The 72,089-nt window shown below is 32.8% G+C and overlaps 5 protein-coding genes across 5 annotated transcripts; 3 read left to right on the forward strand and 2 right to left on the reverse strand.

Annotated features, from left to right (window-relative positions):
* Positions 1-12,391: 12,391 nt before the first annotated feature.
* LOC139864164 (F-box protein At5g07610-like) lies at positions 12,392-13,227 on the forward strand. Its single transcript, XM_071852750.1, has 2 exons — positions 12,392-12,683; positions 12,791-13,227. The coding sequence occupies exons 1-2, from the start codon at positions 12,392-12,394 to the stop codon at positions 13,225-13,227; spliced, it is 729 nt and encodes a 242-aa protein (XP_071708851.1).
* Positions 13,228-13,576: 349 nt separating this feature from the next.
* On the reverse strand, positions 13,577-17,487 carry LOC139864165 (uncharacterized). Its single transcript, XM_071852751.1, has 8 exons — positions 17,452-17,487; positions 16,349-16,490; positions 15,667-15,989; positions 15,385-15,537; positions 15,179-15,271; positions 15,015-15,073; positions 14,735-14,828; positions 13,577-13,863 (listed from the first exon to the last, which is right to left on the reverse strand). Exons 1-8 carry the CDS (start codon positions 17,485-17,487, stop codon positions 13,645-13,647), a joined length of 1,119 nt encoding a protein of 372 aa, XP_071708852.1. The 3' UTR covers positions 13,577-13,644.
* Positions 17,488-17,592: 105 nt separating this feature from the next.
* On the forward strand, positions 17,593-18,523 carry LOC139864166 (F-box protein At5g07610-like). Its single transcript, XM_071852752.1, has 2 exons — positions 17,593-17,634; positions 17,930-18,523. The coding sequence occupies exons 1-2, from the start codon at positions 17,593-17,595 to the stop codon at positions 18,521-18,523; spliced, it is 636 nt and encodes a 211-aa protein (XP_071708853.1).
* A 951-nt stretch (positions 18,524-19,474) lies between these two features.
* On the reverse strand, positions 19,475-22,016 carry LOC139864167 (uncharacterized). The gene is made up of 7 exons (XM_071852754.1): positions 21,674-22,016; positions 20,992-21,314; positions 20,719-20,871; positions 20,512-20,604; positions 20,322-20,380; positions 20,053-20,146; positions 19,475-19,693 (listed from the first exon to the last, which is right to left on the reverse strand). The coding sequence occupies exons 1-7, from the start codon at positions 21,978-21,980 to the stop codon at positions 19,475-19,477; spliced, it is 1,248 nt and encodes a 415-aa protein (XP_071708855.1). The 5' UTR covers positions 21,981-22,016.
* Positions 22,017-23,898: 1,882 nt separating this feature from the next.
* LOC139864168 (F-box protein At5g07610-like) lies at positions 23,899-24,522 on the forward strand. The gene has a single exon (XM_071852755.1). It carries the CDS (start codon positions 23,899-23,901, stop codon positions 24,520-24,522), a length of 624 nt encoding a protein of 207 aa, XP_071708856.1.
* The last annotated feature ends 47,567 nt before the right edge of the window (positions 24,523-72,089 follow it).

The following is a 72,089-nucleotide window of genomic DNA, read 5'->3' on the forward strand; positions in this document are numbered from 1 at the left end:
CCAGAAGAGTTATACCAAACTTAGAGGAGAACCTCACAAATCCAGTGTGTAACCGCGTAATATTGAGAACCCGCACCTTGGAAGGGTGTAATCCGTTTCGGGAATCAGGGAAAGTTAAACCCGCGACATGTTAACCCTTTTGAAACATTGGGGCGTATTGGAACCGCTCCCTACCGTTTAGAACTTCCGACTCAATTAAGTTTCCGTTTACCCTACATTTCGTGTAACAAACTTAGAAACGTGTCCTGCGGAACAGGAACGTGCAATCCTGCTGGATACATCAACTATCGATGACAAACTTCTCTTCATAGGAAGACCAGTTGAAACTGGGGATCGTAAAAACCGAACCTTAATGCAACGTAAAACCCTGACTATCCAAATTCATGAGAACCCTCAAGAACGTACTTTCACTTATTCATAGCATTGACAACGTAAAGTCCCGAGTAAGAGATATCGACTACTACTTCCAACTAAATTTCGGGACGAAATTTCTTTTGAGTTGTGGATAATGTAACATCCCGCGTTTTTCCGTTAAATTTATTTTTAACACCGTCTTTTTCTTTTAAATAATACCTTTCGTTATTTAAATTCGTAGTTTCCGTTGACTAACGTTCATAATAATTCCGTCATTTAATTATAACATCTCTCGTTAACTTGCGTTTTAAAAAATATTCGTTTGGTTAAATCCCGCACCCGCTTTGAAACTCGAGGGACCGGAGTTGCCAAATGGGCAAACTAGTTGACTAGGTCAACTAGTCAACCCATTTCATCCATTCCATCATCTCCCTCATCCCTTTTCTCTCCATCTCAAGAACACACACACAAACCCATTCCATTCATTCATCATCTAAATTCAATCTTGGAAGCTCACAACAAATCCGATTACATATTTGGAATCCTCTCTTCATCCTCTACAATTTGATACTAACTTCATCTCGTTTGGGTAACATTTCTAAAACTCTAGATTTCTCTAAATTCGTGTTTTTGACTTGAAATGGTGTTAGTTAGTGTCTATGGCTCATTGTGATGTCGTGTATATAATTTGTATGCTCGATCTCGTTGTTTTAGTGTAACTAGCATGAACTTGAATTTTGGTGTGTTGTTCTTGAATTTTGGATGATCATATGTTGTTAGATGTTAAAAGTTCATGTTCTAATTGTGTTCCTAGTATCATTAGCTTCATTTTGATGTATAGATTGATTTAAGAAACTTCATAAACGCGATTATTGATTTTGTGAACTTTTGGTTAGGGTTGACAACTCTTAAAACGAACTTTTGATGCGTTGAATGCTTGTTAATGTTATTGATAAGTGTTTAGTTGTGTTACATGTTTCATTACCTTCAAAACGGCATATCATATGTATAAATTGGATTCCCGAAACTTGAATTGCAATTGATGAACTTGAAACCTTGTTTTGGAACGTTTAACGAACTTTCGACGAGATTTTTGTTGTCTAAAATGATAAATTTGATTTAGGAAATGTATCTAGTTGTGTTCCTTGTCGAAAGAGCTTTCCAGTGATATAAAATACATGTCTTGATTGTTTGCGGATCATAAACTAGGATTGATTGAAGTTTGGCTCGTGCCTTGTGTTTTCTGCAAACAGGGTCTGTAAGTCTTTTGGGACGCCGTCCCAACCTCCTAGATGCCGTCCCACCCTTTATATCAGGACGCCGTCCTGGCAATTGGGACGCCGTCCCACTCTTCATATCAGGACGCCGTCCTGGAAATTGGGACGCCGTCTTGATACACTAAAACTGGCTGTTACTTTGGTCATTTGACATAAAAATGTTTGATATGCTACGGACCTCCGATTAACATGAAACTTGGCCAACATGCTCATATATGATTATATAACTTAGAAAAATTGTCGGATACCCAACCCGACCCCGTTGACTTTTCTGTTGACTTTGACCCGACCAAGTTGACTTTTAATCAAACTTAACCAAATACTTATACAACCTTTCTAACATGCCTTTATACTTGATTCTCGCATGAAACTTGGCAACGTGATTCACATGCTATATTTAATCGAGTCGTAACGAGCCATAGGACTAATTGAACACATTTCACCCGACCTTGTGTCGTAACCGGTTAATTGATATAACTTACTTGTTTAGGTCAAGGCTAAGCAACTTTCATGCACACGTTTACTTTGTGAAGTACATTTATACTCGTGCACTCGAGGTGAGATCATAGTCCCACCTTTTCAACAATTTTTATTCTTTTAAATCGTGGGCTGAGAAACATATACATTACATATTTATATACATTTCACATGTATATATACTTTTCATACTTTTATACTTTGAACACAAATACGAATACAAAGATACAGACGAGTTAGAACAAAAGTCCTCAATCCAATTATCATTAGTTCCACTTGCAGGGTGTAAGTGTAAGCGAGTGATTATGTTGTGTGGCCATACGGGTTTAACGAACCCTCATTCAGACGGTTCGCTACCGTTAGTGGATGAAATATAATTTCAACGTGCATAGTGTATGTTCTAACACTATATTCAAAAATTCAGAGGGAAGATTCAGTTAAGTTTTGGTAATTGGGTGCTCGTGATACAGACAACATCCTTTGGGATGTATACGCTTGATATTCACTTTATACTAAATCTTGTGGTTTACAAACACATCTTTAGAGATGTATACGCCTTGATACTAAACCTTGTGATTCAAAATATACTTTTACAAATACATTTATGATCTCACCAACGTTTTCGTTGACAGATTTCTATGTTTTTCTCAGGTCTTGCACGATATGTGATACATGCTTCCGCTCATTATTTGATACTTGCATTGGATGTCGAGTATACATGTTTTTCGTGGAACGTCTTTTGACTTTACTTTAAACTGTGTCGCCTGGATTTCAATCGTACTTATAACGTTGTAACTTAACTTTTGGTTGAACAATTCTTGTAAACTTTGAAACAATCTTTATTTTGAAATGAAGGCGACATATTTTGGTCAAACGTTATCTTAAAGACTTATAATCAGGTAATGGGACCCACGTAGCCGACGCCGTCACTTGACGATTTGTCGGGGTCGCTACATATTATTAGTGTATCCCTGACTAGTGCTCGAGTAGATAGGATTATGCATGCCTGTATGATTAATTTTGTCGTTAAATAGGTTATGTTAAATCCTGAATTAGATACATATGCTACTAAGATAAGGTACATGATATGCATGTCGTTGGAAAGGTAGCGAAAAAATAAGAACTTTTCATTTAGAACTCGTGTGATTTCAATGAACGGATTAGAAGTTATAGTCAACTGAATCTTAGTATTATTGTTAAAATGATTATTATTGCTATCGTCGTTATTATCTAGTAATTATTATTATTATTATTATTATTATTATTATTATTATTATTATATTATTATTATTATTATTATTATTATTATTATTATTATTATTATTATTATTATTATTATTATTATTATTATTATTATTATTATTATTAATATAAGTATTATTATTAAAAATTATTATTGTCATTACTATTATTATTGTTATTAATATTAGAAATTATTATTAATATTATCATTTTTTTTATAAATCATTAATATTATTATAATACTTATTAATATCATCATCATTAAAACTAATATTAGTATCATCTAATTATTTTGATTGTTATTATTATCATTATTATGAATGCGACATAAAAGAGTACTAAAAGCTATTAAACAAATCGATTAGGAAATAATGAGTATAAGTATCATGATGAAATAAAAATATTGTAAGTTATTGATTTAAATAAAAAATATCATTTTCATTATTTTATCACTATTATTATTATTGAAAAGTATTATTAATATTAAAACTATCATTTTTACTAAAATTATTATATCATTGTTATTATAAAATATCATTATCATTTTAATATTATTATTAATAAAAATTATCATTTTATCATAAATAATATCATTTTTAGTAAATATAAATATTGTTATTTTTATTAGTAGAATAATAATAATTATTATTACAAAATAATACAACTTTTAATTATTATTGTTATTATCAATGTTATTTAATAAATATGTGATACAAAGATATTTTACTACATGTAAAATAATTACATTAATAATACCTATCTTTATATTTTTATGATAATAAATGAACATTATAAATTTTATTATTTAAGATATATAAAAGTCTATATTTTTATCATATATATATTTTAGTATAAATTTTTATTAATAAATGACTTTTATTATTTACTCTAATAAAATCTACTAAAAATATTTAAATATATAAAACGACTATATTAAATTATATAATAATCATGTATAGATTTTGGAAATTATTTTGGTCAAAATGACTTTTGTTGACTTTTGCATATTAGTCTCGAGCATTAGGATTGCGATACACTACGACCTGACCTAAGTTGTTAGACAGTTATTGACCAACATATAAATATATATAATTAATATATGTTCGTGAATCCGAGGCCAACCTTGCATTTATTCAATGCCATCATATGCTTATTTACTATGAAACACAATATTGTGAGTTTCATTACTCCCTATTTAAATGCTTTTGCAATATATATTTTTGGGACTGAGAATACATGCGCTGCTTTATAAATGTTTTACGAAATAGACACAAGTAATCGAAACTACATTCTATGATTGGATTATTAAACCGAATATCACACCTTTTAGCTTGGTAACCTAAGAATTAGGCAGACGAGAGGTTCTGTTCCTAATTGACGCAAATCCTAAAGATAGATCTATTGGGCCTAACAACCCCCATTCAGGTTATGGATTGCTTTAGTACTTCGAGGTTTATATTATACAGACGAGAGGTTCTGTTTGGGGATATTCTATGCATTAAAGTTAATGTCGGTTACCAGGTGTTCAATTCATATGAATGATTTTATCTTTATACAGACAAGAGGTTCTGTTTATAATTATGAAAATCTTGTGGTCTATTAAAATTATGTAAATGATCTATTATGATAAACTAATGAACTCACCAACCTTTTGGGTTGACACTTTAAAGCGTGTTTATTCTCAGGATTGAAAGAAATCTTCTGCTGTGCATTTGCTCAATTTAAAGATATTACTTGGAGTCATTCAAGGCATATTTTAAAAGACGTTGCATTCGATTCGTTGAGTTCAGTAAAGATTATGATTAAGTAAATGACAGATTAGATCATTTATAGTTGGATATTAGGAAATGGTATGCATACCTGTCAATTTTCGATGTAATGAAAGTTTGTCTTTTAAAACGAATGCAATGTTTGTAAAATGTATCATATAGAGGTCAAATACCTCGCAATGTAATCATATGTTATTGTATTCGTTCTTATGGATTAGGACGAGTCTTTACAATATTGCCGTAATCAACAATCACAACAATCATACATAGGTCGGGGCATTATGGGCTATGTGTGCAATCACAATTTTAATAACTACACTATTAAAAACTAAGTATGGTTGTCCATGGTTACAATGCATGTGTATAACCATGGAATAAAATAAACAACAATTATTCAAGTCATAGTAAATAAATTCGGAATTTAAAACTAGTGATGTTTCTTAGATCTTATTTGTGCGTCGTGAGGTTAAAATCTAAATCAACTAAGTTGACTTTAAAAACTGTAAAGGTTTCAATTTTGCCAATTCACCACAAAGCTAGATTTAAGAAAATCACATGACAATTAAAATGGTGTAAAAGCGGCTCGGATACCACTGTTGGAAATCGTGTGATTAAAATGGTGTAAAATCACATGCATATGATTAACGATCCCAAAGATCCAGTTACACCACTAATAATTGTCAAAATATGTAATTCACAAAGTGAGTAAACGATATACCTTTTTTGAAGAAACTGATTGAAGGAGAGAAACCTACAATCAAAAATATGACCGTCTCTTAGGATAGTCCACACTACACTTCAAACGACCGTCAATGGATGCTAATCCAAACCCAAGTAACAAATTAATCGACCCTTGATTAATTGTGTGAAACAATTAAAAAATAATACTCCTCATACGATTTCACTTTGCATTTTCTTTTACTTTTTGTTATGCTCTCAAAGCTAGTTTTGAGATGGATATAAGATGTACGTTCTTATGAAACTCTCTCCAACTCTTTGTTGTATGTGTGTGTGTTTTTATCATTGTGATCATTAAATCAATATATAGAAAAAGGTTTGTAATAATAGAGTTGAGTTGTAGTGGTTGAGTTTCACATGTCACGGGAGTTCAAAATAAAATAGCTTTTCATTAGTCAATAAAATCATATTTCGTTTGATTTGGTTTTAAAAAGTCGTATTTCTCAAATACTTTAGGGGTATGTTATGTAACTTATAATTAATAATTTCTATCATGTCGTTTTCATGTGAATAGTAAATTAATTAATTTCGTTTCATTTCCTATTCATATGAATAATAAATGAATTAATATCGATTTACTATTTTGTTACTTGAGTAATATATATATACATCATATATATATTTTATTTGACGTCTCGGTGTATATGTGTGTGACCCCGAAGGCTCAAATGAAGTTGGCCATATAGTTATATGTTGTACCTTGCACATTAATCCTACAAAAACAACCAGCATGACCCAAACACATGTTTGGGTTTGTTGGGTGGGGGGGGGGGGGCATGTAAAACTGGCAGTTTTTAATAGGGGTGTTCATCGGTTTGGTTTTCGGTTTGTTCGGTGTATTCGGTTTTGAAATTTTTTTGGGCAAAACCGAAAACCAAACCAAAAACCGAAATCAAAATGAAAACCGAACCGAAACCGAAAACTAAATTCGAATTCGGATTCGGTTCGGTTTCGGTTAAAACCAAAATCGTGAAAAAATTCAAAACCATGGTAGTTAAATTGTGGCATTACTGATGTCTTAGTTATTTACAACCTAAAACAATGACATATTATTAAATTATCAAGAATTTGATGATTTATTAATATTTTGTAATGTTTACTGTTTCCGTTATTAGGAAGATGAACATAATAATTTGAGTAACATAAATATAATATATGTCATCTAATCGTCATATTAGTAAGAACCTACTTAAATGATTGGATCCCAAAATATAATGACATTAAAACATAAATATACAAATTATATATATTAAAATTTTTTAATTCGGTTTTGAATTCGGTTTTCGGTTTAACCGAATTCAGAATTTTCAAAACCGAAAACCGAAATCAAATTCGGTTTCTGTTTTACTCGATCCGAAAACCGTTTTTTATATTCGGTTTCGGTTTTTTTCGGTTTGATTCCGGTTTGGTTTTCGGGTTAAACGGTTTCAAACCAAATACTGACCACCCCTAGTTTTTAATTATTTTTATGATTACATTGTGTAAGTGCATTACATAACTTTTCTAATAAAATTTATCTTAATCGTTTAAGAGGGAGATCAAAAGCTTCCATACTTGTACGTTTCAAATAAACAACGTGGGTCAAAATTGACACATTCAATCATACTTTGAAGCAAGCACGCTTTATGAAAAAATGGATTTTCCTTGACATATGGAAGATCACCTAAATCCCTATATCTCCAATTATAAACCTTGGCTAAGCTCGGTCTTGCTCGACCCTGAGCATTTAGCTCGATATACGGGATTCCTAATCTCACAAATCGAGTAAATAAACTTTGATCCATGTGACTATACTTTTGAAAAGCCATATTCTTGACGACAGGTAGCCAGCTGATGATGATCACCAATCAGAATACATCGTTTGAGTCTAGCGTACCCATCTTGTTGTCTCTCGAGCAACATTGGGATGAAAGTCTCGATTTCTAATATTTGTGCTCTTTCTTCCATTAACAGGTTATCATACTTGAATCCTTACTGTAAAATATCCTTCCTTTTTAAAGCCGACTAAAACACCCTTTAGCAGCGCGCATGTCTTCTTCAAAAAATTTACCAACGAAAACTGGTTGTGGGGTATTAGAAAAAAACTCGGTGAAGGGAAAACGATCTTTGACAAATGATGGTTTATCTTAATTTTTATCACAATTAGCTAGAAACTGTTCCCAACGTGAGGACACATGAAGCAACCAAAAGTAGCCAGCAGTTTCACAAGTATAGCCTACATCCTCGGGCAATTGTAAAGATCTTGCAAAGTTGCAAGCCTTTCTACTTCGCTAAGCAATTATAACGTCTCACAAGCATTGCGTTAACCCGGCCTTGGCGACTGAAGTCCAGATCAGTTGCTAATTCTTGTTCACCTTGACCAAGCCGGAGAAGATAACGAGCTGGCACCTCTCTCTGTCACAATTAGAAATTTTAGAGTTGACTTGATGTCTCTGATTTGGAGCAAGCTTGACTGGATCACCAAACAAGGTAAAACGAAATGTTCAAGAGTTGACTTGATGTCTCTGATTTGAAACAAGCTTTTGAGGAATATAATTAGTTTGTCTAAATAAATGCTACTCGTCTTATTATGACCATGCTCTTGCTACTAAGATACGCTTTTGTTCATAATATAAGATTCCTAAAATCCCTTGTGCAGTATCTTTTTATAACAACATATGGTACCTACTTAGTTTATCCAATAAATATCAACTTCATCAAATAGAAGGAACTTGAAGCTTTTTCTTTTTTAATTCTTTTGATGCAATCATACAAATACAATTGTTGTTAGACCATTTTTAACCCTGCCTGTGACGTCACAGGCAGGTTGTACACTTTTTGGCCAAAAAGTGCAATCTGCCTCTGACGTGGCAGTGTCACCATCTGACACCAAAATAACCCTGACGCCCCTCCAGTGTCAAACAGGTCCCACCAATTTATTTTTTCTTTTTCTTTTTTATTTTATTAACCATACAAATTATATTACATATAATTAAAAACATATAAAATTAAATCATTACATAAAATTTAACCATTACATAAAATTAAAAACACATAAAATTAAACCATTACATAAAATTTAACCATTACATAAAATTAAAAACACATAAAATTAAACCATTACATAAATTTAACCATTCATGGTGTCACTAAAATAATCCTTCCATAAGTTTTGTGCAGCTTCTTCACGATTTCTTGGAATATAAATTCGTGATCTTGGAACACGATTGGATTCGACTTCGTCATCATCATCTTCTAAATGTTGAATTAGTGCAATAATACGCTCGTCTTCCGAATCGGAATCGAAACTAAGTAAATATGATGCCATGAACGAAAAATACTTGATGATGAGAGAAATTTATATGATTTAAGGGATATAATTTAAAGAAAAATAAAGAGAATGAGTGTGTTAAAGGTGTAGAATGGATGGGTTTATATAGATAATAATATATAGAGTTTTAAAAAAAAAAAAAAGTAAAAAAAAAAAAATAGCCGTTGTGTAACGGCATAAAATATGAGCCAATCAGAGAAAGCCACGTCGCCCTGACGCCACCCAACTGTCGCGTGAAAACGGTGACTGACGCCCCACCTTCGTCAGCGGTAACGCCCCACTAGGGGCGTCAGAGGGCGTCACCGGACGCCAGCGCGTCTGACGGGACCCCTCTGACGCCTGGTTAAAAATGGTCTTACTTATTCCACATTCTTCACGGCTAGATATAGTTTGATATCAGAAAGAAATGGCAATTGAGTGACAGATATACTCAAAAGTATGTTATATAATCGATGCACACTAGTTTCAAAGTTCAATAAGTTCTAAGACCATTTTTAACCCTGCCTGTGACGTCACAGGCAGGTTGTACACTTTTTGGCCAAAAAGTGCAATCTGCCTCTGACGTGGCAGTGTCACCATCTGACACCAAAATAACCCTGACGCCCCTCCAGTGTCAAACAGGTCCCACCAATTTATTTTTTCTTTTTCTTTTTTATTTTATTAACCATACAAATTATATTACATATAATTAAAAACATATAAAATTAAATCATTACATAAAATTTAACCATTACATAAAATTAAAAACACATAAAATTAAACCATTACATAAAATTTAACCATTACATAAAATTAAAAACACATAAAATTAAACCATTACATAAATTTAACCATTCATGGTGTCACTAAAATAATCCTTCCATAAGTTTTGTGCAGCTTCTTCACGATTTCTTGGAATATAAATTCGTGATCTTGGAACACGATTGGATTCGACTTCGTCATCATCATCTTCTAAATGTTGAATTAGTGCAATAATACGCTCGTCTTCCGAATCGGAATCGAAACTAAGTAAATATGATGCCATGAACGAAAAATACTTGATGATGAGAGAAATTTATATGATTTAAGGGATATAATTTAAAGAAAAATAAAGAGAATGAGTGTGTTAAAGGTGTAGAATGGATGGGTTTATATAGATAATAATATATAGAGTTTTAAAAAAAAAAAAAAGTAAAAAAAAAAAAATAGCCATTGTGTAACGGCATAAAATATGAGCCAATCAGAGAAAGCCACGTCGCCCTGACGCCACCCAACTGTCGCGTGAAAACGGTGACTGACGCCCCACCTTCGTCAGCGGTAACGCCCCACTAGGGGCGTCAGAGGGCGTCACCGGACGCCAGCGCGTCTGACGGGACCCCTCTGACGCCTGGTTAAAAATGGTCTAAGCTCAAAACAAGATATCAGATATAAAGAGGAACCCGCTTCTTCGAGCTCATTTTCATCAATGTAGTCTTCTTTTAATTCTACAATACCCTCCTGTTTAAATCATTACATAATTATGTTGTGTATCTCGACATTTATAACAAACATATGATAAAGAATTATACTATTATGTCCCATATAAATCAACAGATTTATAAAAAAAAATACAATATGACATTGCAGCAGTCGCACGGATTCAAGTATACACTTGCAAGGTCTACTACACTACGACATAAAATTGTTATTGTAAAAGTTATATGTCATTATACACCAACTCAGACAAAAAAGCAACATTTTGAGCTGAGCTCGAACTAGACTCAAACACAGCCCTAATTCTACTTCTCAGAAATAAAAGGAGAAACAATAATGGATTATAGCAGAAGAAGACTTGCCATTATATCATGGTGTAATTGATCAGGAAGCTTATGAACTAGATTGATTAGGTTGTTGTTGTCATTAAGGAACGATTGCAACTATTAAATTTGTTTGTGACGTTCGAGTTTTGTTTCCTGAGCACGTACGGATGCTTTTTGGGCGTCTTCTAAAGCGTATACTGACGATCATGACGTCACCGTTCCTTTTACGTGTTTTTCCATTCACTCGATTTTCAATTTACGCAGTGATTTTGAATAGTCGACGAAGATGAAATGAGGTTGGGGTTTTTTCAGGGTTTACGTTTCTCAAACTTTTTCGCGCTCGAAGTTTAAAAGAAGTACTAACTATAAACATTTCAATAAATAAAGGACTGAAATTGCAATACTTTAAAAAATGATCTTGTAAAAAACCATTTTACTCACCAATTAATCTCCGATTACCCATCTTCAAAAGCAGTCCGTTCCGTTTTTACAAAATCAATTTAATTAATTGGTCAACGCCGATTGATGAGCAAAAATCGAATTTGATAATCAAAGCCGATTAAACTCACAATTGGTAACATTTTAACATAAATTTAAACTATAACTTTAGAGTTTTTGAATAAAATGAACAATTTTAGATAATTATGTTAAAGTTTTTTTATGTTTATGATTTTCTTCTATATTTACACATATAATTTTTAAAATTTAATATTTAAATGTATAAAGTATCTGATTAATTCTCGAATTACTGATTAATTATTTTAAAGGAGTAATATTCATTTGAATCCATAAATTAACTTGAGATCCAAGGGACTAATGAGAGCGCGACATGTGGCGTGAAAATCACATGTGATTGAAAAAAATGCAAATTTTTTTTTTTCGAAAAAATTTTTTTTAAAATTTTTTTTTTTCGAAACAAAAATTTTTTTCGAAATTTTTTTTTGTACAATCACATGTGATTTACCTGCAGAATCACATGTGATTGAATTGTACAATCACATATGATTGGATTTTACATACATAATCACATGTGATTGAGTTTACAATCACATATTCACATGTGATTGACATGCAGAATCACATGTTATTGTAAAAAAAATCGAAAAAAAAATTTTGAAAAAAAAAATTTCGAAAAAAAATTTTGAAAAAAAAATTTCGAATTTTTTTTTTTTGAATTTTTTTTAATCACATGTGATTTTGCGACACATGTCGCGCTCTCATTGGTCCCTTGAATTTCAAGCAAATTAATGGATGCAAGGGATTACAACTCTATTTTAAAGTCCCGAACGATTAATGCCCGAATAACCAATTTTGCAACCTTTGATCAGGTATAGTTTGCATGTAAATATTTACATTTTGAACCAAAACTTTTATACGAATACATATTACACCCTCAATCTCTATTTAAATGACGATACATACATTTTGGGATTGGATCCTTTGAATATGGAGCAATCAGTAGGCGGTACATCCAAACAGCAGGTCAACGGTAACGGAGACCAAAAATTTCCTTCATCTTCAACTCAAATCGAGCTCAACGACGACGTTTTGATCGAGATCTTACTCCGGTTACCGGTAACTTCACTTGTTTTGTTCAAATCCGTATCCAAACGATGGTTAGCGCTCATCACTGATCCTAACTTCACTTTGCTCCGAGCCCAAAAACCAAACGTCGATCACCCGTCCGGTTTCTTTCTCCTGCGATACACAGCTGTGTTTGCTTACGTGTCATATTTAGGTTTGATCAAAATTCAGTCAATGAAATTGTAGTCTTGCAATCTTGTATTGGTTTAGTTTTGTGTTGTAGTAGACCTGATAAATATTATGTTTATAATCCAACTTCAGATGTATTTAAGCTGCTTCCTTTACCTCATGTTTGGGAGCCAATTCAAATGGTTCGTAATATGGCTATTGTTATTGTATCGCCTTACTACAAGGTTCTTTATCCGCACAATGAATATACGAGTCCGAATACGCCAACCCATATCCAGATTTACTCATCGAAAACAGGCAGTTGGAGTATCCGTGTGGAGAGGTTTCTTTTCGAATCGTTTGAGTGGTTTCATGATATTGTCTATTGGAACGATGCAGTTCATTGGATTGATTACTCGGACGAGGTTTTTCATTTCAGTTTGGATTTGGAGAAACCTCGTTTTATAGAAGTCGAAACTCCTAAAATGTTGAACGGGAAAGGGTATCTTGATCATATCAGAAATGAATTTGGTGGAAGGATAATTACAAACTTACCTAAACGCTGCTTCTCATGGTGCGGGCTATTGTAATGGGAGACGAAGAAGATGATCCTCATTTCGTTTTAGACCGCGTTTGATTACCTCTTAATTAAAACCCCGTTTCTTTTAATATTCTCGTTAATTAATTATATCAAGAACACACATGAAACAATTATATATTTTTATTTGTTCATTTAAAAGGTTAAGTACATTAACTTTACATTATTCATAAAGGTCATTCAAAATGATTATCAAACATGTTATTGTTGTTTAGAATTTAAGTTAACTACGAACTTTTGAATCATTTAACTATTTATCGTTTATTCATTATGATTTATAATACGCACCCTTAATGACAGCTTGAACATAATAACTTTACCATTTAGATGTAGTAGAATGATTAATGGAAGTTTGTAGTATCTTTTTAAAGGAGGGTATTTGTGGTATTGATTACAAATGTTCAGTGAATCATGCTAGCCTTTTTTGTACAGCAATTACCAGTATCATTATGATAGGGGAAACAAGAAAAATCACATATGGTAGAGCTTGAACAGTTGCATCTTCTTCGACTTCATTTTCATCTAAAGACAAGTTGTTCTTGTTTTCGACAAATGAATCAAAGAAGTTTTGGTACCCTGTTTTACGTTTAGAAACACTTGAACTTGTAACCTTCAGCATCTCCATTGCCTGCAATTTAACAAGTAGTTTTGGTTTAAATAACAGGAAATCTGAATATTATAACATGATGTGATACATTGAAAAGAATCAGCCTATGCGTTTATTGTTCGTTAAAGGCCATGTATTGAATATGAATACTCGTCAAAATTTAAACTTCAGTGATTCAAATTTGGTACCTTTTTTTTTTTTTTTTGTCTGTCTCAAAGATGTTGCTGTTGTGATAGTCTTTTATATAGCTGAACCAAGTTACCATTTTAATTTTGTTTCTAAACAAAGCAAACTAATATTGTTTTTTGAAGTGTAAAAAAATACTCTTTCACAAAAAAAAAAAAAAAAAAAAAAAAAAAAAAAGGTATATACGTTTGGGTCAGGGTCAGATGCAGCCACATAGCAAGCTCTGAGTATTTGTTGTAATAGCCTATGTTTGAGGTGTCAAGATGGGCAGTTCAAGTGGACCGGGTAATAAGTTACAGTGAGTAGCGTTTTAGTATGCGTTGAAATGGGTTTGGGTTGACCAGAAAACACTTCTCTAACCATTATAAAATAAAAAAGTAAATGCATTTACCATGGTCAAAAGAACATTAATATTCGCTATAACAATCAAAATGTTTTGAGTAAAAAAAATGTTTGGGTAAAATTATTTAGGAGGTTGATACTTTTGTATGTATATAATCTAACATATAGTTTAGGTGACTTCCTATATGTTCAGCCCCATTGACCTTTCTCTTTTTAGCTAAAATAGTAATCTGACCCATTTGACCTGCTTGGGATTACAAAATACCCAAGTCATACCATAGAAGTATTTGGATTGTGATTGCCACCTCCAAATTCTATATGATGTTTTGTGATTCACTTCAGTTTTTTTCTTTGAAATATTCACCTGGAAGCTGAATACAAACTGCCTTGCTTTCTTGCTTACACCGACATTTGGGTGAGACTGCAGTTTCTCGTACATTACTCGAGCTTCGCTCGATCTGTCAAGCAAAGGAAGAAACAACTAAGCTAGGTCTGACATAAAAAAATAGTTACTAGTTTTACCTTTCTTAATAAAATCATCAAACAACATATTCTAATTTACCATTCACCATCATTACAACTATGTTTCATCCATTTAATAACATAGTACCAATCATAATGTGTTTTGCAATGCGAATATAAACCTGTTGAGTGAGTCTAGGCAGATAGACCATTGAAGCGCTGCTAAACCATGAAGTTCACTCTGCGGTCCATATATCATGAATTTTATAAGATTTATAAACTTAGACTCTAAAGTTTTATTCAAGTTTTGGTACATAATTATATAGCTAATTTACAAGAAACTTACCTGGTATACCAACTTCTCCATTACTCTTTCATAAAAAGGTAGTGCAGCCCTTAGCTTCCCAATCTCCATTAACGAGTCACCATCCTTCAAATCCTACATATGTTCATACAAATGCTAAGAACATATTATGCAAACATACAAAAATTTTAAAACTGCATAAACAAAAAGTTGCATATGAAAAAGGTACCACTGAATTTGAAGCACACCTTCTCACATTCAGCTTTCAACTTCGGATCGATATTTAAACCCATCCTACGTTTATAATTCGCGATCATTTCTTTTGTACGTGCATCTTTTGCGGCCTTAGATTCTGCTGTCTCAAGCACCTCTCCAGGTTGAATAGTTTTCCCTCCACCATACTGGGTCAGTACAACATTAGAATAAAACTGAACATATAGGTGGTAATATGGGCGGGTCAGGCATGTTGGTCAAATAACATTACCTGACCCGATTTGACCAATCACAATAGACTACAAGAAGCATCTTACAGTTTTGGAAATGTTATTCGGTCTAGGGAAGACTCCCCATGTAGAGACTTTAGGCTTATAAAGTTCCGACTGGTCTTCTGTAGTTGTATTCGACTCGGACGTTTTTTCATTCCCGAACCTGCTTGTATCCCCGACAATGATTTCCACGTCAGGCATATCGGGCCCCATTGGAAAAGGGTCACTCACTGGAATTAAGCCAGCTGGCAATCCCCTGCCTTGCTTCTTATCAGCAAATCCTAAGCCCACAAAGTTAATTGCCGAAATTTTCGACTCATCCTTCTTATCAGTTTTCTTCTCGACAACTTTGTTCGTTTGTTCGAATCCTATAACTCAGATTACAAAACAATTGTTAAATTCACTTGTCTACAATAAACCTCTAATTTATAAATAATAAGTACAATGCATACTTCTTGATTATCTAAACAAATATCTGATAATCACTTTTCCCTTTCGTGCATATTCCCCCTTAATTTCCCTCTAAAATCTGAATTATTAAACAAACAAAAACTGAATATTAGACTTTTACATCATCAAAAAACATAATTAAATTCCAATTAACATGTTTTTCTACAACGGCCGATTATAATTATCTAAAACGCAAACCAAATACCCAGGTTGAAATACATAATCAGCCTATGTGACAATACCATAATAAAAATTCACTAGTTTTTAGTGTTGATACCATTATTGATTTCTGAATTTTCCTTTGCTATGGCTACGGAGAGTGGTGCAGGACCATCATTGTTTTCAGCAGATTGTGGAGTATCTGAAGCAGGGTCTGGATTTTGAGTAATTTTGGGAGTTGGGTCTGACTTGACTGCTTTCTTGTGGAGTATCTAAGGCTAGCTTCACTGGGTCTGATTGATCAGAATCCTTTTGGGCCTTTTGGGTCTGATTATACACCAACTCAGACAAAAAAGCAACATTTTGAGCTGAGCTAGAAACAAACTCAATCACAGCCCTAATTCTACTTCTCAGAAAAAAAAGGAGAAACAATAATGGATTATAGCAGAAGAAGACTTGCCATTATATCATGGTGTAATTGATCAGGAAGCTTATGAACTAGATTGATTAGGTTGTTGTTGTCATTAAGGAACGATTGCAACTATTAAATTTGTTTGTGACGTTCGAGTTTTGTTTCCTGAGCACGTACGGATGCTTTTTGGACGTCTTCTGGAGCGTATACTGACGATCATGACGTCACCGTTCCTTTTACGTGTTTTTCCATTCACTCGATTTTCAATTTACGCAGTGATTTTGAATAGTCGACGAAGAAGATGAAATGAGGTTGGGGTTTTTTCAGGGTTTACGTTTCTCAAACTTTTTCGCGCTCGAAGCTTAAAAGAAGTACTAACTATAAACATTTCAATAAATAAAGGACTGAAATTGCAATACTTTAAAAAATGATCTTGTAAAAAACCATTTTACTCACCAATTAATCTCCAATTACCCATCTTCAAAAGCAGTCCATTCCGTTTTTACAAAATCAATTTAATTAATCGGTCAACGCCGATTGATGAGCAAAAATCGAATTTGATAATCAAAGCCGATTAAACTCAAAATTGGTAACATTTTAACATAAATTTAAACTATAACTTTAGAGTTTTTTGAATAAAATGAACAATTTTAGATAATTATGTTAAAGTTTTATTATGTTTATGATTTTCTTCTATATTTACACATATAATTTTCAAAATTTAATATTTAAATGTATAAATTATCTGATTAATTCTCGAATTACTGATTAATTATTTTAAAGTCCCGAACAATTAATGCCCGAATAACCAATTTTGCAACCTTTGATCTGGGTATAGTTTCCATGTAAATATTTGTATTTTGAACCAAAACTTTTATGTAAATACATATAACACCCTTAATATCTATTTAAATGACGATACCTACATTTTGGGATTGGATCCTTTGAATATGGAGCAATCAGTAGCGGTACATCCAAACAGCAGGTCAAGGGTACCGAAGACCAAAAATTTCCTTCATCTTCAAGTAAAATCGAGCTCAACGACGACGTTTTGATCGAAATCTTACTCCGGTTACCGGTAATTTCACTTGTTCTGTTCAAATCCGTATCTAAACGCTGGTTAGCTCTTATCACTGATCCTAACTTCACTTTGCTCCGAGCCCAAAAACCAAACGTCGATCACCCGTCCGGTTTCTTTCTCCTGCGATACACAGCTGCGTTTGCTTACGTGTCATATTTAGGTTTGATCAAAATTCAGTCAATGAAATTGTAGTCTTGCATATCCAGATTTACTCATCGAAAACAGACAGTTGGAGTATATGTGTTGAGAGTTTTCTTTTTGAATCGTTTGAGTGGTTTCATGATGTTGTGTATTGGAAAGATGCAGTTCACTGGATTGATTACTCGGACGAGGTTTTTCATTTCAGTTTGGATTTGGAGAAACCTCGTTTTATAGAAGTTGAAACTCCTAAAATGTTGAACGGGAAAGGGTATCTTGATGATAAGTTATACGAGTGTCATGATCGTTTGCTTCTTGTTAGGATCATTCGGCCTTTATCACTAGAGATGGATGTTTATGAAATGAAGAGTGATTATTCAGAGTGGTCAGTTGTATACCATGTTAATCTTGATCATATTAGAAATGAATTTGGTGGAAGGGTAATTAGAAACTTACCTAAACGTCGCTTTTTCATGGTGCGAGCTATTGTAATGGGAGACGAAGAAGATGATCTTCATTTTGTTTTGGAAGTACCTGGGAAGCTTATACGATATAATATCGTCACCACGATTTACAATGAGATTGAGCTCTGTGAGTTTATTCGCCATCGTGCTACTCACGATTGCTACTTTATGTTCATTGCGTCTCTTGCTAGCGTGTGAGCAATTATACTTGTAGAGTAGTAATAATTTTGGTACCAATGTACTTCCTTGGTTATATAATGTGATTTAGGTTGCGTTTGATTGCCTCTTAATTAAATAGTTCAACACTGAATGTTTTACAATTCAACATTGAGTTGTTTGTTAGTGACATCTGAATGACAAATGATGTTGAGTCCTTCATTAATATAGCATAATATAGCTCTCCCAAATCTTTGAATATTCTTCTAATTTTATATCCAAAACACTTGTCAAACAATTATTTACTTTTATTTGTTCATTTAAAAAGTTATTACATTAACTTTACATTATTCATAAAGCTCATTCACAATGTGATTATCAAACTTGTTATAGTTGTTCAAAAATTTAAGTTGAATGAGAACCTTTGAATCATTTAATTATTTAGCATTTAATCATTTATGTTTTATTCAGTGTTGTAAATCTCCCGAGATCTCCCCTGAGATCTCGTTTTTAGAAGGCAACCGAGACGAGATGTTCATCTCCCGAGATTTCTCGGTCAACGGGGTCAAACTTAGTCAAAACCACGATTTCTCGGGTTTTCTTGCTAATTTGTAAGATTTTCTTGTAAAATTCGTAATTTCTAAGATTTTCTCGCTCATTTCCCGGATATTTTTGTAAAATCTCGTAAAAACGTATATAAATATACATATATTTATGTTTTTATATATATTTTTATTAAAAAAACTATAAAATTAACGTAAGTCAACGTCCGAGATACCATTATTCCGAGATACCGAGATCTCCCTAAAAAAGTCCAAACGAGATCTCCCCGAGATCCGAATTCTCCAACCTTGGTTTTATCAAACGCAACCTAATTGACAGCTTGAACATAATAACTTTTACCATTTCGATGTAGTAGAATGATTAATGTAAGTTTTGTAGTATCTTTTTAAAGGAGGGTATTTGTCGTATCTATTACAAATGTTCGGTGAATCATGCTAGCCTTTTTTGTACAGCAATTACCAGTATCATTAGGATAGGGGAAACTAGAAAAATCACATATGGTAGAGCCTGAACTGTTGCACCTTCTTCGACTTCATTTTCATCTAAAGACATGTTGTTTTTGTTTTCGACAAACGCATCAAAGAAGTTTTGGTACCCTGTCTTACGTTTAGAAACACTTGAACTTTTAACCTTCAGCATCTCCATTGCCTGCAATTAAACAAGTAGTTTTGGTTTAAATAACAGGAAATTTGAATATTATAACATAATATGATACATTGAAAAGAATCAGCCTATGCGTTTATTGTTTCAGTAAGTGACCCTTTTCCAATGACCATGTCTCTTTAAAGCTATATGTTTAGGTGACTTCCTATATGTTCGCCAGTTCGGCCCATTGACCATATCTCTTTTTAGCTAAAATATTAATCTAACCCATTTGACCTGCTTGGGATTACAAATAACCCAGGTCGAACCATTTAAGTAAATGGATTGTGATTGCCACCCTAAATTCTATATGATGGTTTGTGATTCACTTCAGTTTTTTTTTTTTTCTCTTTGAAATAATTCACCTGGAAGCTGAACACAAACTGCCTTGCTTTCTTGCTTACGCCGACATTTGGGTGAGACTGCAGTTTCTCGTACATTACACGAGCTTCGCTCGATCTGTCAATCAAAGGAAACAACTAACCTAAGTCCGCCATAAGCATTAAACAAAGTACCAATCATTAATAACATATTCTAATTCACCATTCACCATTCACCATCATTACAACTATGTTTCATCTATATGTCATAACATAGTACCAATCATAATGTGTTTTGCAATGCGAATATAAACCTGTTGAGTGAGTCTAGGCAGATAGACCATTGAAGCGCTGCTAAACCATGAAGTTCACTCTGCGGGCCATACGTCATGAAATTTATGAGCTTTATCATTTATAAAAACTTAACTTTAAGGTGTTAATAATCAAATGTTGGTACAACTTTTATATGGCTAAAATTAGTTTCTTAATTTACAGGGAACTTACCTGGTATACCAACTTCTCCATAACTCTCTCATAAAAAGGTAGTGCGGCCCTTAGCTTCCCAATCTCCATTAACGAGTCACCATCCTTCAAATCCTACATATGTTCATACAAATGCTAAGAACACATTATGCAAACATACAAAAATTCTAAAACTACATAAATTAAAAGTTGCATATGAAAAAAGGTACCATTGAATTTGAAGCACACCTTCTCACATTCAGCTTTTAACTTTGGATCGATATTTAAACCCGTCCTACGTTTATAGTTGGCGATCATTTCTATTGTACGTGCATCTTTTGCAGCCTTTGATTCCGCTGTCTCAAGCACCTCTCCAGGTTGAATAGTTTTCCCTCCACCATACTAAATATTCAAACAAAACAAAACATATAAGTGGCAATATGGGCGGGTCGGGCATGTTGGTCGAATAACATTACCTGACCCGATTTGACCCGTCACAATTGACTACAAGAAGCATCTTACTGTTTTGGAAATGTTATTCGGTCTAGGGAAAACTCCCCAAGTAGAGACTTTAGGCTTATAAAGTTCCGACTGGTCTTCTGTAGTTGTATTCGACTCGGACGTTTTTTCATTCCCGAACCTGCTTGTATCCCCGACAATGATTTCCACGTCAGGCATATCGGGCCCCATTGGAAAAGGGTCACTCACTGGAATTAAGCCAGCTGGCAATCCCCTGCCTTGCTTCTTATCAGCAAATCCTAAGCCCACAAAGTTAATTGCCGAAATTTTCGACTCATCCTTCTTATCAGTTTTCTTCTCGACAACTTTGTTCGTTTGTTCGAATCCTATAACTCAGATTACAAAACAATTGTTAAATTCACTTGTCTACAATAAACCTCTAATTTATAAATAATAAGTACAATGCATACTTCTTGATTATCTAAACAAATATCTGATAATCACTTTTCCCTTTCGTGCATATTCCCCCTTAATTTCCCTCTAAAATCTGAATTATTAAACAAACAAAAACTGAATATTAGACTTTTACATCATCAAAAAACATAATTAAATTCCAATTAACATGTTTTGCTACAACGGCCGATTATAATTATCTAAAACGCAAACCAAATACCCAGGTTGAAATACATAATCAGCCTATGTGACAATACCATAATAAAAAATCAATAGTTTTTAGTGTTGATACCATTATTGATTTCTGAATTTTCCTTTGCTATGGCTACGGAGAGTGGTGCAGGACCATCATTGTTTTCAGCAGATTGTGGAGTATCTGAAGCAGGGTCTGGATTTTGAGTAATTTTGGGAGTTGGGTCTGACTTGACTGCTTTCTTGTAAGCTTTGGCTCTGGCTAAGGCTAGCTTCACTGGGTCTGATTGATCAGAATCCTTTTGGGCCTTGATTGATGAAAATTTTCTTCTGGGATTTGTATCAATGGAGGTGAGTTTAATTGATGAATTTGAGAAAACTGGATATTGGGGCATTGAAGAAGCCATAGGTGTATGTGGGAAAAAGCTTTTGGTTCTTGTGAAATATGGATTGCTCCTATAGTCCACGTGTCATTTTTCACGCCTTTTAATATACTTGATATTAGATTTGAATTTGAATATTAATTAATATTTTAATACTATTAAATCTTAATTATTGTTATTAGTTCTTATACCATTCGCATCAATACCTTCACATATTATCGGTGGTCGTTACAATTTAGGGTGCGTTTGATAAAACTGAATGATTTAGTGCTGAATGATTCAGAATCTGAATGGTCCACAGCCTCTTAATAAAGTTTGCTCTGAATGAAAATAAGCTGTTTGATAATCATTTAGAATAAACGATATGAACTGACTAAAACTACCTTATTAACGTGTGATATGAATAAAAAATTCAATATACTTGTTAGTTAGGTGATCTGGATATGATCTGAGGAGAATATTATAGATAATTTGGGCTCTTAATGGTTAAGAGAGTATTTCATCTCTGAATGGTTCAGAGCTAAATTCTGAACCATTCAGCACCATATGTCATTCAGAGGTCAGAACAAACGCACTGAATGCTGAACGGTCCAGCATTCAGTGCTGAACCATTCCATTAAAAGGCAAACAAACGCACCCTTAATGATTGTAGTCGTTACGACTTACGAGCTATAGGGCCGCCTTCACACCGGATGCAAGGAGGAATGACAAATTCGATATGTAGCGAAAAGGAAAGAAAATTCACAAGGACCGAGAAAGAAAAAATCAAATTAACCAAACCATATCTAAACCGAACACAATTAATTAAAACGAGCATATAATCCCAATTTTGGTTACATTTTTGGATTAACCAAAATTTTACGGTTCCATATAAAAATAAAAGGCATCCACATCGTTAGGGTGTCCATGATACAGAACCAGATCAAACTAGTTTGATTCGGTTCTGTACAGAGTCCCAATTGTAGAAGAAAGTCGGACCGAGGACCGAACCATATATTATCGGTATGGTACGTTTCAATCCGGACCGAAGATTGAAAATTCATAAAACTATGGACCAGATCAAAAAAGCTCGGTTCGGTTCTGAATCGGTCTAGTACGGTCTTCGAATCTTTTCTCTACCATGCACACCCTACACATCGTCCCATTATGTTGTTGATAAATAGTACCCATAACATATAAACTTGATTTTGGTCATAAATGCTTAATCTAATTAAACTCTTTATATATATTGATATTAACTAAATTAACTGAATTAACTAATCCGTGATTAACCAAATCAAATGGTTAAAGACAATGAATTAACTAAAGTTTTAGAGTTGGAGCCACTTTTGACCTCCAACCGCCCACGCTAAACACATCACCTACGTGTGAAAACAACATCATCAAATGTATTTTTTAAACATTCGTCAAAGTTTCAATGAATCTATTTTTTGAATTTTTTGAGAATGCTAAACGTACGTTAAAGGGTATGTTTAAACATTTACTCAAATTGTTTTTTACGTAGTATATATTATAACGTACTTTTCATACTTAAAATACTTAAAATGAGAAATTAGTTTATTCATTAAAATATGTAATTTATATTGTAAATATTAACTTTGTAGTTAATACTCAATCATGGAGTAGTTTTTATGGTTATCAATTTTTTTTTTAAAAAAAAGTGAAAGGTATTGAAAATGATTAGGGATAACTAGAAAAGTAAAAAAAACCTTATCGATTTTAACTATAAATTTTTTTTTTCTAAAGAATAACGAATTTCCATCCCTTATCTTAAATCTTAAATTATCATATATATAGTTCAAGTTCATATAGTTCATATACATACAATTTTAAGAAAAATGATATGTAGTAATCCTTTTACGTAATTTACAACTAGCATAGAAAAACAAGAGATCATACAACTACTAGGGTTTTGACAGGGTTTTGCACTTTTTAAGATTTCATGGATCATATTCCCGGAGGTTCATCGCAACATCATCTCATCGAATGCTATACGAAACTCCCTTCATCTGCACAAGCAGTCGAATCTAGCAACGACCTATTAATCGAAATCTTATTCCGTGTACCCTTAATCTCAATTATCCTGTTTAAATCCGTATCCAAACGCTGGTTATCTATACTCACATACCCTATTTTCACTATACGACACCGTATCCAAATCCCTAAATTGGAACCTGCTGCAGGTCTCTTTATTGAGCAGCCTGGATCATCTTCAGTGTATAATTTTGTGCCGTTCGATATCAGAATTCCGATCACTAGACGTAACTTAATTTTCTGGTCAAATGATCGCCAACTTATATTTCTACAGTCCTGCCATGGGCTGCTTTTGTGTAAACAGATTAATAAGTATCGATCTGATGGTGATTGTTATTATGTATATAATCCAACCATTAATGTATCTAAGAAGCTTCCACCATGTGGCAGTGTTCATGGTACTATGAAAATGGCTTTTGATCCTACAAAATCACCTCATTATAAAATCGTTTATGTTGAACCTGGAAATAATGATGATGTTTTTGGTCGTAGAATTCGAATCCATATTTACTCTTCCAAAACAGGCAATTAGAGATATCATGGTGATAGATATATGTACAATAAACTAATTGTTACAATTTTTAAGTATGGCATATATTGGAGTAATGCTATACATTGGGTTGGAAATTTGAATCATAATAAGTTAGATTTAGAGAGTCTAGCTATCACAAGAGGACAAGCCCCTGTAACGGTGGATGGGAATCAGTGTCGGGATTGCAAGTTGTTCGAGTCTCGTGGTTTTTTGGTTCTGGTTTGTGTGTATGCTCATTTTACTCATAATTTCGGACATTATTGAAAGGACCCGTTCATATACATTATAAACGATTCTCAATAGTTGATTACATCGCGATGTATTTGACCTCTATATGATACATTTTTCAGATATTGCATTCGTTTTTAAAAGATAAACTCTCTTTACATCGAAAATTAACAGGCATGCATACCATTTCATAATGTCCAACAATAAATGACCTAATCTGTCATTTACTTAATAATAATCTCTACTGAACTCAATGGCTTGAATGCAACGTCTTTTGAAATATGCCATGAATGACTCCAAGTAATATCTTTAAAATGAGCAAATGCACAGCGAAAGATTTCTTTAACACCTGAGAATAAACATGCTTTAAAGTGTCAATCAAAAGGTTGGTGAGTTCATTAGTTTATCATAATCATTCATTTTCATCATTTTAATAGACCACAAGATTTTCATTTCTCATAAATATACGTTTCATGCATAGAGATAAAAATAATCATTCATATGGATTGAACACCTGGTAACCGACATTAACAAGATGCATATAAGAATATCCCCTATCATTCCGGGAAATCCATCGGACATGATATAAAACAACATCGAAGTACTAAAGCATCCGGTACTTTGGATGGGGTTCGTTAGGCCCAATAGATCTATCTTTAGGATTCGCGTCAATTAGTAGACTGGTTTACTAATTCTTAGGTTACCAAGTAAAAAGGGGCGTACTCGGCTTCGATCATTCAACCATATAATGTAGTTTCGATTACTTGTGTCTATTTCGTAAAACATTTATAAAAATTGCGCATGTATTCTCAGCCCAAAAATATAAAGGGTAAAAAGGCAAATGAAACTCACCTATTGTATTTCGTAGTAAAAATACATATAACGTCATTGAACAAGTGCAAGGTTGGCCTCGGATTCACGAACCTAAATTAATTATATATATATATATATATATATATATATATATATATATATATATATATATATATATATATATATATATATATATATATATATGTATTGGTCAATATTTGTCTAACAAATTAGGTCAAGTCATAGTGTACCACAATCCTAATGCTCGAGACTAATGTGCAAAAGTCAACAAAAATCAATTTGACTCAAAAATGATTTCCAAAATTTATACATGATTATTATATCGTCGTTTTATGTTTTTAAATATTTTTAAAAGATCTAATAAAGTAAATAATATAATTCATTTATTAATAAATAAAACTTTATATAAAAAAATATACTTTTATATATCTTAAGTAATAAAAATTATAAAGTTCATAAAAATATTATGATAAATCTTATTAAGGTAATTATATTATTTGTATTACATATTTATTTGATAAAATAATATCTATAATAATAGTAAGTAAAAGTTGTATTATTTTGTAATAATAATTATTATCATAAAATATCAATATTTATAATTACTAAGATGACATTATGGTAAAACGATAATTCTAATTATGATAACTTTAATATTTACAATACTTTTTAATATTATTTTTAAAATAATAATTCTATTTAAAATGATAATAATAATAATGATGATATTTTATAGTAACAATGACATTTCTATTAAAATAATAATTTTTGTTAAAATGATAGTTTTAATACTAACGATACTTTTAATAATAATAGTAATAATAAAAATAATAAGAACGATAATTTTATCTAAATCAATATTTTCTAATATTTTAATTTCATCATGATACTCATACTCATTATTTCCTAATCAATTTGTAAAATATCTTTTAGTCGTCTTTATATCGCATTCATAAAAATGATGATAATATTAGTCATAATAGTTAGATGCTACTAATATCAATTTTTTATAATAATCATACTAATAATAATAATTATTATAATAACATTAATGATAATACTAATAACTATTTTAATGATAATAATAATAAAAATATTAATCATGATGATATTAATAATAATAATAATAATAATAATAATAATAATAATAATAATAATAATAATAATAATAATAATAATAATAATAATAATAATAACAATAACAATTACAATTCTTTTAATAATTATACTTATGTTAAAAATGATAATGTTATAATAATAATAATTAATAGATAAAAAAATGAAGACGATAATAACGACGATAGTAATAATAATCATTTTAACAATAATACTAAAATTCAATTGACTATAATTTCTAATCTGTTCATCGAAATCATTCGAGTTCTAAATGAAAAGTTCTTAATTTTTCGCTATCTTTCCAATGACATGCATATCTTATACCTTATCTCAATCGCATATGTAACTAATTCAAGATTCAACATATCTTATCTAATGGCAATATCAAAAGTACAAGCATTCATAATCATATATACTCGAGCACTAGTCAGGGATACACTATTAGTATATAAAAGTTAAGTTATGAGTGCTCACGTATCAATATTGAGATTCGATATTGCAGGAAAGGTACATAGACGCAACGGAGATGATAAATACTAGATTGACTGTAGTGACCCGAACTTTTCCATGTTTATATATATTAATTGAGATTGATATTTACATGATTAAATGTTTCCAACATGTTAAGCAATCAAACTTGTTAAGACTTGATTAATTGAAATATGTTTCATATAGACAATTGACCACCCAAATTGACCGGTGATTCACGAACGTTAAAACTTGTAAAAACTATATGATGACATATATATGGATATATATATAGTTAACATGATACTATGATAAGTAAACATATCATTAAGTATACTAACAATGAACTACATATGTAAAAACAAGACTACTAACTTAATGATTTTTAAACGAGACATATATGTAACGATTATCGTTGTAAAGACATTTAATGTATATATATCATATTAAGAGATATTCATACATGATAATATCATGATAATATAATAATTTAAAATCTCATTTGATATTATAAACATTGGGTTAACAACATTTAACAAGATCGTTAACCTAAAGGTTTCAAAACAACACTTACATGTAACGACTAACGATGACTTAACGACTCAGTTAAAATGTATATACATGTAGTGTTTTAATATGTATTTATACACTTTTGAAAGACTTCAATACACTTATCAAAATACTTCTACTTAACAAAAATGCTTACAATTACATCCTCATTCAGTTTCATCAACAATTCTACTCGTATGCACCCGTATTCGTACTCGTACAATACACAGCTTTTAGATGTATGTACTATTGGTATATACACTCCAATGATTAGCTCTTAGCAGCCCATGTGAGTCACCTAACACATGTGGGAACCATCATTTGGCAACTAGCATGAAATATCTCATAAAATTACAAAAATATGAGTAATCATTCATGATTTATTTACATGAAAACAAAATTACATATCCTTTATATCTAATCCATACACCAACGACCAAAAACACCTACAAACACTTTCATTCTTCAATTTTCTTCATCTAATTAATCTCTCTCAAGTTCTATCTTCAAGTTCTAAGTGTTCTTCATATATATTACAAGTTCTAGTTACATAAAATCAAGAATACTTTCAAGTTTGCTAGCTCACTTCCAATCTTGTAAGGTGATCATCCAACCTCAAGAAATCTTTGTTTCTTACAGTAGGTTATCATTCTAATATAAGGTAATAATCATATTCAAACTTTGGTTCAATTTCTATAACTATAACAATCTTATTTCAAGTGATGATCTTACTTGAACTTGTTTTCGTGTCATGATTCTACTTCAAGAACTTCGAGCCATCCAAGGATCCATTGAAGCTAGATCCATTTTTCTCTTTTCCAGTAGGTTTATCCAAGGAACTTAAGGTAGTAATGATGTTCATAACATCATTCGATTCATACATATAAAGCTATCTTATTCGAAGGTTTAAACTTGTAATCACTAGAACATAGTTTAGTTAATTCTAAACTTGTTCGCAAACAAAAGTTAATCCTTCTAACTTGACTTTTAAAATAAACTAAACACATGTTCTATATCTATATGATATGCTAACTTAATGATTTAAAACCTGGAAACACGAAAAACACCGTAAAACCGGATTTACGCCGTCGTAGTAACACCGCGGGCTGTTTTGGGTTAGTTAATTAAAAACTATGATAAACTTTGATTTAAAAGTTGTTATTCTGAGAAAATGATTTTTATTATGAACATGAAACTATATCCAAAAATTATGGTTAAACTCAAAGTGGAAGTATGTTTTCTAAAATGGTCATCTAGACGTCGTTCTTTCGACTGAAATGACTACCTTTACAAAAACGACTTGTAACTTATTTTTCCGACTATAAACCTATACTTTTCTGTTTAGATTCATAAAATAGAGTTCAATATGAAACCATAGCAATTTGATTCACTCAAAACGGATTTAAAATGAAGAAGTTATGGGTAAAACAAGATTGGATAATTTTTCTCATTTTAGGTACGTGAAAATTGGTAACAAATCTATTCCAACCATAACTTAATCAACTTGTATTGTATATTATGTAATCTTGAGATACCATAGACACGTATACAATGTTTCGACCTATCATGTCGACACATCTATATATATTTCGGAACAACCATAGACACTCTATATGTGAATGTTGGAGTTAGCTATACAGGGTTGAGGTTGATTCCAAAATATATATAGTTTGAGTTGTGATCAATACTGAGATACGTATACACTGCGTCGTGGATTGATTCAAGATAATATTTATCGATTTATTTCTGTACATCTAACTGTGGACAACTAGTTGTAGGTTACTAACGAGGACAGCTGACTTAATAAACTTAAAACATCAAAATATATTAAAAGTGTTGTAAATATATTTTGAACATACTTTGATATATATGTATATATTGTTATAGGTTCGTGAATCAACCAGTGGCCAAGTCTTACTTCCTGACGAAGTAAAAATCTGTGAAAGTGAGTTATAGTCCCACTTTTAAAATCTAATATTTTTGGGATGAGAATACATGCAGGTTTTATAAATGATTTACAAAATAGACACAAGTACGTGAAACTACATTCTATGGTTGAATTATCGAAATCGAATATGCCCCTTTTTATTAAGTCTGGTAATCTAAGAATTAGGGAACAGACACCCTAATTGACGCGAATCCTAAAGATAGATCTATTGGGCTTAACAAACCCCATCCAAAGTACCGGATGCTTTAGTACTTCGAAATTTATATCATATCCGAAGGGTGTCCCGGAATGATGGGGATATTCTTATATATGCATCTTGTTAATGTCGGTTACCAGGTGTTCACCATATGAATGATTTTTATCTCTATGTATGGGATGTGTATTGAAATATGAAATCTTGTGGTCTATTATTATGATTTGATATATATAGGTTAAACCTATAACTCACCAACATTTTTGTTGACGTTTTAAGCATGTTTATTCTCAGGTGATTATTAAGAGCTTCCGCTGTCGCATACTTAAATTAGGACGAGATTTGGAGTGCTTGTATGATATTGTGTAAAAACTGCATTCAAGAAACTTATTTTGTTGTAACATATTTGTATTGTAAACCATTATGTAATGGTCGTGTGTAAACAGGATATTTTAGATTATCATTATTTGATAATCTACGTAAAGCTTTTAAACCTTTATTGATGAAATAAAGGTTATGGTTTGTTTTAAAATGAATGCAGTCTTTGAAAAACGTCTCATATAGAGGTCAAAACCTCGCAACGAAATCAATTAATATGGAACGTTTTTAATCAATAAGAACGGGACATTTCAGTTGGTATCAGAGCGTTGGTCTTAGAGAACCAGAAAATTTGCATTAGTGTGTCTTATCGAGTTTGTTAGGATGCATTAGTGAGTCTGGACTTCGACCGTGTTTTCTTTAAAAATGATTGCTTAACATTTTTGTTGGAAACTATATATTTTTAACATATGAATATTATGTGATATATTAATCTCTTAACGTGTTTGATATTATGTGATAGATGTCTACCTCTAGAACAAGTCCCATTGACTCACCTAATAATAATGAAGAGTCAAATGTAAATTGGAATGATTCGTGGACTGATTCACAAGTTCCCGAAGAGGAATCGGAAGAAGAGTCGGAACCGGAAGAAGAATCGGAACCGGAAGAAGAAATAGAACCGGTGGGGGAAATAATAAAACGGTTAAGTAAAAGAGAATCCTCAACCAACCGACCAAGGTTAATTATGGTCAATGGTGTTTCCACCAAGGAAGCAAAATATTGGGAGGATTACCAATTCTCCGATGAATCGGATTCCGACGAGAATTCCGATGATGTTATAGAAATTACCCCAACTGAATTTAAAAAGGCAAAAGAAAATAATAAGGGAAAGGGCATAAAAATAGAGAAATCTAATTCCAACCCCGATGAACTTTATATGTATCGTCAACCCCCCGAAGTCCTTAAGTTGTAACAATGACCCGGGAACCTCTAAACCACCAGGTTTTTCTAAACCAATGTGGACAACGACGGCTCGTATTAGGGGAACATCATATATCCCTAGAAACTTGGCAAAACGAACCAAAATCGAACAAGAAGAAACGAGCGAGTCGGAATAAGATAGTTATATTCGTGTGGTGTAATATATGTAATATAGTGTGCTTATGCTTTATGATATATGTAAAAATTGCTTGTATTAATAAGTATTTTTTTTATGAATCTAACTCTTGTCTATTTTACAGTATAAAAACACAAAATGGATAGACAACCCAATATTTTAAGAGACCTACCCGGAGACATGATTGATGAAATCTTGTCTAGAGTCGGTCAGAATTCCTCGACACAACTATTTAAGGCGAGATCAGTTTGTAAGACATTCGAAGAACGTTCCAAGAATGCCTTGGTTTATAAAAGGCTTTCGTTCGGAAGATGGGGGATATCACATTGGGAAATCCATAAGTTACGATGTGTTTACTTTGACGCATATATTGCGGGGAACCCAAATGCTATTTTACGCAACGGGTTAAGAAATTATTTTGACTCAGTATATCCGAATATAGGACTTCGTGATTTAGAAAAAGCGGCTAACATGCAACATAAAGAAGCATGTTATGCTTACGGGTTAGTAATGTTCGCTTCTCACCAAAGTGAGAACAAGAACATCGGGCTACAACTATTAAACAAAACGTTCCCACAAGTAACGGAGTCGGTAATTGGGATAAGAAATGAGGTTTTTAGGTTATTACGAGACTGTTGGTCATTACGTAACCCTCGTCCCTTTGACAACGTTACAACACGCTGTCTTATCAACGGCCATAACGGTTATGTTCCACAAGACCAAGGATGGGAAGTAGTCCTAGTAAAACCAGAATGCATGACTTGTTTCTGGACGTATGAATTACGTGTCTTTATTGCCTTTGCTCAACGACTTGTGTACTAGCTAGAATTATCTTCACAACTATCTTGTATCAAAGTTATTGTGTGCTATATTTCATGCTTTATGTAAAATAAGCGGTATTGTAAGTTTGTAAAATAGTGTATAAAAGTTTGAACGTGAAATATTATTACAATCAGTTTTTCATATAGAATTGTAGTAGTTGAATTGTATATTAGCTACTAAGTATGAACTTAACGGGTAGGTACTACCCGAATTTAAACTTATAAAATGCTAATATGAAGAAAAAGCTTTTATAAATGAGTTCATATTATGCTACGAAATACTATTAACTACTCTTAATATTCTGTATGATTAATTTGTTCCATTTGACTATTTTGAAGGAAATGGCACCGACTACTCGACACACCGTGAATATGAATGAAGAGGAATTCCGTACTTTTCTAGCTTCAAACATAGCCGCGGTACAGGCTGCGTTACATACCAACAATAACCTTGGATCTGGCAGTACAGGAAATCGTGTAGGATGCACCTACAAAGAATTCACTGCCTGCAAACCTTTGGAATTTGATGGAACCGAAGGACCGATCGGATTGAAACGGTGGACCGAGAAGGTCGAATCGGTGTTTGCCATAAGTAAGTGTACTGAAGAGGACAAAGTGAAGTATGCTACGCATACCTTCACAGGTTCTGCGTTAACATGGTGGAATACCTATCTAGAGCAAGTGGGACAAGATGATGCGTACGCACTACCGTGGTCAGCATTCAAACACTTGATGAACGAGAAGTACCGTCCCAGAACCGAGGTCAATAAGCTCAAGACAGAACTTAGAGGGTTACGAACCCAAGGATTTGATATTACCACGTACGAAAGACGATTCACAGAATTGTGCCTATTGTGTCCGGGAGCATTCGAAGATGAGGAAGAGAAGATTGACGCGTTTGTGAAAGGATTACCGGAAAGAATCCAAGAAGATATAAGTTCACACGAGCCCGCCTCTATACAACAGGCATGTAGAATGGCTCACAAACTAGTGAACCAGATTGAAGAAAGAATTAAAGAACATACTGCTGAAGAGGCCAATGTGAAGCAAGTCAAAAGAAAGTGGGAGGAAAATGGTGATAAGAATCACCAATACAACAACAACAACAGCAATCGCAACAATTATCCCAACAATCGCAACATCAATCGCAACTACAACAAACGGCCCAACAACAACAACAACAACAACAACAACAACAACTACAACAATCATCCCAACAACAATAATAACCGCAACAACAACAACAATCAGAAACAGCTATGCCAAAGGTGTGAAAAGTATCACTCGGGGTTCTGCACCAAATTTTGCAACAAGTGTAAAAGAAATGGTCATAGCGCGGCGAAGTGTGAGGTCTACGGACCAGGGGTTAATAGAACGAAAGGAACGAATGGTGTCGGAACGAGTAATGGCGGAGCAAGTAGTGTCGGAGCAAGTTATGCCAATGTAGTTTGCTATAAATGTGGAAAACCGGGCCACATTATTAGAAATTGCCCGAACCAGGAGAACACGAATGGACAAGGCCGCGGAAGAGTTTTCAATATTAATGCGGCAGAGGCACAGGAAGACCCGGAGCTTGTTACGGGTACGTTTCTTATTGACAATAAATCTGCTTACGTTTTATTTGATTCGGGTGCGGATAGAAGCTATATGAGTAGAGATTTTTGTGCTAAATTAAGTTGTCCATTGACGCCTTTGGATAGTAAATTTTTACTCGAATTAGCAAACGGTAAATTAATTTCAGCAGATAATATATGTCGGAATCGAGAAATTAAACTGGTTAGCGAAACATTTAAGATTGATTTGATACCAGTAGAGTTAGGGAGTTTTGATGTGATAATCGGTATGGACTGGTTGAAAGAAGTGAAAGCAGAGATCGTCTGTTACAAAAATGCAATTCGCATTATACGAGAAAAAGGAAAACCCTTAATGGTGTACGGAGAAAAGGGCAACACGAAGCTACATCTTATTAGTAATTTGAAGGCACAAAAACTAATAAGAAAAGGTTGCTATGCTGTTCTAGCACACGTCGAGAAAGTACAAACTGAAGAAAAGAGCATCAATGATGTTCCCATTGCAAAAGAATTTCCCGATGTATTTCTGAAAGAATTACCGGGATTACCCCCACATCGATCTGTTGAATTTCAAATAGATCTTGTACCAGGAGCTGCACCAATAGCTCGTGCTCCTTACAGACTCGCACCCAGCGAGATGAAAGAACTGCAAAGCCAATTACAAGAACTTTTAGAGCGTGGTTTCATTCGACCAAGCACATCACCGTGGGGAGCTCCTGTTTTGTTTGTCAAGAAGAAAGATGGTACATTCAGGTTGTGTATCGACTACCGAGAGTTGAACAAACTTACCATCAAGAACCGCTACCCACTACCGAGAATCGATGACTTATTTGATCAACTACAAGGCTCGTCTGTTTATTCAAAGATTGACTTACGTTCCGGGTATCATCAAATGCGGGTGAAAGAAGATGATATTCCAAAGACTGCTTTCAGAACACGTTACGGTCATTACGAGTTTATGGTCATGCCATTTGGTTTAACTAATGCACCAGCTGTGTTCATGGACCTTATGAACCGAGTGTGTGGACCATACCTTGACAAGTTTGTCATTGTTTTCATTGATGACATACTTATTTACTCAAAGAATGACCAAGAACACGGTGAACATTTGAGAAAGGTGTTAGAAGTATTGAGGAAGGAAGAATTGTACGCTAAATTTTCAAAGTGTGCATTTTGGTTGGAAGAAGTTCAATTCCTCGGTCACATAGTGAACAAAGAAGGTATTAAGGTGGATCCGGCAAAGATAGAAACTGTTGAAAAGTGGGAAACCCCGAAAACTCCGAAACACATACGCCAGTTTTTAGGACTAGCTGGTTACTACAGAAGGTTCATCCAAGACTTTTCCAGAATAGCAAAACCCTTGACTGCATTAACGCATAAAGGGAAGAAATTTGAATGGAAGGATGAACAAGAGAAAGCGTTTCAGTTATTGAAGAAAAAGCTAACTACGGCACCTATATTGTCATTGCCTGAAGGGAATGATGATTTTGTGATTTATTGTGACGCATCAAAGCAAGGTCTCGGTTGTGTATTAATGCAACGAACGAAGGTGATTGCTTATGCCTCTAGACAATTGAAGATTCACGAGCAAAATTATACGACGCATGATTTGGAATTAGGCGCGGTTGTTTTTGCATTAAAGACTTGGAGGCACTACTTATATGGGGTCAAAAGTATTATATATACCGACCACAAAAGTCTTCAACACATATTTAATCAGAAACAACTGAATATGAGGCAGCGTAGGTGGATTGAATTGTTGAATGATTACGACTTTGAGATTCGTTACCACCCGGGGAAGGCAAATGTGGTAGCCGATGCCTTGAGCAGGAAGGACAGAGAACCCATTCGAGTAAAATCTATGAATATAATGATTCATAATAACCTTACTACTCAAATAAAGGAGGCGCAACAAGGAGTTTTAAAAGAGGGAAATTTAAAGGATGAAATACCCAAAGGATCGGAGAAGCATCTTAATATTCGGGAAGACGGAACCCGGTATAGGGCTGAAAGGATTTGGGTACCAAAATTTGGAGATATGAGAGAAATGGTACTTAGAGAAGCTCATAAAACCAGATACTCAATACATCCTGGAACGGGGAAGATGTACAAGGATCTCAAGAAACATTTTTTGTGGCCGGGTATGAAAGCCGATGTTGCTAAATACGTAGGAGAATGTTTGATGTGTTCTAAGGTCAAAGCTGAGCATCAGAAACCATCAGGTCTACTTCAACAACCCGAAATCCCGGAATGGAAATGGGAAAACATTACCATGGATTTCATCACTAAATTGCCAAGGACTGCAAGTGGTTTTGATGCTATTTGGGTAATAGTTGATCGTCTCACCAAATCCGCACACTTCCTACCAATAAGAGAAGATGACAAGATGGAGAAGTTAGCACGACTGTATTTGAAGGAAGTCATCTCCAGACATGGAATACCAATCTCTATTATCTCTGATAGGGATGGCAGATTTATTTCAAGATTCTGGCAGACATTACAGCAAGCATTAGGAACTCGTCTAGACATGAGTACTGCCTATCATCCACAAACTGATGGGCAGAGCGAAAGGACGATACAAACGCTTGAAGACATGCTACGAGCATGTGTTATTGATTTCGGAAACAGTTGGGATCGACATCTACCGTTAGCAGAATTTTCCTACAACAACAGCTACCATTCAAGCATTGAGATGGCGCCTTTTGAAGCACTTTATGGTAGAAAGTGCAGGTCTCCGATTTGTTGGAGTGAAGTGGGGGATAGACAGATTACGGGTCCGGAGATTATACAAGAAACTACCGAGAAGATCATCCAAATTCAACAACGGTTGAAAACCGCCCAAAGTCGACAAAAGAGCTACGCTGACATTAAAAGAAAAGATATAGAATTTGAAATTGGAGAGATGGTCATGCTTAAAGTTGCACCTTGGAAAGGCGTTGTTCGATTTGGTAAACGAGGGAAATTAAATCCAAGGTATATTGGACCATTCAAGATTATTGATCGTGTCGGACCAGTAGCTTACCGACTTGAGTTACCTCAACAACTCGCGGCTGTACATAACACTTTCCACGTCTCGAGTTTGAAGAAATGTTTTGCTAAAGAAGATCTCACTATTCCGTTAGATGAAATCCAAATCAACGAAAAACTTCAATTCATCGAAGAACCCGTCGAAATAATGGATCGTGAGGTTAAAAGACTTAAGCAAAACAAGATACCAATTGTTAAGGTTCGATGGAATGCTCGTAGAGGACCCGAGTTCACCTGGGAGCGTGAAGATCAGATGAAGAAGAAATACCCGCATCTATTTCCAGAAGATTCGTCAACACCTTCAACAGCTTAAAATTTCGGGACGAAATTTATTTAACGGGTAGGTACTGTAGTGACCCGAACTTTTCCATGTTTATATATATTAATTGAGATTGATATTTACATGATTAAATGTTTCCAACATGTTAAGCAATCAAACTTGTTAAGACTTGATTAATTGAAATATGTTTCATATAGGCAATTGACCACCCAAATTGACCGGTGATTCACGAACGTTAAAACTTGTAAAAACTATATGATGACATATATATGGATATATATATAGTTAACATGATACTATGATAAGTAAACATATCATTAAGTATATTAACAATGAACTACATATGTAAAAATAAGACTACTAACTTAATGATTTTTAAACGAGACATATATGTAACGATTATCGTTGTAAAGACATTTAATGTATATATATCATATTAAGAGATATTCATACATGATAATATCATGATAATATAATAATTTAAAATCTCATTTGATATTATAAACATTGGGTTAACAACATTTAACAAGATCGTTAACCTAAAGGTTTCAAAACAACACTTACATGTAACGACTAACGATGACTTAACGACTCAGTTAAAATGTATATACATGTAGTGTTTTAATATGTATTTATACACTTTTGAAAGACTTCAATACACTTATCAAAATACTTCTACTTAACAAAAATGCTTACAATTACATCCTCATTCAGTTTCATCAACAATTCTACTCGTATGCACCCGTATTCGTACTCGTACAATATACAGCTTTTAGATGTATGTACTATTGGTATATACACTCCAATGATCAGCTCTTAGCAGCCCATGTGAGTCACCTAACACATGTGGGAACCATCATTTGACAACTAGCATGAAATATCTCATAAAATTACAAAAATATGAGTAATCATTCATGACTTATTTACATGAAAACAAAATTACATATCCTTTATATCTAATCCATACACCAACGACCAAAAACACCTACAAACACTTTCATTCTTCAATTTTCTTCATCTAATTGATCTCTCTCAAGTTCTATCTTCAAGTTCTAAGTGTTCTTCATATATATTACAAGTTCTAGTTACATAAAATCAAGAATACTTTCAAGTTTGCTAGCTCACTTCCAATCTTGTAAGGTGATCATCCAACCTCAAGAAATCTTTGTTTCTTACAGTAGGTTATCATTCTAATACAAGGTAATAATCATATTCAAACTTTGGTTCAATTTCTATAACTATAACAATCTTATTTCAAGTGATGATCTTACTTGAACTTGTTTTCGTGTCATGATTCTACTTCAAGAACTTCGAGCCATCCAAGGATCCATTGAAGCTAGATCCATTTTTCTCTTTTCCAGTAGGTTTATCCAAGGAACTTAAGGTAGTAATGATGTTCATAACATCATTCGATTCATACATATAAAGCTATCTTATTCGAAGGTTTAAACTTGTAATCACTACAACATAGTTTAGTTAATTCTAAACTTGTTCGCAAACAAAAGTTAATTCTTCTAACTTGACTTTTAAAATCAACTAAACACATGTTCTATATCTATATGATATGCTAACTTAATGATTTAAAACCTGGAAACACGAAAAACACCGTAAAACCGGATTTACGCCGTCGTAGTAACACCGCGGGCTGTTTTGGGTTAGTTAATTAAAAACTATGATAAACTTTGATTTAAAAGTTGTTATTCTGAGAAAATGATTTTTATTATGAACATGAAACTATATCCAAAAATTATGGTTAAACTCAAAGTGGAAGTATGTTTTCTAAAATGGTCATCTAGACGTCGTTCTTTCGACTGAAATGACTACCTTTACAAAAACGACTTGTAACTTATTTTTCCGACTATAAACCTATACTTTTCTGTTTAGATTCATAAAATAGAGTTCAATATGAAACCATAGCAATTTGATTCACTCAAAACGGATTTAAAATGAAGAAGTTATGGGTAAAACAAGATTAGATAATTTTTCTCATTTTAGGTACGTGAAAATTGGTAACAAATCTATTCCAACCATAACTTAATCAACTTGTATTGTATATTATGTAATCTTGAGATACCATAGACACGTATACAATGTTTCGACCTATCATGTCGACACATCTATATATATTTCGGAACAACCATAGACACTCTATATGTGAATGTTGGAGTTAGCTATACAGGGTTGAGGTTGATTCCAAAATATATATAGTTTGAGTTGTGATCAATACTGAGATACGTATACACTGCGTCGTGGATTGATTCAAGATAATATTTATCGATTTATTTCTGTACATCTAACTGTGGACAACTAGTTGTAGGTTACTAACGAGGACAGCTGACTTAATAAACTTAAAACATCAAAATATATTAAAAGTGTTGTAAATATATTTTGAACATACTTTGATATATATGTATATATTGTTATAGGTTCGTGAATCAACCAGTGGCCAAGTCTTACTTCCTGACGAAGTAAAAATCTGTGAAAGTGAGTTATAGTCCCACTTTTAAAATCTAATATTTTTGGGATGAGAATACATGCAGGTTTTATAAATGATTTACAAAATAGACACAAGTACGTGAAACTACATTCTATGGTTGAATTATCGAAATCGAATATGCCCCTTTTTATTAAGTCTGGTAATCTAAGAATTAGGGAACAGACACCCTAATTGACGCGAATCCTAAAGATAGATCTATTGGGCTTAACAAACCCCATCCAAAGTACCGGATGCTTTAGTACTTCGAAATTTATATCATATCCGAAGGGTGTCCCGGAATGATGGGGATATTCTTATATATGCATCTTGTTAATGTCGGTTACCAGGTGTTCACCATATGAATGATTTTTATCTCTATGTATGGGATGTGTATTGAAATATGAAATCTTGTGGTCTATTATTATGATTTGATATATATAGGTTAAACCTATAACTCACCAACATTTTTGTTGACGTTTTAAGCATGTTTATTCTCAGGTGATTATTAAGAGCTTCCGCTGTCGCATACTTAAATAAGGACGAGATTTGGAGTGCTTGTATGATATTGTGTAAAAACTGCATTCAAGAAACTTATTTTGTTGTAACATATTTGTATTGTAAACCATTATGTAATGGTCGTGTGTAAACAGGATATTTTAGATTATCATTATTTGATAATCTACGTAAAGCTTTTAAACCTTTATTGATGAAATAAAGGTTATGGTTTGTTTTAAAATGAATGCAGTCTTTGAAAAACGTCTCATATAGAGGTCAAAACCTCGCAACGAAATCAATTAATATGGAACGTTTTTAATCAATAAGAACGGGACATTTCATTGACCTCTCGAGCATACCCATGAACCATACCCATCACCTCCATAGCTATAACCCATAATTTCCTTAGCCATATCCTACTCGGAAAACTTATTTTGAAATCACGCGAGCAGAACCTCGTTGTAGTATTTTATGTATAATACTAATAATAATATCGCTCTTAATAACAATAATAATAATAAGATTAATAATAATAATAATCTTAATTTTTAATAATAATAATAATAGATAATATATACTCCGTATATGTGTGAGAAAGAGAGATAGAAAGAATGAATTCCATCGGATCAAAACGCGTTTTTAAAGCAAATGGAAACTCACCAAACACCCCATGCGATCGCATGGGGTTTGCTTGGTTTATCTATGCGGTCGCATGGTCACAAAGTGCACAACACAATTAGCCAATCTCGTTTGCCGACACTCTATATTTTATTATATATATTAATTATAAATTATTATTTAATCTATATAATTAATTATATATTATATTATATTTACGCTCATGGTAAAAATATAATTTTTACTAAAATGACACGGACGTGGTCTCACAACCCATGTACCACTTTCGGTTTTTCGGGCGCACTTTCGTACGTTTAGAAAACTAGCCTTTTACGTTATGCGACGTGTACCTTTAATTATAGTTTGATTTATTCAACAATAAATTACCTTGTAAAAATGTATCTTATAAAATTTGAGTGTTGTAGTCATTTGCTTCTATAAATTAGTGACTCGTTGTTTTCCAAGCTATATTATTCTAAATTGGGACGTTTTTATGACTATATATATATATATATATATATATATATATATATATATATATATATATATATATATATATATATATAAATTGTAAATTTGTACCTAATAAATATATTTGAAATATTTTAACTAATGATATAATATTTAGCCTTTCAAAGCCAAATAGATTTCAAAGTTCGTTTTAACTCGTTTTTAAATAATAGTAGTTATTTCACCAAATAATGTTTTTAATGTGAAAACTAAAGGGTTGCTTTATCTAGGGACACGAGTTAATCAAGTAAAGTATATTTTTAAAATTTAAACGGAAATGATTACTAACTTTTGACTAACTCACGTTAATGACACTTTTGTAAATCACTTTTATCAAATATTCCGGATATTGTTAAAAAGGAAAGGTTTTCTAAATCAAAATGGACCTCTTAACAGAGACTCGTAATCCTAATTCAATGTATCTGTTAAGTCAATCATTTGATAACATCTTCTAATCCCATCGATAACTATTTGAATATATATATATTTCGAAACAAATACGTTTATGTAAAGTATTATACGTCTAATACTTTGTTAATGTTTTCAAGTTATAATATATACATATATATATATATAATCATATCCATTCCTATAATGGTTCGTGAATCTTTGGAATTTGGTCGAGGTTAAATGAATGTATGAACACAGTTTAAAATTCTTGAGATTCAACTTACAAACTTTGCTTATCGTGTCGGGAATATATAAAGATTTAAAGTTTAAATTTGGTTGAAAATTTCCGGGTTGTCACAGTACCTACCCGTTAAAGAAATTTCGTCCCAAAATTTGAGTGGAAAGGTTGTGAATGATAATAAGTATGTTTTCATGATGCATACGGGCTAAAAATTAGAGTTTTATCATCAGCGAATAATTTGGATAAACAATCCTTTTATATGAATAGTACGAATGAAGCTAACATAGAAGAGTGAAATGAGTAAGTGTAGATTCATCTTATCATTTGACGTAGATATGATTGATTCCCAGATTTCAAGGGATTTGAAGAAAATCTTCGTAATAAGATTTGATTCTCAGGTAACCAAGGGAATTAGGATCCGCTTTAAATGCGATCGTCCATTTTAATTGTTATGTCGGAGATTTTCTTATAAATTCACCTCCTTCGTTTCCTTACAACTCACACCTTCTGTTGATGCATTTTATGCAAGTCCCTAGACATCTACCCACGTCCATTGTAGGTACAACAGTTTACAGGCCACCATGATCGCTCGTTATTATCCTATCTGTGTTTGTATGTGGTTACAGGAACTGCAGGAATGAGATTTGGATGTTTGACTATGTTAGACTAGGTCAGACGTACGAGTGAAGCCTCACTCGTACGGCTGACAGGCTCATACGCACGGTTGATGCTGAGCTAAGTCACAATTACAACCTAAATGAGAAGACACGAGTGAGTGATCACCCGTACGGCTGTTGAAGCCAACTCGTAAGTGTGATGGATGAATCGTACAGGTGAGTCAACAGCAGAGGTATATAAAGTATTATGTTCTTCATTTTAGGTTAAGCCTCTCATTTGTTATACACACTCAGATCTGGTGAGCTCCTCCGATTCTGTCTCAACCCAAATCACCCAGGTGGTGAATAATAGCTCTAGGTGTTGATCTAATCATACTTGATTTAGTTGTGGTTTGACTAAATTAATCCCAAAAAGTTTAACCTATTCACTAGAGGGTTTGATTCACTTATTCTGTCATTGTGTGAGTTAAATCTGTTGATTTCTAAGTTTCTAGTCATGTTTCATCACCTTCTATTCTTTCCCCGTCAACTCATATTTTAAATTACTCATCAATATGCTCCATCCAGTTCTGATTCTCGATATACTTCTAACTTTTATATCGGTCATTCTTCTTTTTCATCTACCGTCGGAAGAATCTATTTACTTCTACTATACTCTTGGGTTTATAGTGTTTCTAGTTCTCCCGTGTCTTTATATTGCTATATGCATCGATATATATGGTTTATAATTTCTGGTTTGTCGTTGGGCTTTATATCTTCCCTTATATTTCAAAGTCTCTGCTTTTGTCTTCTATAATCATTGTCATCTATAGTTAATGCTCTCTTTTATTTGGTGCAATTTATACCCCAATTTCTATTTCGGAGTTTTGTCCTTTCGTTTCTTCTTCTTGCGATTAAGCACCGCTTGTAATGGTCCAGAATTCGCAGATATGAATTTCGGAATGAACATTGTTAATGTTCTAGGAAGGAAATTGTGATGGCACGATCTTGACTTGTCAAATTACCAGAATACCTTGGAAAAGGCCGAATCATCAAGAAATATTTTCTTGATATTTTAGAGGTTAAATAGAATACAAGAGTCGTATAACATGACACATGATGATGTTATCATCTGTGAATCATCACGTTCCATTTAGAAACTCAGCATGACTTACTGTAATATAATCACGTTGATCAAGTGTCATTATATTATATTAACTCATGCTTCAGCTCCCAACACTACTTCAAAAATATTCCTATTTTAAACTTGAATGTTTCAGAATTTAGAAACTAAAATAGTTTCTTTTATGATGTAATACAGATAGCGCGAAGAGATAAATGATTTCAGATAAGAATAATTATGAAAATATTTTCAGAAATATGGAGGATATTTATAATAAAAGATATGATGATATTTTAGAATTTCTAATATCAGAGGATGATGAAGAATATTGTCCGCAAGGGTTTAGAGTCAGGAGCAAGGTATTCGTTAATGACTTCAGTAGGTACTGAATCATTTGGATCCTTTGAAGTCAGGTTTAGTCTTTGTGATTTGTCCACAGCCTCCTTCATATTTTGCTCAATCCGTTTTCCAGTTTCAAAACTTCTCTTTTTCTGCGCTTTGCCAGCACACTTCTTTATTATCATCCAGCTTTTACCGTTTAAAGTCATTTATAATTTTTGCTGCTTCATCAGCATTTTTCAATTTCGGAGAACCAAATCGTAGTTCAGAGTGTTTTTCAGAAAGTTCACATTCAAATTAAGTCCAGAAAATAGACGTTATATATACACATATAACTGTTGGCGTAGACATGCTGCGAGATTTCAAAATACTAATTGCTAATTCTCAATGATTCATATGGCAATTCTCGTTACAAGATGCGAACGAGTAAATGATGGGATTTCAATGAATAATTATAATGACTTTTTGGAGAGGTTAAAGTCAAAGGGTAATGAAGTTGTTGGTACATCTGCTAATAATGTGGTGGAATGTAAAAGGTTCTCCGGTAACGATGGTGTATATCTCAAGGTTATAATAAGGTTAGTCTGACTGAAAAGTCGAAGTTGACTTGCTGGAGTTGTGACAAAACTGGCTACTTTGAAAAGGAGTCGCAAAGTTATTTTTTGCTAATAAATGCCAAAGAATCTGACGCGGATACGTTGTTTAAACTTTTACTTTGGTTTCAAGAGTTTTTCGGGTACATAACTGTGGGTAACATGTGGTTGGATCATCATCTCAATTGCTCATCATTCGAAGTGTCTTCAGAAATTTTCGAAGGGTTTGAACACAGATTGTAATCGTTAACATACATTTGATGTTCTAACACAGTTTTGAAGTCAAAATATAGCTTTGAAAGATGTAGGAATCTAAAAGTGATGGTACCAGTTATATCACGAATTTAATTATGAGGTTTCAAAATCAGAATATGTAATTGAGTTTGAATGAGTATGGTTGTTTTGATTTCTATGAAAGAATGTATATTATTGTGAAAGTAGGAAGTATAGTTGATAATTTGCTTAATCTGATACGAAGAATGTAACATATTAATTGTGAATATATATATATATATATATATATATATATATATATATATATATATATATATATATATATATATATATATATATATATATATATATCTTGGGTATTACCTACCCGTTAAATTTTTTTTTCACAATTAATATTTTGTACATAAGAATTTTTATTACAGTCTTTATGAAAATATATATGTATATATTCTCCTCAGATGTAACATAGATTTTAATGAGTTAATACTAAATTAAACTCATTCGATTTATGGTTGGAACTAGAATTGAATAATCCCTTGAAGGCTTTAGAGATTACATAAGTATTTCTTCAATAATATTGAAATTATGAATCAATACTTCGTTATTTGTTGAGATGTGATGTTGGTTTTCGTTAAATTCTTGTGAACTTCGCAAAGTACGAATGATGTTATTTGAAAAGTTTCGGTTACATCAATGATGGAGTGTAAAATCAAATATATACTTGATTTATTAGGAATTGGAATTTGTTGAATTGAGACAGAGATTGTAGTTAACGCTGGTTAAGTTGCGGTCGAAGGACGTACATTATTGCATATTTGTAATATGAATTAACCGATTAGTTAAGATTCATACACAATAGCTTAGCAAGGAAAGATTTATTTTTATTTCAAAATATATATATATATATATATATATATATATATATATATATATATATATATATATATATATATATATATATATATATATATATATATATATATATATATAATATACATATAATTTCTTCAGAAGGAATGAGTTAATTCTTCATAACTCGTTGATACAATATACGCGTTATTGATTCGTAATGATGTCCACAGTGATTCTTGAATTGACGGAGTTTGTGATGTTATAGGTGTTGTTGATTCTGATGTTGAATGTACTGACGATGCTGGTGACGTTGACGGTACTGTTGATGCTGTTGGCAAAATAAGTTTAACTTGTTAATCACACACCATTTTTGTCAGGGTTTCTACTCTTCCTTCTATCATTTTGGTTCGCTTAACTGATTTATGGTTAGGACTGGATTAGATAATCTCTAAGACTTTAGAGATTATATAATCGCCGCGGAATGTTTCTCCAATGAAGTTATAAATTAATATTTCGTCAGTTATTGTTGTTGGTACTCCTTGGTATCTATGGTGTGTATGACGTTGATGCTCGTGGGACAGATTGTGAAGTTGAGGTTTACGACGCAGTTGTGGTTGGAGGTGGTAATGGTACTGTTGGCGTTGATGATAGTAGTACTGGTTATGCTGCTGGTGCTGCTGCTGGTGTTTGTAATCTCTGCACCACATTCTCCAAAGCTACTACCCGAGCGCGAAGCTCGTTGACTTCTTCTATTACACCGGGGTGATTGTCGGTTTGGACGAGCAGATAAATAAAATCTAAAATTTGATGTAATATATAATCGTGACGAGATATTCTGGAAATGAGAGAGAAAATGGTGTTTTGGACAGGTTCGTCGGTAAGTGCTTCAGGTTCTTCGTCAAGAGGGCAATGTGGTGGATGGAAAGGATCGCCTTCTTCTTGTCTCCAATGATTAAGGAGGCTACGAACCCATCCCCAATTCATCCAGAATAGGTGATGACTGATTGGTTGATCCATTCCGATTACACTGCTTTCGGAGCTTGAATGGGATTCCATTTCGGAATCCGAGTGACTTGAACTGATGACAAATTCCATTTCGTACGATTGGATAAAGGATTTTTCAATATAAAATGATTTTCCGGCTATCGGGTGGTATTCTATTTACATAGGATATATATATATATATATATATATATATATATATACATATATATATATATATATATATATATATATATATATATATATATATATAGATCAAAAGATTTCGTATATTACGGAGGAATTTGCGGGATATGTCAGGCAAAGTTTAAAGTAATAGATACGATAAGATATGATTTAGCAGATACGCTAAGATATGAATTTTTTTCTATACACTACTCATGCAATTAATATAGCAAGACGTGTCTAGACTAATAATGATAAGCAGGTAATTTTCTAAGGATGATAAGCAGATGATTTTCGACTAGAAATGATAAGTAAAAATTTTGACATGCAGACATGGTCGAAGTCCAGACTCACTAATGCATCCTAACAACTTATCAGTTAGACACACTAATGCAGACCTGGTTCGCTAAGACCACTGCTCTGATACCAACTGAAAGGACCCGTTCATATACATTATAAACGATTCTCAATAGTTTATTACATCGCGAGGTATTTGACCTCTATATGATACATTTTTCAGACATTGCATTCATTTTTAAATGATAAACTCTCTTTACATCGAAAATTAACAGGCATGCATACCATTTCATAATGTCCAACTATAAATGACCTAATCTGTCATTTACTTAATAATAATCTCTACTGAACTCAATGACTTGAATGCAACGTCTTTTGAAATATGCCATGAATGACTCCAAGTAATATCTTTAAAATGAGCAAATGCACAGCGAAAGATTTCTTTAACACCTGAGAATAAACATGCTTTAAATGTCAACCAAAAGGTTGGTGAGTTCATTAGTTTATCATAATCATTCATTTTCATCATTTTAATAGACCACAAGATTTTTATTTCTCATAAATAAACGTTCCATGCATAGAGACAAAAATAATCATTCATATGGATTGAACACCTGGTAACCGACATTAACAAGATGCATATAAGAATATCCCCTATCATTTCAGGAAATCCATCGGACATGATATAAAACAACATCGAAGTACTAAAGCATCCGGTACTTTGAATGGGGTTCGTTAGGCCCAATAGATCTATCTTTAGGATTCACGTCAATTAGTAGACTGGTTTACTAATTCTTAGGTTACCAAGTAAAAAGGGGCAAATTCGGCTTCAGTCATTCAACCATATAATGTAGTTTCGATTACTTGTGTCTATTTCGTAAAACATTTATAAAAACCTAAATGATTTCCAAAATTAATTAATAAGTGCAAGGTTGGCCTCGGATTCACGAACCTAAATTAATTAATTATATATATATATATATATATATATATATATATATATATATATATATATATATATATATGTGTGTGTGTGTGTGTGTGTGTATGTGTGTGTGTGTGTGTGTGTGTGTGTTGGTCAATATTTGTCTAACAAATTAGGTCAAGTCATATTGTACCACAATCCTAATGCTCGAGACTAATGTGCAAAAGTCAACAAAAATCAATTTGACTCAAAAATGATTTCCAAAATTTATACATGATTATTATATCGTCGTTTTATATTTTTAAATATTTTTAAAAGATCTAATAAAGTAAATAATATAATTCATTTATTAATAAATAAAACTTTATATAAAAAAATATACTTTTATATATCTTAAGTAATAAAATTTATAAAGTTCATAAAAATATTATGATAAATCTTATTAAGGTAATTATATTATTTGTATTACATATTTATTTGATAAAATAATATCTATAATAACAGTAAGTAAAAGTTGTATTATTTTGTAATAATAATTATTACATAAAATATCAATATTTATAATTACTAAGATGACATTATGGTAAAACGATAATTCTAATTATGATAACTTTAATATTTACAATACTTTTTAATATTATTTTTAAAATAATAATTCTATTTAAAATGATAATAATAATAATGATATTTTATAGTAACAATGACATTTCTATTAAAATAATAATTTTTTTTAAAATGATAGTTTTAATACTAACGATACTTTTAATAATAATAGTAATAATAAAAATAATAAGAATGATAATTTTATCTAAATCAATATTTTCTAATATTTTAATTTCATCATGATACTCATACTCATTATTTCCTAATCAATTTGTAAAATATCTTTTAGTCGTCTTTATATCGCATTCATAAAAATGATGATAATATTAGTCATAATAGTTAGATGCTACTAATATCAATTTTTAATGATAATCATACTAATAATAATAATTATTATAATAACATTAATGATAATACTAATAACTATTTTAATGATAATAATAATAAAAATATTAATCATGATGATATTATTAATAATAATAATAATAATAATAATAATAATAATAATAATAATAATAATAACAATAACAATTCTTTTAATAATTATACTTATGTTAAAAATGATAATGTTATAATAATAATAATTAATAGATAAAAAAAATGACGACGATAATAACGACGATAGTAATAATAATCATTTTAACAATAATACTAAAATTCAATTGACAATAATTTCTAATCTGTTCATCGAAATCATTCGAGTTCTAAATGAAAAGTTCTTAATTTTTCGCTATCTTTCTAACGACATGCATATCTTATACCTTATCTCAACCGCATATGTAACTAATTCAAGATTCAACATATCCTATCTAATGGCAATATCGAAAGTACAAGCATGCATAATCCTATATACTCGAGCACTAGTCAGGGATACACTATTAGTATATAAAAGTTAAGTTATGAGTGCTCACGTATCAATATTGAGATTCAATATTGCAGGAAAGGTACATAGACGCAACGGAGATGATAAATACTAGATTAACCTCTCGAGCAAACCCATGAACCATACCCATCACCTCCATAGCTATAACCCATAATTTCCTTAGCCCTATCCTACTCGGAAAACTTATTTTGAAATCACGCGAGCAGAACCTCGTTGTAGTATTTTATGTATAATACTAATAATAATATCGCTCTTAATAACAATAATAATAATAAGATTAATAATAATAATCTTAATTTTTAATAATAATAATAGATAATATATACTTCGTATATGTGTGAGAAAGAGAGATAGATAGAATGAATTCCATCGGATCAAAACGCGTTTTTAAAGCAAATGGAAACTCACCAAACACCCCATGCGATCGCATGGGGTTTGCTTGGTTTATCCATCCAGTCGCAGGATCAAAACGCGTTTTTAAAGCAAATGGAAACTCACCAAACACCCCATGCGATCGCATGGGGTTTGCTTGGTTTATCCATGCAGTCGCATGGTCACAAAGTGTACAACACAATTTGCCAATCTCGTTTGCCGACACTCTATATTTTATTATATATATTAATTATAAATTATTATTTAATCTATATAATTAATTATATATTATATTATATTTACGCTCATGGTAAAAATTTAATTTTTACTAAAATGACACGGACGTGGTCTCACGACCCATGTACCACTTTCGGTTTTTCGGGCGCACTTTGGTACGTTTAGAAAACTAGCCTTTTACGTTATGCGACGTGTACCTTTAATAATAGTTTGATTTATTCAACAATAAATTACCTTGTAAAAATGTATCTTATAAAATTTGAGTGTTGTGGTCATTTGCTTCTATAAATTAGTGACTCGTTGTTTTCCAAGCTATATTATTCTAAATTGGGACGTTTTTATGACTAAGTTATATATATATATATATATATATATATATATATATATATATATATATATATATATATATATATATATATTAAAATTGTAAATTTGTACCTAATAAATATATTTGAAATATTTTAACTAATGATATAATATTTAGCCTTTCAAAACCAAATAGATTTCAAAGTTCGTTTTAACTCGTTTTTAAATAATAGTAGTTATTTCACCAAATAATGTTTTTAATGTGAAAACTAAAGGGTTGCTTTATCTAGGGACACGAGTTAATCAAGTAAAGTATATTTTTGAAATTTAAACGGAAATGATTACTAACTTTTGACTAACTCACGTTAATGACACTTTTGTAAATCACTTTTATCAAATATTCCGGATATCGTTAAAAAGGAAAGGTTTTCTAAATCAAAGTGGACCTCTTAACAGAGACTCGTAATCCTAATTCAATGTATCTGTTAAGTCAATCATTTGATAACATCTTCTAATCCCATCGATAACTATTTGAATATATATATTTCGAAACAAATACGTTTATGTAAAGTATTATACGTCTAATACTTTGTTAATGTTTTCAAGTTATAATATATACATATATACATATATAATCATATCTGTTCTTATAATGGTTTGTGAGTCTTTGGAATTTGGTCGAGGTTAAATGAATGTATGAACACAGTTTAAAATTCTTGAGATTCAACTTACAAACTTTGCTTATCGTGTCGAGAATATATAAAGATTTAAAGTTTAAATTTGGTTGGAAATTTCCGGGTTGTCACAATTATTATGTATATGAGATGAGTAACGAGCGTTCTGAATGGTCGATGAAGTACGTTGTTACTCTTGATGATGCTATGAGATCGTCTCCTGAAATTTGGAGGAGACCTGATAAGCCTGTTTGTGCCAGTGTTTGGTGTGTTGTTTTAGGAGAAAGAGACGAGGATTCGTTCCTTGTGGTAGATTTATATGGAAAAGTTATGCAATACCACATCATGTCAAAAGCTATTCGCGAGCTTCGTAATTTCAAATCAATCGATCAATGCCCTCGTAGCTTTCAGTTCATTGCATCCTTTGGAGATGTATGATGCTGCTGCATTAATTATGGTTTCAAGGTATGGATTATAAGTTCTGCTTTGTATTGCCCCAACTTGGGGTGGTTAGATATTTGTTAAATTTTCTTTGTTTATAACATAGTGGTATTAACTAGTTCTATTTTATCAGTTATAATATTGTTGCCTAGATACACTTTATGAGTTGTTTCTATATGTTATCACCAATTTCACAACTCAATTATGACTTTTTTTAGTCAATACCCACACATACACACACTCCTAAACAAATCCTTATAGAGTCCCTGAATCATTATCTCCAAATATGAATTGATGATGTGCACCACTGATATTGGTTGTGATTTCAGTTATTTAGAAATACCTATTTGTTTGATCCACTTGATCACTCTTTTAAGGAATGGAATATTACGTAGTTTGCGGCAGAAGCCATGTAATGCCTAGTTTATGCGCCGATAGTTTGCATTAGCAGTAGCAACAATACTACCACCATCACTACCGCCACCAGCAGCAGTAAGGTTCATCATGCTCCACCATTTGGCCTGCAAATGAACAACCTCACGATTTAATATACACGAACTTTAAATGTAGGGCAACTTCGACCCGTATACTTATGAACATGTGTTGGATATGTGAAGGATAGATATCAAAACAACAAGGAAAAGAAGAAAAAAAAGGCTGATTTGGATTTGCCGTGGATTAGCGGCACGACCTTTCTAGGGACGGCGCGGCTAGTGCCTGACGAGGAGGTTTCCAAAATTAAGTTTTCTTGTTCCCTAAGTTGTTTCCTTGCCTATATAAACATCTCATTGTAACCTGTAAATGTGTGCATGAAAATTATAGTGAAAGATCTCTGGTTTGCGCCTGTAGAATAAACCCTTCTCTGTGTTTTGGAGTTGGGATATAACCACATTAAATCTCATGTCGTTTATTTATCGTTTCATGCTTTATTTTATCGTTTGTCGTTGTGAGTTTGGTGATTGATTTAAATCACTGGTCTTGTTTAGGTCCATAATGCCTAACAAGTGCTATCAGAGCTCATGGTTTCGAGTGAGAGCGATGGCGATTTGAAAGCATGGTGAACGAACGATGGGTTTTGTACAACATGTATCGAGATCAAAGGATTTTGTTAGAAGATCGCGAAGAACTCATGAGTATGTCTATGTACTCATGAGATAATCTATTAAAATTGGTCTATGATTATAATATGTTATCATGGTGGTTCGCGACGGTAACGGGGTCGGTGGTCGAATCGATAGGTCTTGTTGTAGAAGAGAGATTTTTCGAAATTCGGAATTCTGACGCGGCTGTGGTAGAAAAATCATAGCGGTTTCGTTAATTGTTGAATCTCCATGATATTTTAACCATAGGTTGAAGACTCATAGATCTGGTCGTGTACCAAATTTGAGAGTGATCAGACAGATGGATTGGGAGATAAAATTTTTCGAATTTGCAGTAACTCGGTTTAGAGTTTAATTGCAGAGCTGTGGTCGAAAATTCATAGAGGATTCGTTAACCGTCGGATCATCTTGAAATTTTTTCTGTGGGTGGTAGACTGCAGTTATAAAATATATCCAAAATTCATAGCGATCGGACCATTCAATTTGGAATTATATTTTTCCGAATTTTACAGCCGCCAGGAAAAACCCTTTTGGGGTTTGTTTGCGCAACTGTGCGAGAAAATTAATTGTGGGTTCGTTTAGCGTTGGATCGACTTGATTTTTGGGCTTGTGGTTCAACACACACATATCTAGTGGTGGTAAAAATTCGAGGTTGATCGGACCGTTGGATTTTCAGTTATGATTTTTCGAATTTGGGCAGTTTCAGGGTTGAACTTTTTCGGGTTTGATGACGCGAGTGCGAGATAGTTTTTCTCGTGAAACTTCGAGCGATACACCTATGTTTTTCGAGGATGTGGGTTTGTTATGGGAGCTCAGGAGGTTGTTTTTATCTCGGGTTAGAGCAGATGGATAACGAACAAGATGCATCGAGTCGAAGTTGACAGTGGGAGTTATCGGTGGAAGTTGGTGCTTGCGTGGTTATGAAACTGGGTGACCATGCGTATGGTCGGATATTCCAAGATGATTGGGATATTATGGAACTTGAGCTTTCTAGGATCGTTGAGGGTGTCGGGAACTCGGTTGAGTTTAGTAATCGACAAAAGTTATCGAGCTAGTGGGAGTTAGTCAACTAGTAGAGTGGTGGAGATAATTATGCGACGTTGTTCTCCAAAGTTCTCAAGATTAGTGTGATGATTCCGGGTAACACTAGGGCTTCGAGTACTTGTTTTACTCTCCGATGGCAAAGAAATTTGTGACTGACTGGTGGTACGAACCAAGTTTCTTCTCGAGTAGCTGCGATTTTATTTCTTACTCGTACAGTGGGAGCGTGCTTGGGATGAGAAGATGAGTTTGTGAAATTCATAGCTATGAGGAAGTCAGTGTACCAGCGAGAAAGCGGAAAGTTGAAAAGTTAGTAGATTTCGAGGTTGTGACTGTGTTCTCACTAGAGCCTTGATGAAGAGTCTACGAGGGCATCTGTTGGATTTTCTGATTGCTGGAAAGGAAAATCATAGACAGATGGTGAAATCCTGTACGAGGGTGATCATTAACATGTGTGTTCGGGATTGGACATGTCTAGAGTGATTGGTGAGGCGTTGTAGTCTCATGAAGAATCCTATAACTGAAGAGTCGCATACTTCAGTTGGTCTTCTAGTGTAAGAAGATGATCTTCGTGTTAGAAGATGGTGGCGATAGAAACCGAGATGGCTCAAGCTAGTAACTAAGAGATTGGATTATCGCTCAGCGGTGTTTTTTGTTGTCGGAAGACTTCAATTGTTCGAAGGTTATCGAATGAAGTGCGGCTTGATTCGGGTGTCTCATCCGGCGGTATCAAAAGGAGTTGGTAATCGGCTAATCTGGAGTTATTGTGAGTTGTTGAAGAAACATAGTGACGAGTTGGCGAAGGTTGTGTTTAGATCATCTTTCAAGTGGGAGATTGTTGTATATGTGAAGGATATCAAAACAACAAGGAAAAGTAGAAAAAAAAAAGGCTGATTTGGATTTTGCCGTGGAGGCGCGGCGCGGCTAGTGCCTGACGAGGAAGTTTCCAAAATCAAGTTTTCTTGTTCCCTAAGTTGTTTCCTTGCCTAAATAAACATCTCATTGTAACCTGTAAATGTTTGCACGAAAATTATAGTAAAGATCTCTGGTTTGCGCCCGTGGAGTAAACTCTTCTCCGTGTTTTGGAGTTGGGATATAACCACGTCAAATCTCGTGTCGTTTATTTATCGTTTCATGCTTTATTTTATCGTTTGTCGTTGTGGGTTTGGTGATTGGTTTAAATCACTGGTCTTGTTTGGGTCCAAAATTCCTAACAACATGTGCAGTCCAATAATTATTGGTTACTTGTCTCTTATTGGTCATACGTAAAAGTAAGCATGTCAAATGGGTTGAGCATGCCAAATGGTCGAACGGTTCAAATGAGTTGAAACTTGAAAGTCGTGTATTTTGAACGCATAAAACACCTGCATCATTTCATTACTTATATATTAAAAATTGAAATTACGTAACTTTGGTAAACATAATTGATAAGTGTCCTAATTATATTATTCATTACTTTTGAAAACCAACTCATCCTACACCAAAGAGTAACCTGTATTGACAGTGCAACATCCTATATCAAAATGTTTATTTCAAACGATAAGCCAAAATAGAGAATCATGACCTTGTTAATGTCTATAACTGTTGTAACTTTGTTGGCAACTGTTATGACAGTGAAACTTCATAATTCTTCCCTTACAATTTTTTGTAGAATGGCAATTTCTATATATAGTTTGAAGAAAATTTTCAGATAAAGTTGATTGTTCCTCATAATCTGACACGTCTAATGCCTGAGTTAGAACAATGCTTGTTATTGCATACAGATCGGTTAAAGGCAGGAACATTGCAAAATCGGCAACAGATCAAATAGGTAATTTTATTGGTGGACAATGTGGTGGAGTCAAGGGATGTTGCTCTACCTTTGGTCGATCCTGTCAATCCTATTTTTGATCCCTTGCACGTGTTGGAGTCCGTTCATGTGGTGGAGCCTAAAGGTTCGGGTAGTGGCTCCAAGGTTTGTCCTTGCATCGGGAAAATGTGTGAAGATTCGTGTAATTGGCGTGGGACAATCTCAAAAAGTACAAACCTATTTCAAAGAATTCGTCCAAAAAGAAAGAGAAGATAATCCGTTTCTCGTGATTCAATTATTTGGAAAGATTATTCAATACAAAATCTTGTTGAAGACTCTTCGCGAGCTCTATGATCAGAGATCGATCGCTCCTACTTGTGACGTCCTCCAGATAGGGTCTGGAAGAAAACGTCACTAATATCAAATAAACCAACATATTATAATATACGAGAACAATACTAAATGATAGAAACAAACTTTATTAAATACGCAGCGGAAAATGAAATGTCATTACAATAAAGTAATTGTTTCAAATGCAAGAGTAATAAATGCGATATCTCTTGAGCCTAAGTCCAAGTAGCATCACATAAGCAGTAAGTAAATAAGCTTGATCAATCGGCACCTGAGACAAAACATGCTAAAGTGTCAACCAAAAAGGTTGAGTGAAGTTCATAGGTTTAACAAATATGTTTGACCATTGTCTTAGACCACAAGATTTAGTTTATAAAGTTCATCTCACAGGGATCAAAAAGTTATGCCAGTTCGTGATATTTAGACTAAACGTTCAAGTTTTCCCCAATGACAAGTTGTGTCTGTCCTTGTTGGTTTAATTTCATTATTAAGTAATACAATGACTTGGTCAAATGTATCGGGGACGTTACTCCTGATAGGCCTACCCCCAATAATTAAGAATGCGTTCAACGAGCAATTAAAAATATCACTGTAGGGACTTAGTCAGACATAGCCGGGTTTAGCATAGTTTAACAGTTGGTACTTGTGTCTAAATTGTAAATAGTAAAAGTAGCATGTGTCTCACCCCAAAAAGTTAAATAAGTTGCATGCAAATAAAGAGTGGGGCTATGAGTTCACCTTAGTAAGTAGGAGAGAGAGTTATTCCTCGAAATAGAAAGTTTGGATGGATGTGAGCAGAAAGTCAACCTAACGACATTTAAGAGTAGTTAAGCGTTTTGCCCAAGTTTAAGTATGCAAGTGTTTTAAGTATAGTTCGTTTTACTAAGTTTCCATTCCTAGTAAGTTTCCACTTTTAGAAAGTTTCTATTTTTAGTAAGTTTCCACTTTTAGAAAGTTAGTGTCGAACACTAATGAGTTGTCCTTAATAAGTCTACCACCTATTAAGTGTGAAGATAACTAGGTGTATGATTACTATAGTTGGGTTGATATTGTGCACCATACCCAAACATCTATGCCACCGCCGAGTCACTAGAATGACCAATTGTTACCGTTTCGCCCAGGATTTCTCGACCAAAATCTAAGTTTGGCATTCGAAATCCACAAGCATCCCATAGTGGTACCAAGGATCACCCTAGGCCTTAAGCAGCGTCGACGTTCAAGCAAATTTACAATATTGTATATGTTATAACCTTATAATATAAGTGTTATGATATAAGCAGTACAGTATAAGTGTTAATAGTAGTATAGGTGTGTAAGTAGTAGTATGTAGTATAGTATAAGTAGTATTAAGTGAATGCATGAATGCAATTATGAAAACATGAATTGAAAGTAGGATTTAAAAGAGTTGGATCTAGGGTTTTTACCATGATGAACGATGATGAAGATTAACAAGATAAGTTGAAGATGACTTGAAGATGAAGATCAAAACCCTTGAATAATGAAGAACACCTTGAAGATCTATGAAGAACGCGAAGAACGAGCTTGAAGATCACTTGAAAACCTTGAAGATCTTGATGATGATTTCGATGGTGGTGGTGGTTTCGGTTTCTTGGCCGAAATTAGGAGAGGGAGAGAGAGATTTAGAGTTTTTGTGTGATGAATGAGATGAGAAAATCCTAAACCCTTGCACCTCCTTTTATATTTGAGCTAGGAAGGATCTTGAATTAGGGTTTTAGTTAGGTTTTCTTAGGGAATAAGTTAGATTTAGGGAGGAGGTATTTTGGGCCGAAATTGAGGGGGGTAAGATGGTCATTTCCCCCTTTTTTATTAAAAAATTCGGCTAGGGTTTTAAAAGAAAGGGTTTGGAACTTTTTCGTTTTAAACCTTGTACTTTAGATTAACTTAAATGGTTCCAAACTTGTTCAAGATTAATTTTGTTATATACATTAAGCTTTAGTTTATTACATTTTGTTCATGGAAGTTAATTGGCTTATTATTTACATCTTTTATTAACTTTTAAATTATTGTACCAAGTTAATTAATATGTTTTATTACTTTTAATACTTAACAATTATTGATTAAAGTTTAATCGTTAAGTTTTAATTATATTGTTAGGGCATTAAATATTGGAAACATATAGAATGAAAAAATGAGGGTCGTTATAGTACCTCCCCGTTATTAGAAACTTCGTCCCGAAGTTTTAGGTAGAGCTCTCGTTTGCATCAGCAATTGAGAAGAGATGGAAGTATTTCCGTATCATTTGGTCTTTGCGTTCCCAGGTATATTCGGGGCCTCTACGCGAATTCCAATGGATTTTAACAATAGAGTTTGATTTTCACGTTCCCTGGTACAATCGGGACCCTTATGTGAATTCGAATGAGTGTTAACAATAAGTATATTGCTTTGTTTACACGTTTGATCTCATGATCCTTAACCTTAATAGGTCATTTGCAAAGTGCATTAAATGCGGAGATTTTCCAAGGAATAACAAGAGTGTCGTTTGACTAGTTTTCCTTTAAAAGGAAAGTTGATGCTATATCATAATTAAATGTGTCGTTGAGCTCATTAGAGTCTTGAGTGTTCATGCCACAATAGTAGGGCAGATAAAATAGAGTAAAGTATGTAAAGATTTCAGTTACGTAGTTTGATGTATGGTTGGTGTTTGTTAGGGATAGTACCAGCTTCAAGTTGCGAAAGGTAACCATAATACCTTTAGTTTCCAAGAGATGTCTAATAGATAAATGAGATGTTAGTTGAGGACTCATTGACCTCAGGATAATATGAGTGAAAGACATCGTTCAGTATACATAAGAACTTGTCTTTAGAAATAGTTTCAGGATGTAGCTTTAAGATTTATGATTTCAGTTTTATTTCGAATCATAGATTAAAACTTGACTAGAATAACATCTAGTTGCAAACCAAAAGGGAGAAATGTTTAGGGTATCTTTATAAATGTTTAAGGTAACTCCTTCAGAGTAAGAAAGTCGTTTTCGCACAAATGGCGGGTCGGTCTATTATTTACTTATGAGTTTAAACGCGGATTCAAATAAATGTGAATCATTGTTTATAAGATATTGTTTCTACCATGAAGGAACCTTTGCTTCCTTGTTCGAAAGATCATAGATTTAACGTTTACGAGAGCGTTGTGGCTTAGCCGTAAAATACCGGAAGTATAAACTTCTTAATGACTAACATAGCAAGGAAAGATGATATTTGTAAGGAGATATGTTTCGTTCTTGCACGGGGAAAGAAAATAAAGGTGATCCAAACATATTGGAGAGCAATACGAAAGTTTTAATAATAAGCCCAAGTAATTTTTGAAAAGTTGTGACGTTTAATAGAACAATATAAACGATGCGGAGCTATTAGTAAAACTTGAGTTACGTACAACACGTATTATTTTACTTGGAATAATATGAACAATACAAAGGTAAATTGATAAAAATGCGAAAGTGTTTATATAATTAGTGAAAGCAATTTTAGAGGAGGTGACGTAATGATGTTCATAGTAAAGCTACGGTTACGTAAAATTTTGTAAAGTAATTCCGATTTAATCAAAGTGGAAATTTGTAGAAGCGAAAATATAATTTGATATGTACTAGTCAACGTACGTAAAGTTAATTTTATGTATAAGATTTTATAAATCGCATAAGTGAAAAATCATTTTTATAAATTCCGAGATAGTTTGAAAATAAAGACTCGTGTAAGAAATCTTTGGAAAATGGGGTACTTGTATTTAAGAGTTTATTTGTTTGGGAAAAATTGATTTAAGATTTTAAAAATTCCAGAGGATAATTGTGTAATAATTGTTTCAAGGTAGTGAAAACTAATGAATTGACTTTTATCAGGGCATGAGTTCTTGGACTCAAAATGTTTAACATTAAAGCAAGAAGGAAGATAATGTGATTATCATCAAATGAGTAAATCCCTCGGATTTAGAGTTATGTATGAAAGAACTTCAAATAAGATTTGCAACTTTGAATCGTTCGAGTGATACTGAGAGTTCGAGAACTCGGCATGAATAACCTGGCAGTTGTATAGACAAGTATAAGTAAATGCTAAAGCAGTGACCTTCAACTATGTAATGATAGTTGGAATTCAGCCTTAGTTGGTCTGAGAGGAGGATACGTTAAAGTATGATGGAATCATTTCAATTGTTACAGCAGTTTTTCAGATGTGGTGAGTTTAGCTCAAGCCACAACTTGAGATAGTGTATTTCACCTTTGATTTTCGAGTTGACAATGATCGATTATTGTTTGAGTATGACACCATTATTTGCATGGTGCCAAGTAGTCTATTATAAGTAGATGTACGAGTACAAAAGTTTCTTGACTATGATAGTCAAAATGATGCACGTATGGAGGTTCCATTCTTTAAAAGATTATGCATATGAGATATTTATCATCTCGACATAGATAATGTGATATTGGACATGGTGTTTGTAATACCAACGTTCGAGGGTTCAAATGACATGGGTTTTTGTAAGTCATATGAAAATTTACACCGAAAGGGTAATAACAGAGAGGATTTGGATATATCAAGTGATGATTAAGTATCAATGATCATGAGATATCCATTTAAGATAAATGAACGTAAAATTTCAAGATTCGATTGTTTACAACCTTTATGGTACATGAAAGTTTGTTAAATGAGTATGAGATAGATATATAGTTTGATTAGAATGAGTTCTTCGTATCTACTAAATATCAAGATGATCATTGTTCTCCTTTCATGCCCTTGCATTTGGGTTTTTGATCAGATAGTTTGAGAGTTTTCTTTGATTCACTTTCTATTCCATACGTCATGATATTGGAATATTTCTATAAATTACCGTAATATAATCACGTTGGCCACCATCATTATATTTCTCTAATTTATATTTCCATTCCAAGGTCACTCCATAAGGTCAGGATATGTGATTAATGATGAATTATAATATAGTGTGTTAAGGATAGCAGTAATCTTAGCTGGATCGACAACATGCCGGCTTTAAGCCAAAACTTGCACTTGGAAAAGTTTTCGTAGAGTTGTTCTTTTTCTTAAGAGTTCAAGAATGAATTTGCAAATGTTGCTCATGTTCTTTCTTACTCTTGGAGAAGATCGAAATGTCATCCATGAAAACAGTTACAAACTTGTCGAGTCATGGTTGGCTAGTTTTAAGTTGCAGTCTTTATAGACTTGGTCAACTTTCATATCTTTGAAAGTTATTGAAGTCATGAAATGGACGTGGTCAAATGAGAAAGTTTATGAGACTTCGTGGTAAGAGTTGGTGCAGTTGGACGAACCATGATTCTTCACTACATAAGGGTGTATGAAAGTTTGATAAATCTGTTAGGTCATAAGTTTGAAAAATTTTAAGCAAGATAAAGATGAATATGATATAATCGAAACACTTTATATTATTAAGAACGAGGCATTAAATAAGCCTTTATTACACGAGTTGAAAATGGGAATAATTTAAGGCATAGCCTTTACATAGATAGGAAAATGGAAAATAAATAAATAGGAGAACAAAGAACAAGATACGCTTCATTTCTTCTCTTTCTCAGCCATCACTTTCTCCATCAGTTTGTCCATGTTATTCTTCACAAGTTTCTCCAGCCTTTCGGTTTGAGAGTCGAAGGACTCTTTGATGATTTCCTTCAAGATTTTGTTTTCTTTTTCTAGGTTGTTTAGACGCACTTCTATCCGAGCAACATGGCATCTGCTATACTCTCTATTCTTCTCACAACTACTCTGAAGGTTGATGATATCACGCTTCACCATTACGTGCTCCATGTTATTACAAAATAATGGACTGGTTTCACCAGTAGTAGTGGGTTCGGGTTACTTTCTCTTTAGAGTTGAGTTTTTAGATGATTCTTCAATAGGCTCTTCTTCCGGCTCATAATTTGAGAAGTCACTGTCGTAGTTAGGGAGATCTTGAAGAGCATCCCATTCGGGAGTACTCATCGGTTTATATACCAGTGAGTGATAAGAGCCAGAGTCGGCAGAATTACCAGGGCTTTCTCCTTTGCTTTCAGATCCTTGAGTCGGATGAAAATCAGGAGAAGTAGGTAGAGTTTTGTCACGACCCGGAAAATTTCGACTAATTTTAAATCAAACTCTCAATACAATTTAGTATTTTTGACACAATAAGAAAAGTCGGTAATGTTGAGTCTCAAAATCTTTGAACTATTCTTATGAATCCATTTGACATTTGATTATTTCCGACGACTCATGATACGATTGCTTGTATATAGATATGCATGTATATATATATATATATGTGTGTGTGTGTGTGTGTGTGTGTTTTTGTGTGTGTATAATAATATGAAATATTATTTATTGTAATTGTTAAAATTAATATTGTAAATAATAAATTTTATTTACAAAGTATCTATAAATAACGTATATAGAATACATATATAGGATTTTGAAGTTATTTAGTAAACGACGGCAACGCTCAATTGTCATTTGGTTGATAGTTAACGAGTTAAAAATGAATTTATTTAATTTTAAAATAAACGGTGATTCGAAAATGAGTTTTATAAATTTTAGGCTAAATAATAATATATGTAGAAGTTGTTTGTCAAATTTTAAAACTTTTTATATTTTACCTGGGATTGAGAGTGGACAGTGAGTAAAATTTTATTTAATAGTTAATGATCGAATTTTATATCATAATGACCAAAATAAATAAATATAATTAAAATAAAAGTTTGGGATTTTTCTGAAAGACTTTTTATTCACCACTGTGTAACAACGGGGTACGAAATATATCCCATTAGAACTGTCGGCAGAGTTAATATATTTATGTACACGTTTTTATTTATATTATATTATAATTATTATTATAATATTATTATTTAACTGTATATGTAAGTTTATATATGGATAGAATATCTAAATAGCTATATGATTTACATATACATATACCACCATGATCAACCAAACCCATTTGATAAACCATTCAACCACCAAATGGTCACCTACTAGTCTTATCTATATACATATACATTTGAATAATGGAATCACCATCCATCTAACTATCTTGTTCATTAATTCTATTTTTCCTCTATTATTATCTTCTTCTGCTCATTCGTACCACAACTACCATCATCACATGCCATCACCTTGCTTCTAACACCACCACTTGCGGCTATGGTTGCTACTTCTAATTCTGTTTTCTGTCCAGCAAAAACATGAGCCAAAACCATCCTAATTCGCAGCTGTTTTCCCATCTGTTTCTGGTTCGGTTCCAAACCACGAACCATTATAAAACCCTATTACTAACGTGTACTACTGCTGCACTTACTAGCTAACCAACCCGAAACTCGACATCAAACTAGCTCGACTCTTGATCATGCTCGATAAAACCCAACTAGTCTAACCCCATCTTTCCTTTTCTTCAACATCCGACACAAGATCAATAACCGGCACCACCTTCCACAACCACCACCATTGAAATCACAACCTTAACACCTCCATACAAACACCACCTTTACGTTTTTTTTTTTTTTACTTCTCTCTTTCTATTTCACGCTTGAATAACCACTATCAACCACTATGGTTCCTTCTGTTCAGCTGCAAAAGGACCTTGATCAACCGCCATTATTGTCGCTGCTATGTTTTCCTGCTTCTTATTCGAATCCATCTCACCACCCCACGATCACCACCACCCTAAAACCGCCACCATTAAACTACTACAACTTGTTGGTCTATTCCTATTTGAACCGGTCACGAAGTCATCTGTTTCTGTGCACCTACAACCTATTCAAGACGATAATTGCAGCTGGAAATTCATGAGCTTTTTTTAAAAAAAAAGTTAAAGTTAAAATAAATGTAAGTTAATCATTGGATTTTTATAATTAGTGGGATGATATGATGATGGTAGGGTCTATACATGAGAACAATTTGTTAGGTAATGAGCTGTATGTTTTAACTTGATTTAAAATGACTCAAATTGATTATGGGCCGTGTGCAAAATAATAAATGTTAGAAGATTTGAATTATAGATAGATATGAGAATAAGAATGTGATTGGTGATACACTGGAACCGTAAACCTTTAAAAGTTACGGACTATTGTTGATCGGGCTCCCTTAAACGAGCAATAGACTATTCGTTGTGTTGGGCCGATTGATACTTGGACTAATGAGTTAGATCGGGCCCTAGATCAGCCCAATAACCATTCAGGTAACCGCGTATTTTTTTTAAAGAAGATGACGAGAAATGACAAACGATTATGATTAGATATTAAGTGTTGTGATTTTATGTTGAATAAAAATATGATGGTAGTAAATATGATGATGAGATCGAAATATAAAATGATGATGACAATGATCTTGAAGATAATGGTAATCATAAGAATGAAATGATGATGATGATGATAGAATTTAGATAATGGGTATAGTGTTAGAATGATGATGATGTTAGATGACATGCTGAAAATAATATACATGATGGTGATTATATTAGTGATGATTATGACATTATAGAACGAAGAAGATAATAGGATTTAAGACTATGATTATGAAGATCCTGATGAAGACTAAGAAAAATAAAACAAATAAAATGGGGCTGTGTAGTAAAATAGAATTACAGCAACCATATCAATGGTTAAGGAGTGTTTTGGGTTAGTGGGACGTCGCAGGTTCAAACCCGGGCTTGGGCATTTTTTTTAAGGGCTACTTCTTCTTTGAGGTAGAATTATTATTATTATTATTATTATTATTATTATTATTATTATTATTATTATTATTATTATTATTATTATTATTATTATTATTATTATTATTATTGTTATCATTAATATTATTTTTATTATTAACATTAATTACTATAAGTATTATTAATAAGTATTATTAGTATTAAGAGTTATTATCAAAATTATAATTTTTATTGTAAAAATAATACTTTTATTTTATTATCATTATTGTTAAAATTACCATTTTTACTAAAACTATATTTTTATTTAAAATAACATTATTAATAAAATTATCATTTTTATTTGAATTGACATCATCGATATCATTAGTATTATCATTATAAAGAGATTACAATTTTTTTTTATTTATTAGTATTAGTATTATCTTACCAAATAACAATTAGTACATAACACTCTAATTAAAACATATAACATATATAATTTATTAAAATAACAAGTATATCACTAATAATATAAATTCGTTCGATTACCATATTATGTGTTAATATATATATATAAATGATATAGGTTCGTGAATCTGAGGCCAACCCTATACTTGTTTAATGTCGTCATATGTATTTTTACTACAAAATACAGTATGGTGAGTTTCATTTGCTCCCTTTTTAATTGCTTTTGCAATATATATTTTTGGGCTGAGAATACATGCGCTGCTTTTATAAATGTTTACGAGATAGACACAAGTACTTAAAATATATTCTACGTTGAGTTGTACCACCCTGCATATCTTCCCTAATAGCTTGGTAACTACTATTTACATGTGGTATTGTAAACGCGAATCCTGTTGATAGATCTATCGGGCCTGACAACCCCAACTGGGCTGGACGACCAGTATTCAACGGTTGCACAGTACTTCGTTTCGTGACTACCCTTGGTACAGTGTAGTGAGATTTCATAATAAAGAGAATATGCGACGTTGATTAAATGTTAAGTATGGTTACCAAGTGCTCAACCACTTGGAATATTTTTATTAAAACATTTGTGTATATGAAATCTTGTGGTCTATTAAGATATTGAAATGATTGTTATGATAAACCTATGAACTCACCAACATTTTGGTTGACACTTTTAAGCATGTTTATTCTTAGGTATGAAAGAAACCTTCCGCTGTGCATTTGCTCATTTTAGAGATATTACTTGGAGTCGTTCATGGCATATTTAAGTCAACGCCTCGCAATGGGACTAAATGTTGATGACTTCGTCCAGGTGGATAAGGACGGGTTTTTAGAAGTTTCCGGGCTATAATTTGGTGAGGGAGGAGCACCAATGCCATAAGGTGGACTTTGGACTGGTCTTTCAGTGGAAGACCTTTCAGTTCCTTTTTCGGTTGGCTCGAAAAAAGTGATTTTGTTCGATTGATGAAAATTAGACATCCTAACATTAGGAAAGAGATTTTGATCAGTTTTAAGATAAGATTGTAAAGCATATGTTTTAAGATTACAAGGCAATCCTAAGTGCTTTAAAGTCTAAGGCAGGAAAGGTTATAGTTTCCTAGATTGCTAAGGCACCCTAGCTAACAAGTAAGGCACACATAAAGATGCAATCCTGGTTCTCTATAATAGCCTGGTTTTGCTCTGATACCAATCTGTGACGTCCTCTGGATAGGGTCTGGAAGAAAACGTCACTATTATCAAATAAACCAACATATTATAATACACAAGAACAATACTAAATGATAGAAACAAACTTTATTGAGTACGTAGCGGAAAATGAAATGTCGTTACAATAATGGAAATTACAATAAAGTAATTGTTTCAAATGCAAGAGTAATAAATGCGATATCTCTTGATCCTAAGTCCAAGTAGCATCACATAAGCAGTAAGTAAATAAGCTTGATCAATCGGCACCTCAGACAAAACATGCTAAAGTGTCAACCAAAAAGGTTGAGTGAAGTTCATAGGTTTAACAAATATGTTTGACCATTGTCTTAGACCACAAGATTTAGTTTATAAAGTTCATCTCGTAGGGATCAAAAAGTTATGCCAGTTCGTGATATTTAGACTAAACGTTCAAGTTTTCCCCAATGACAAGTTGTGTCTGTCCTTGTTGGTTTAATTTCATTATTAAGTAATACAATGACTTGGTCAAATGTATCGGGGACGTTACTCCTGATAGGCCTACCCCCAATAATTAAGAATGCGTTCAACGAGCAATTAAAAATATCACTGTAGGGACTTAGTCGGACATAGCCGGGTTTAGCATAATTTAACAGTTGGTACTTGTGTCTAAATTGTAAATAGTAAAAGTAGCATGTGTCTCACCCCAAAAAGTTAAATAAGTTGCATGCAAATAAAGAGTGGGGCTATGAGTTCACCTTAGTAAGTAGGAGAGAGAGTTATTCCTCGAAATAGAAAGTTTGGATGGATGTGAGCAGAAAGTCAACCTAATGACATTTAAGAGTAGTTAAGCATTTTGCCCAAGTTTAAGTATGAAAGTGTTTTAAGTATAGTTCATTTTACTAAGTTTCCTTTCCTAGTAAGTTTCCACTTTTAGAAAGTTTCTATTTTTAGTAAGTTTCCACTTTTAGAAAGTTAGTGTCGAACACTAGTAAGTTGTCCTTAATAAGTCTACCACCTATTAAGTGTGAAGATAACTAGGTGTATGATTACTATAGTTGGGTTGATATTGTGCACCATACCCAAACATATATGCCACTGCCGAGTCACTAGAATGACCAATTGTTACCGGTTGGCCCAGGATTTCTCGACCAAAATCTAAGTTTGGCATTCGAAATCCACAAGCGTCCCATAGTGGTACCAAGGATCACCCTAGGCCTTAAGCAGCGTCGACGTTCAAGCAAATTTACAATATTGTATATGTTATAACCTTATAATATAAGTGTTATGATATCAGCAGTACACTATAAGTGTTAATAGTAGTATAGGTGTGTAAGTAGTAGTATGTAGTATAGTATAAGTAGTATTATATAGTATGTAAACCGCATATGTATATATAGTATGCATATATTTGTTTCCTCTTTTAAATACTAACAAATCTCTAACAAATCTTCAGGGTTCTTACAGATCAAACAAAAATCTTTTTTTTTATAAAAACCGTAGGTGTTTATGTATGTATATGTTATATATTTTTTTTACATGAATAATATAAATGTTAAGATCATGCATGAATGCAATTATGAAAACATGAATTGAAAGTAGGATTTAAAAGAGTTGGATCTAGGGTTTTTACCTTGATGAACGATGATGAAGATTAACAAGAAAAGTTGAAGATGACTTGAAGATGAAGATCAAAACCCTTGAATAACGAAGATCACCTTGAAGACTTATGAAGAACGCGAAGAACGAGCTTGAAGATCACTTGAAAACCTTGAAGATCTTGATGATGATTTCGATGGTGGTGGTGGTGGTTTCGGTTTCTTGGCCGAAATTAGGAGAGGGAAAGTGAGATTTAGAGTTTTTGTGTGATGAATGAGATGAGAAAAACCTAAACCCTTGCACCTCCTTTTATACTTGAGCTAGGAAGGATTTAGAATTAGGGTTTTAGTTAGGTTTTCTTAGGGAATAAGTTAGGTTTAGGGAGGAGGTATTTTGGGCCGAAATTGAGAGGGGTAAATTCGGCTAGGGTTTTAAAAGAAAGGGTTTGGAACTTTTTCGTTTTAAACCTTGCACTTTAGATTAGCTTAAATGGTTCCAAACTTGTTCAAGATTAATTTTGTTATATACATTAAACTTTAGTTTATTACATTTTGTTCATGAAAGTTAATTGGCTTATTATTTACATCTTTTATTAACTTGTCAATTATTGTACCAAGTTAATTAATATGTTTTATAACTTTTAATACTTAACAATTATAGATTAAAGTTTAATCGTTAAGTTTTAATTATATTGTTAGGGCATTAAATATTGGAAACATATAGAATAGAAAAATGAGGGTCGTTATACTACTATTCGCTATCAAGAGTTCATTGCATAATTTGCTCAAGTTTGATACTTTTCATGGTCTTAGGTGTGACCATTCTCTATTCATTTGTAAGTTAGCTATGAGTGAACTTAGATTCACATATAGTAGGTGTGACCTTTCTATGTTCATTTCGAAAAACGGGCGGGTATGGCATAGATATAAACTGAAATCTATGTTATATAAAAGGCACCATAGATTTCAGTTTATATCTGAACAAGTCCTCGGCCCGTACATTGATTGATTTTTTTTTTAATTTTTTTTGTGAACTAGTTTTTTTTAAAAAAATTTACAGAAATTGTAAAAAAAAAAAAAATATTACAAGTTTAGTATAACAGGCCTTCTCAAGGCCGGTTTCTGTGCCCAGTTAGCAAAAAGTGCACTTTTTCAGATGTTAGATTTCTAGTCATCAAAACCATCCTTGGCAATGTCGGTTTCTAACTCAGACTTTATTTGTACGTTGAAATAATTTTATATTAAGTACATATATTTTTTAGCATGTAATGATTTTAATTTAATAATTGTTTAATTATTTCTAATATGCAACATGAAGGTTCCATGCAAAATGTGGTCATACTGCAACTCAAATGCAACTGGGAACTCAACCAAACTTGCGGCCTTTTTTTTCATCCCCCTCCTCAAAACGTCCTCAAAACCCAAATTTTATGTACAGTGCTTCACATCAATTTCAATTTTTCACTTATGATTACTACATTCAAACCCCTAACCCCACACATGGCCACCCTTCCATCTAACACATGGCGAATCCTCCCGCACATCAGAAATGAATGTGAACGAATGGTTAATTTCTGGTAGTCCTAACGTGATGCAACCTCCACAAATCAGCATACTTGTTCGGCTAATATTCATTTTGATAATGATAGAGATGATGATGAACCCGTGAGTTTAGCATCTAATGAGCTGCAACCAGTGGTTCTTCGGAGGGGTGGGAGGACCAAAAACCTACTTTGTGGAACCGGAGGACATCTAGGCCGTCACTAGTTTAATATTTTAGTTTTTATTATGTATGATTGTAAAAGTTTAGTTTCCTTTTGTAATATTTTAGTTTCGTTTTTATTTAATAACATTTCGTGTTTATTTAATAGTTCAGTTTTGTTTCGTTTTTAAAAATACCGCGTTTATTATTTAAATGTTGTATTATTGTTGATAAAATTTCGTGTTTTCTCTCTCGTGTTTATTTAGGATTTGGGAGAAACTGACGTTGATAAGGCCGGTTTCTATGACTGGACATTTGGTGTCTGAACAAGTGTTCTTTTTGCTAACTGGGCACAAAAGTTTAGAAATAGCCTTGAAAAGGTCAGTTATACTAGACATGTAATACTTTTTTTTTTTTTTTACTATTTCTGTAAATTTATTTAAAAAAAATTAATTCAAAGAAAAATTCTACATTGATCTCCTACACTGATGGAGACAGGGCTAGATGTTCCGGATACAAGGCTTTATGCTTCGGGGTATTGTGTCTATTTTGGTGACTTCATTCCTTGGTCGTCGAAACGACAACGTACTCTCTCTCTATATCTCCCTCTCTCTCTCGTTTCAGTGTCGTGGGAGATTATCAAGGAGTAGCTAATGTTGTCTTTGAATTCATAAACCTACTCCCGTTTACTCTGACAACATGATTGATATATTTCTCTTCAATAATCCAGTTCAACATCAACGTATCAAATCACATCGAGATGGACATACATTTTGTCCAAGAAAAGGTTTCACATGGTTAAGTCTGAGTTCTTCATGTTCCTTCGCGATATCAAAGAAGATGTTTTTACCAAGGGGCTTCCACATGTTGTCTTTGATGACTTTCGGGACAATCTCAACATCCGTCCACCTCATGTTTCGACTGTAAGTATCTATTAATGATAAATATTATTAAATATAATACTCCCTCCGTTTCAAAATTAGTATCTCGCTTTGACTTACTAAGTATTTCATATACAACTTTTGACTTTATATATTTTTGTTTATGTTATATAACATTTGATGAAAGTTATACAAGTTAAAATACTCTTTTAAAATCGAATTCATTAATATAGTTTTTATTAAATATTATATAGCACGAATAAAAATATTTAAAGTCAAAATTTAAAAGAAGTTTAAAAAGTCAAATGAAAAAGTTATTTTAGGACAAATAAAGTATTAGTTATTATCTTGATTAATCCTCGATTACTCTTTTTTAGACAGTCTATTCGTTTTTTTCTAAAATCGTTTAATTAATCGGTCAACGTTGATTAATGGGTTAAAATCGAATTTGTGATCAAGTCGGCCAAAGTTAAAATTTGTCAGCATGTTAATGATAATGCTAAAAACGAACATATATTTCATAGCATTATTCCTCAAGAAAGACAAGCTTTTAGTTGCAATTGTTCTATTTACAAGTGATATTCGTTTAAATAATAAAAGGTGAAGACAAAAGACAGATTCAACGAATTGAAGACGCAAACGACCAAAAAGCTCAAAAGTACAAAATATAATCAAAGAGGTTCCAATTATTGATAAGAAACGTCTCGAAGTTACAAGAGTACAAGATTCAAAACGCAAAGTACAAGATATTAAATTGTACGTAAGGACGTTCGAAAATCCGGAACCGGGACCAGAGTCAACTCTCAACGCTCGACGCAACGGACCGAAAGTTATAAATTAATTATGTATATAAATATAATATAATATATAATTAATTATATAAATTATATATTTATATTATATTTATATATTAAATTCCGTCGGCAAACAAAGATCCAAAATGGAGTGAGCTGTAAAAGCAAACTCCACGAGTTGCGGAGTTTGAAGTCCAAAAAGGCCGCGACTCGCGGAGCCCCAATTTCCAAAACTGCCTATAAAAGCCAACGCAATTCGACGTTTTATATATCCAAAAATTCTATCTATCTCTCTATACGTAAATATATATATATATATATATATATATATATATATATATATATATATATATATATATAAAATTTATATTTTAATTTTAATTTAATTTTAAATCCTAATAATAAGGGTATGTTAGCGAATATTGTAAGGGTGTAAATCGAAATTCTGTCCGTGTAACGCTACGCTATTTTTAATCATTGTAAGTTATGTTCAACCTTTTTACATTAATGTCTCGTAGCTAAGTTATTATTATGCTTATTTAATACCGAAGTAATCATGATGTTGGGCTAAAAATATTAAAATTGGGTAATTGGGCTTTGTACCATAATTGGGGTTTGGATAAAAGAATGACACTTGTGAAAATTAGACTATGGGCTATTAATGGGTTTTATATTAACTAAACAATACCTTGTTAATTTAATATACAAACTTATAATTTGACGTATTTATATATAACCACATACGCTTGACTGGGTACGGTGGGCGGGATATCTATAAATATCAATAATTATTCATTTTACCGGACACGGAACTGGATTAATAGTTAATAGACTTGTTGAAACAGGGGTGAATTACATTCAAGGGTAATTGGTGTAATTGTTAACAAAGTAGTAAAACCTTGGTTTACACGCAGTCGATAACCTGGTGTATTCATTAAACAAAGTATTAAAACCTTGTTACAATTCGAATCCCCAATTAGTTGGAATATTTGACTTCGGGAATAAGAATAATTTGACGAAGGCTTTCGCTCTTTATATTTATGACTGATGGACTATTATGGACAAATCCATATGGACATATTAAATAATCCAGGACAAAGAACAATTAACCCATGGGAATAAACTAAAATCAACACGTCAAACATCATGATTACGGAAGTTTAAATAAGCATAATTCCTTTATTTTTATATTTAATTGCACTTCT

Source organism: Rutidosis leptorrhynchoides, chromosome 8, assembly GCF_046630445.1.
Source record: "Rutidosis leptorrhynchoides isolate AG116_Rl617_1_P2 chromosome 8, CSIRO_AGI_Rlap_v1, whole genome shotgun sequence".
In the NCBI taxonomy this organism is placed as follows: Eukaryota; Viridiplantae; Streptophyta; class Magnoliopsida; order Asterales; family Asteraceae; genus Rutidosis; species Rutidosis leptorrhynchoides.

Bases quoted from the DNA above. Each gene is read 5' to 3' on its own strand.
- LOC139864164 (XM_071852750.1), top strand. From the start codon at position 12,392: ATGGAGCAATCAGTAGGCGGTACATCCAAACAGCAGGTCAACGGTAAC. The intron at 12,684-12,790 runs GTTTGATCAAAA...ATCCAACTTCAG, and splicing joins TGCTTACGTGTCATATTTAG to ATGTATTTAAGCTGCTTCCT.
- LOC139864168 (XM_071852755.1), top strand. From the start codon at position 23,899: ATGGATCATATTCCCGGAGGTTCATCGCAACATCATCTCATCGAATGC.
- LOC139864165 (XM_071852751.1), bottom strand. From the start codon at position 17,487: ATGGAAACTATACCCAGATCAAAGGTTGCAAAATTG. The intron at 15,272-15,384 runs GTGTGCTTCAAA...GAACATATGTAG, and splicing joins TGAAAGCTGAATGTGAGAAG to GATTTGAAGGATGGTGACTC. The intron at 13,864-14,734 runs GTGAATATTTCA...GTTAAATTGCAG, and splicing joins AGTTTGTATTCAGCTTCCAG to GCAATGGAGATGCTGAAGGT.
- LOC139864167 (XM_071852754.1), bottom strand. From the start codon at position 21,980: ATGGCTTCTTCAATGCCCCAATATCCAGTTTTCTCAAATTCATCAATT. The intron at 21,315-21,673 runs GTATCAACACTA...TCTGAGTTATAG, and splicing joins AAATTCAGAAATCAATAATG to GATTCGAACAAACGAACAAA. The intron at 20,381-20,511 runs GTAAGTTCCCTG...TATGGCCCGCAG, and splicing joins TGGAGAAGTTGGTATACCAG to AGTGAACTTCATGGTTTAGC.
- LOC139864166 (XM_071852752.1), top strand. From the start codon at position 17,593: ATGGAGCAATCAGTAGCGGTACATCCAAACAGCAGGTCAAGG. The intron at 17,635-17,929 runs GTACCGAAGACC...TTGCATATCCAG, and splicing joins ATCCAAACAGCAGGTCAAGG to ATTTACTCATCGAAAACAGA.